The sequence below is a fragment of the Pongo abelii genome, chromosome 5 (assembly GCF_028885655.2).
Source record: "Pongo abelii isolate AG06213 chromosome 5, NHGRI_mPonAbe1-v2.0_pri, whole genome shotgun sequence".
In the NCBI taxonomy this organism is placed as follows: Eukaryota; Metazoa; Chordata; class Mammalia; order Primates; family Hominidae; genus Pongo; species Pongo abelii.
The window spans coordinates 6,734,997-6,807,085 of NC_071990.2; the positions used below are offsets into that span (position 1 = coordinate 6,734,997).

Here is a 72,089-nt window from a genome sequence, read left to right on the forward strand (position 1 = left end):
TGGCTCTCCAGCTTCATTATCTTGGCTTTTTCCCTGGTAACTGTCCCCGATTCTCCGTAGGTGTTTACTTTGTGTGAGTTAACTGGCGCTGGTGTAAAGCACGTGACCTGGGTCTAAGCCAATCAGCATCTCATAAGCCCCCTGCCATGATTGGCTCAGGGATAGGCCCTTGGTCCAATCAGAGACCATGAAATGCAATGAGGCTTTGCCTAGAAATGCTGAGCCAAAGATCTTCACTTTTTCTGCAGTTTTTGAAGCCAGGAGCCCCTCTTCTTGGGATCTATTGGCAACCATCTTGAGAAGGAAGAGCCCATTGTGTAGGAGGCAGATGCTAGGGAAAAAGAGACAACAGGACCGGGTTTTATCGTTTTACACTTGAGTAAAGTCATACCGGAAGCCACACCCAGTCTACCCTGGAAAGCTTGGTTACAATGGCCAGTAAATTCCCTTTTCTTTTCTTTTTTTTTTTTTTTTTTTTTAGGAGACGTGGGTCTTACTCTGCTTCCCAGGCTACTCTCAAACTCCTGGCCTGAAGCACCCTGTCTCTGCCTTCCAAAGTGCTGGGATTACAGGCGTGAGCTACTGTGCCTGACTAAATTCCCTTTTTGATTAAGCCTGTTTAGATTAGGTTTCTTGTCAACCTGCAACTGAAAGAATTATCACTAATACAAGGTACAAAGTCCTGAAAGGTAAGCTCTTTGAAGCACAAGAAAAGCAGGAACCCCAGTCTTCTGTATAAAGGAGATGTCCTCATGACAGAGACACGGGCCACTGGCAACTTGAATTAATCTGGAATATTCATAAGCTTCTAGAAATGGCAAAGAAAATGGTTTATTTGCTTGGCTAAAGAGGGACTCTCCTGATGATGTAATAATTTCATCTCCTTGCTTCCTTGGCTATATTGCAGATTTGACAAAGTATTAAAATGGCACATTGTAAAAAACCTTTATATTAGGTAAGCATAAAGTGTTCCTCAAAAATCAGGAAGAAGTGTGCTGGTTTGGTGATTGCTGAGTCATAAAAGTAAAACATAAAAAGTAAGGTTTGCCGTAAACAGCACTATAAAGGATTTAGTGAACCTAACATGAGTATAAATTACCAAAAGTACAGATAGTGCACAGGGAAAAAGTAAGGTTACCGGTGTATTTTAGTAAAAGAGTCAGTAAATTCTTATAAGATACAAGCTGGAATGGCCCACAAAATAACTTCAGGGAAGAAAGTTTAAAAGTAATGAGAAAAAAATTAAAATAACGATTGATTGCATTTGGGGGAGAAGAGGGAAGTCTTTTTAAAAAAAAGTAACTTGCAGCCCTTTCTTGCTGTTTTTCATTTATGCATCTGTACCAGGCAGCTGATCAGAAGGACCCATTTTATCTGCCACCACGTGTTTTTGGACAGTGTGCTCAGTTTGGGATGTAACTTTGGTAGGTCATGCTCATTTGCCCTTACTTTATCATGGAATTATTAAAGGGACAATTGTCTGATTTCTATCCTAGCTGGTGGAGGGATTGCTTTCTTGTTTTACACACATTGTATATATATTTTATTTCGGAGTAGGTAGATGGGAGAGAGCGTTTACAATTCATGTAAGTGCTCATTTTAGAGATGAGAAAACAGATCTAAAGAATGATAATCAATGTGTTGCACCTTCCTCAGTATAGTAGTCCCTTAGTATACATGGGGAATTGGTTCCAGGACCCCCACATACACCCCAAATCTGCAGACACTCAAGTCCCACAGTCAGCCCTGCAGAACCTGAATATATGAAAAGTCAACCCTCCTTATACGTGGGTTTGGCCTCCCACCAATACTGTATTTTCCATCCACCTTTGGTTGAAAAAAGTCCACATAAGTGGACCCCTGCAGTTCGAACTCCTGTTGTTCAAGAATCAACTGTAAAATGTTACTGGAGAACAACCATGCCCATTTCTTTATGTATTGTCTGTAACTGCTTACATGCCACGAAAGCAGAATTGTAGTCGTTTCAACAGAGACTGTATAGCCTGCAAAGCCAAAAATACTTACTGTGTGGCCCATTACAGAAAAAGTTTTTAAATCCCTGCTCTAGAACTCAAGTCTCCCAATTCTATGATGAATTTACTTCATTTCACCCAGTACTTACAGCACCTGCTGTGAGCTGGGCCTTCCAAAGGGGTAAGACAGCCCCAGTACCTACACTCCTGGAGCTCCACTGGTATTCTTTCTACTAAGCCACTATCCTTCTCAGTTAACAATGGGAAGTGAAAAACTCGAAGTTTATTTATTCAGCAAATAGTATTAAGCACTACTATATCCCAGGCACTGTTCTAGGCTTTGGAAATCCATCCATAAGCCATAAACATATAAATAATCCCTGTCTTGGCCAGGCACGGTGCCTCATGCCTGTAATCCCAGCACTTTGGGAGGCTGAGGTGGGTGGATCACCTGAGGTAAGGAGTTTGAGACCAGCCTGACCGATATAGTGAAGCCCTGTCTCTACTAAAAATACAAAAACTAGCCAGACGTGGTGGTGTGCACCTGTAATCCCAGCTACTCAGGATGCTAAGGCAGGAGAATTGCTTAAACCTGGGAGGCAGAGGTTGTAGTGAGCTGAGACAGCACCATTGCACTCCAGCCTGGGCAACAAGAGCAAAACTTCATCTCAAAAAAAAGAAGAAAAGCAAATAAATTGCTATCTTCATGGACTATACATTCCAGTGAGAAGAGGTGGACATAGACAGTATTTTTAATTTCTATCCCTTAGATAAAGAACTGCCCAAGGTGACAGCTAATGAGGACAGAGCTGGAATTAGAGCCCAGGGCTAACTGACTAGCATAGAGGTGTTTCCAAAAGATGATTTTGCCTCTGTACAGAAGAGCATGTTGTTTTCTTGGATCTCTCTCCTTCAATTCAAAATCTTGATCTGTCAGGAGAGCTGGGCCAACACATCAGGTTGCAGGCAGGGGTCCATGGTGAAGAAGGGATGGAAAAACTCACTCCTGACCTCCCTCTCAGGTTTTGGTCTCGCAGGTACCAAATTCGTAAGCACAGAACTGGGAAGTAAGATCCTCGGCGGCCCTTCCGACGGGACAGTCCTGCAGGTCCATTAGTGTATTTGATTGTTTAAATGAACATCTGTCTGGAGCAGAAACTGAAAATAGGATAGAAGTTTGTTTGAATTTCCCTTTGGGACCTCAAAACAGCGGGTGGAGAGAAGGAAATTTTAAAATTTCCATGTCACCAGTGAGGAAAAGTAGAAGGAAGGAAGAGAAAAACAAAAGGAGGGCTCACAAAAGCATGTCAGAGTCAAAATCAGAAATAGATGTGAGAGTCTCTGGAATCATTTCCTTTGTTCTGGCTTCAGAGAGAGACTCTTCCTCTCTCTGCAGACCACCCTCCAGTAAAGTCAGTATAATAGGCTAGGTGCATATAAACATTTTACTCCATAAGAATTCTTCTGTCAAAAAGATTTTCATCTTTGCATTTTGATTTTAGGGTTAAGAAGTCTGATGCTTTATTAAACTGGAAAACTCACTTGCCCAAACCATTGCTTTCTTCAATGGTTCTGCACTACTGAAATCACTAAGTACTTTCTGACAAACAACCTAAAATGAACCCATCCTGTACTACTGTCTGACCTTTAAAGAATGTGTAGAAACCTTTTAAAGTAGTATCTGGGCCAGGCACGATGGCTCATGCCCGTAATCCCAGCACTTTGGGAGGGCGAGGGGGTGCTGATCACCTGAGGTCAGGAGTTAGAGACCAGCCTGGCCAACATGGCGAAACCTGTCTCTACTAAAAATACAAAAAATTAACCAGGCTTGGTAGCACAGACCTGTAATCCCAGCTACTGGGGAGGATGAGGCACAGGAAAATCACTTGAATCCAGGAGGCGGAGGTGGCAGTGAGCCGTGATCCTGCCACTGCACTCCAGCCTGATCAACAGAGTGAGACTCTGTCTCAAAAAAAAAAAAAATAGTATCTGTACTGTAAGAAAATTACCAATGAATGTTTATTACTCCCAGGCTAATATTCAATAGCAAATTTTCCCTAAATCTATTTTCAGACGTCCTGAAGGACTTCTACTAGAGCCAGGAAGTATCGTTAGATTTCCATCATTGACGCCCTAACAAATCTTAGGGACTAAGGAGTCACATTTGCAGCCTGCTGGCCATTTCAAAAGCTTGTGCCTCTAGTGAGGGAAAGGGTGAAAAAAGACCTCAGGACCAGAATTTAGTGAGATAGTCTATAAACTCCAAATCCAACCATTTTCCATCCATTCATTCAACATATATTTATTGAGCTCCTCATGAGTGCCAGCCACCATCTAGGCATTGGAGATAGAGTGGTGAACAAGCCAACCAAGTCTCTGCTTCCATGGAACTTGTACGTTCTAGGGAAGGAGAGAAATCAGTAAACAAATGCATATGTAAGACAATAGTCATCAAAGAGAATTTTAGGCAGGGATAAATACTACTAAGAAAACTAAGGCAGGCCAGTCTTGGTGGTTCACACATGTAATCCCAGCACTTTGGCAGATCACTTGGCCCAGAAGTTCAAGACCAGCCTGGGCAACATAGTGAAACCCCGTCTCTACAAAAAAAAAAATACAAAAATTAGCAAGTCTGGCTGGGTGCAGTGGCTCATGCCTGTAATCCTAGCACTTTGGGAGGCTGAGGTGGGTGGATCACCTGAGGTCAGGAGTTCAAGACCAGCCTGGCCAACATGGCAAAACCCCATCTCTACTAAAAATACAAAAATTAGCCGGGCATAGTGGCATGCGCCTATAATCCCAGCTACTTGGGAGACTGAGGCAGGAGAATCGCTTGAACCCAGGAGGTGGAGGTTGCGGTGAGTGGAGATTGCACCACTACACTCCAGCCTGGGCGATGGAGTGAGACTCAGTCTCAAACAAAAACAAAAGCAGAAAAAAAATACAAAAACAAAAACAAAAACTAGCCAGGCGTAGTGGCACATGCCTATAGTCCCAGATACTCAGGAGGCTCAGGTGGGAGAATCACTTGAAGCCACGGAGCGACAGAGTGAGACCCTTTCTCAAAAAAGCAAACAACAACAACAAAAATTAGCCAGGTTTGGTGGCTTACACTTGTGGTCCCAGCTACGTGGGAGGCTGAGGTGGGAGGATCAAGGATCAAGGAGGTCAAGGCTGCAGTGAGCCATGATTGCACTATTGAACTCCAGCCTGGGCAACAGAGCAAGACCTTGTCAAAAAGAAAAGGAAGAACGAAGGAAGAAACTAAGACAGATGGGAGATAGTGATGATGGGTGGGTGGGGTTGCATTCCACAGAGCTGTCAGATAATGGGAGGAAGGAGCTAGACATAGAGGTTCTGGGAAAAGCATCTCAGGATGAGGAACCAACAGAGATCCTGTGTCGCAGGACCAGGTTTGGAGGCTGCTGGCACCGTGAAGACGTGAGGGCTGTGAGCTGGCAGAGCTCTTAGAGTGAGCGTGCTGAGCGCTGTAGGTCATGGGTCGGAGCGTGGGTTCTATTCTGCTGTGACAGGAAGCCATGCCATGAGAGGATTTCCCCGCGGTGAAGTCAGGTGATTTGTGTTCTTAAATGCTGCCCAAGGACTTCTAAGGAGGTGGAGCCTAGGGAGGGAGAGCAGAGGCAAGGGGACCAGTCGAGCCCCACTGGTGGGATGAGTCTGCTGGGACAAGGGGTGCTAGCTGTGGTCCTCGTCTGCCTTGTTCTCAGTTGTATCCTGGCCCCTAGATGAAGCCTGGCCACAGTGTACTTGGTAAATAGTGGTTGCAGGAATGACTGAAATCCTGGCCTGAGGCAGCTCACAACTTTCCATATGAGGCAAATACGCAGATCTGTTGGTTATGACCCAGATACGTGGTGACCAGGGCAAATGTTTGTCAGAGGAGTGACGGGTGGGAGCTGGAGTGTCTTCCCGGTACAGCCATGGAGGAAAGCAGGCAGTGCAGCTGGGACAGGCAGCCGCTGTCCCCTGGGGCTGGCAGAAGGGTGTGGAGTGACGGAGAGGGAGAGCTGCTGATCAGGGAGCTGGGCATCCCGTTGCAGCCTTACTGGGAAGCTTGCATCCCAGAGCCAACTTGCCTCACCTTTATTCAGGGATTCAGGCCTTTCCCCTTCCCCCAAGGGCTTGCTTAATTCCCTTGGCTTCCTTGAGGCATACTCAGAAATTCCTTTCAGTTCCCCTTTCTGCTGGCTGTGCTTGAGGCAGGGATGGGCCAAATACCCTCCACGCCCTTGGTCCATCCAGAAGTACTGAGTCAACAGCCCTTTCCCAGAATCTACCTCCATCTCTTTCCACACCTGCAGCCGGACTGTTCCCAGGAATGAAGTGGGGCAGGACCCGAGAGCAAAGTGTGAGCTGGTGTGCAGAACCAGCCGGAGGTGGAAGGAAGCTAGAATCTAGCGTAGGGTGCCTCTGACACTTGTCCCGCACATAGATCTCCCAGGGATGACTGTGTGGGTCCGAGGTGGGATGGAAAACTTGCATTTCTCGCAGGCTGCTGGGGATGCTGGTGCTGAGGCTTCCGATCACCCTGGAGGCAAGGCTCTGTATGAAGGCAGGGTGAGGTTGGCAGAGGAGAGATAAATACAGTCACAATTTACTGAGCGCCAGACTCTGGGCTAAGGGCATTATGTGAATAATCTCTTTTAATCCTCACCAGCCCTGTGAGTTGGCACCATTATTATGCCTATTTAACAGATGAGATTTAGAAAGACTGGTGAACTTGCCCAAGGTCACATAGCTTGCAAGTGAGACTTGAACTCAACTGTCTGACTCCAGCACTTGAACTATTAAGAGAAATTCTGAGGGGATAAATCTTGATCATCTGACTATGATGTGTTGTAAGCGACAACTAGAGAAAAGATCAAGAAATGAAAAAAGATGCCCATACAGCCAACAAAGGGAAGGGTGTATATTGTATATGCAGCTATGACTGGACCCAATAGAATTTCAGGATGCCTCAACTTCTGAACCAATCAAGATTAAAAATAGCTGTGACAAAAGAAAAAAGATAGTGTGACACATTATCCTCTTTGCTTCGAATCTATCTAAAAATCTATATTTCAGGATAAAATTCCCTTCAGATTTAAAAATTTATCTTTTATTTTTGTTGTTCTACCCCACTACATCCCAGGGCGTTTCATTCAAAATATGTAGTAAGTTATTTCTCTAAATTGTCTTTGTTTTTTATTTATAAAGTATAATAGATAAGCACCTAGTATAAATTATTTCAAATTACTATACTACTGTACAAGGTAAACAGGAGATATGCTGAAATGCAGTTGTGGAGTTACGGCCTGACTTGGTATGAATAGCCTTTAGGTGTTGGACAGGGAAAAAAATGTTAGACAGAATTCTCCTTGCTGGACATCGTGCACATTGAAAATTAAATTACATTGTGGAATTTAAGTATTTATAATCAGCACAACTCAAGTAAAAGCAACAATCTGGTTTAAGTCCTTCACAAAAGGAAACTCAACGTTGGAGCATCTGAAGGGCGTACTAGCCCAACTGTTTTCTTTCCTAGGGAGAAAGTCCCTTGAATGTTACACAGGCTTAAAGCATGACCTTGCATTTTTCATCCCTTGGCTTCCTCTTTTTTGTAGATTTCAAATCAGACCCAAAAGACTGTCTTATGTGGTTAAATAATGTAGTGTCTGGGTTAATGACTCCAAAATGAGACTGGAGAGAGAACAGACTGTTTCTCCTATAGGCTGCCCTAACTCTCAGCCTCTGGGTCCTCCAGGCGCCCCATAAACATAATTTTGTGCGCTTCTGCTCATCACACCTTGTATAAGTACTCCATGGGTTTATTATTCACGCAGGCTCTTGGTGGGGGAGACAGCAGTGAAACTGATAGATTGTAATTCACGTTCCAGTGAATCCTATGCGGGAGGGGAGGAGTCTGACCACAATAATGAGGCATTCTTTGTCTTAGTTTTGCTTTTTTAACAAGTTTCCTAAACCTTGGTGAGATCCATGCTCGAAGGAGTTCAGGGGTGTTCTATTCAGGAAATTCTGTTTTTCCTTATAAAATTGGAATTAAAATGCTCTCATCTGCACTTGCTCCCCCAGGCCTTGGAGACTTGGTCCTGGGGACTCCCATGTGTGCAGACCTTGTATTGTCACCCGTGGTGATTTTTCTCAGCTCCTCCTCTGAGTGGCAGAAGGAACACTAAAACTCAGATTTCCTGCTTCCACTGCAGGCCTTTCTTCAGATGCTGAATGCCTTTCTACGTTCACTCTGGAATTATTAATATCTGACTGACACCCCCCTGCTTCCATCCTCAATTCCTGTACATATGTGCCTGATGTTATCTAATGTTTTACCTTCAGGGGAAAACAAATTCCAGCTTTCCAACAGAAAGCCCTAGATTTATCAACTCTTTAAGGCTCTCTTGTATACAGCATTTTGAATTTAGACAAAATACGTAAAGAGTTGATACCTTAATTTCCAAGAAAATTGATTATGAAAACAAGCCCTGCTGTTTATGATTATGGGCTCTAAATGAATAGCCCAGCCCTGTCCAATAGAAATATAATACAAGTCATGCACAGGATTTTAAATTTTCTAGTAGCCATGTTCTAAGAAAAGTAACAGATAAAATTAATATCAACAATATATTTTATTTACCTCAATGAAACCAAAATAGCATTTGAACATATAGTTAATACTAAAACAATTGTTAATGGGCAATTTTGCATTCGTTTTCACTCTAAATCCTCAAAATCCAGTGTGTTTGTTACAATGACAGCATATCTCGATTATGACAAGGCACATTTCAGGTGCTCAAGAGCCCGGCATGGCCAGTGGCTGCAGTGTTGGGCAGAACTGTGGTGGCCACTCACGTAATAGCTGGAAAAATCTTCGATGAGTGCTTTAACTTCTCTACGCCTTCCGTGTTTTCCTTCTTGAAGATAGACCACTGGCTCTGCCTCTCTCTGGATAGCCTACCTATTACACATTCAATAGAAGGAAGGCAGGGAGGGAGGGAAGGCAGGTAGGAAGGAAGGAAGGAAGGAAGGAATTTTCTTTTTATGCCTCTTAAGTCATCCCATCTAAAAATATTAAGTATAAAGTCTGTCAAGATTAACATGTATTTTTTAACCAGGCATGGCAGCATGCACCTGTGGTCCCAGCTACTCAGGAGGCTGTGGCAGGAGGATCACTTGAGCCCATGAGTTTGAGGCTGCAGTGAGCTATGCTCGCACCACTGCACTCCAGCCTGGGCTAGACAGCGAGACTCTGTCTCTTTAAATAATAATAATAATAACATGTATTTTTTTAACCTGAAATTAAGCTTTCTTTTTTTTTTTGGAAAGAATTTGAAGAAGGCAAAAGGGGTTTACTTTGGCAGAAGTTTCCATATGACCTTGGTCCTGCGGGATCTCACTGAAAGCTAATGCTGCAAACTTGTCATACTTTGACTTCAAAAAGTCAATGTCAGACCGGGCTCGGTGCCTCACGCCTGTAATCCCAGCACTTTGAGAGGCCGAGGCGGGCAGATCGCCTGAGGTCAGGAATTCAAGACCTGCCTGGATGACATGGTGAAACCCCGTCCCTACTAGAAATACAAAAATTAGCCAGGCATGGTGATGGGTGCCTGTAATCCCAGCTACTTGGGAGGCTAAGGCAGGAGAATCGCTTGAATCCGGGTGGCGGAGGTTACAGTGAGCCGAAATTGTATCACTGCACTCCAGCCTGGGCAACAAAGTGAGACTTCATCTCAAAAAGACAAACAAACAAAAAGTAAATGTCACCAAGCACCCACATGCAGCCGAAGCTAAGTTGGTTGTTCAGTAACATTTGAGACAGAGGCCCAAACTCCACAAACTCCACAAGGCGCTGATCCAGCCCCATGCCTTTGAGCAAGAGCAGGAACAGGAAGGGATTCCCCTGCAGACACAGTCCTGGGGCTGCCACTCACACATGCAGCACTGGGTCACTTTGTCTCCTTCATTGCACCAGCCTCTGAGGTGAGCAGGTGGGCCCAGCCCTGGTCAGCGGGGGTCCCTGCCCCGAGGCCACAAGTCTGAGCCCCTATCTACTTTCTGGGGATACTCTCACCTCCCTCATTCCCAGCCTTGCCTCAACTCCAGCTCCCACCTCCAGGACTATTTCCCCAGCACAAGAGCCCTGCTGTTTAAATCATCAACTGAAGCCTCGTGCACTGCTTCTCTGAGTGGTGTGTGCTAGGGAGTCCTTCCAGGATTTTTCTTTTTTTAATATAATGATGTCCTGATCCCATCCTAATGGCTGAGCAGGACGATTGCTCCGCTGAACACATGGTTCTTACCTAGGTTCGTACTCACCTTCATTTGCATGGGACTTTGAGCTCAGCCTGGATAATCTGCTGCCTCCATCACTGAAACCATCCAGATCCTTTTCAGTCTGGAGAGCTGCTACCATCTCTCTACAATTAGCAATAGGAGCAGAATGAGGAGGACAAGGCTCACGCAGTCCCACCCAAACCATCCAGACACAACCCAGGGTGATTCCAGGTCATTCATTCATTGATTCATTCATTCTAATCTGCTCTCACGGAGCTTTCAATGTAGAAGTGCTCACAGAGAAGTGAACAAGCACTTAAATGAAGCAACGTAAATGCCAAGCTGGGGGAAATTTTCACTGACCTTTGCTATCCAATGTTGTGAGCAGTGAGGATGATGGTACAGTTTGAGATAATTCACTCATTCCCTCAGTAGTAATGTGTCAGACAATAAAGATAAACAAGTAAAATATTACAGAATGTTAGAAATAAGTACCAAGGGGTGAGTAAATCGGAGAAGGGGTATAGGAATTTGCTATCTAAAGGTGAATTCTCAAAGACACTCTTTTTTCATAGTAATAATTATAAAATACAGTTTGAGCAAACAGAGCCCACCTGTAAAAGTGCTTCTTATCTTGGTGGGTGTGTGCAGGCAGAGAGGTGGCTCTGATAGAATTCTGTAAACTGGGCCTCAACTGCCTCATCTGTGAAATGGGTGCAAGTAGGGAGGACTAACTTACTAAGTCCATTAGCCCAGGTCTTCTAAGAAGCAGACGCAGAGGGTAGATTGAACCTGCAAGAGATGTCTTTAGGGAAAAAATTGTGAGAGAAAGTGAAGAGGGAACTAGAGGAGGTTGGGAGAGCCAGGAGACCAGGCAGCAGCCTGGGGGCCTCGTGCAGGAGAGGGAAGGGAGGAAGGTTGGGTAGGAAGAGTCTGACGCTGCAGTACAGTTTCAGCCAAGCTGATGGAGAGCCAAAGTTGCAGGCTCTAGGGAACAGGCCTGCCTCAGTATCCCTGCTGTACTCTTCCCTGGCTGGGAGCAGCCTGTGGGAAGCCTGGCCTCACCCACCCAGAGTTCCAGGGCAGATTTCAGAGCATGGTAGCTAGGGCAGGTCAGCTAGAGAAGTGACAGGCACATTTTTCTTGGCACCACGGTCCACTCCTTGTGCCATATATTAGTCTGCTAGGGCTGCCATAACAAAGTTCCACAGCCTGGGTGCCTTCAACACCAGAACTTCATTTTTTCACAGTTCCAGGGGCTGGAAGTCCAAGATCCAGGTGTCACAGGGTTGGTTTCCTCTGAGGCCTCTGTCCTTGGCGTACAGATGCCACCTTCTCCCTGTGTTTTCACAGGGTCTTCTTTCTGTGTGTGTCTGTGTCCTCACCTCCTCTTCCTATAAGGATACCAGTCCTATAGGAGTAGGGCCCACCCTAATGACATCTTTTCACCTTAGTCCTCTTCTTTACAGGCTGTGCCTCCAAATACAGTCACATTCTGAGGTGCTTGGGTTAGGATTTCAACATGTGAATTTTGGGGGCACAGTTCAATCCATAACATGCCACGTAACTGCTTCTCCCCACAGTTGCAAGTTGCAGCCCCCGTGATCCCATGTATCCCTCTTCCCTAAAGAAAACTCAGAAGAAGAAAGTAAGACAAATTACAGCTCCAAAACTGTGGTTGATCTTGGGGCCAAACCCGTATCTGTCGTCTCCCTCCTCCACTCTCCGGTTTGAGTTCCCTTCCCCCTCAGATCTCACCCTGGCAGGTCCTGGTTGTTTACCTGGTAGTGTGACCTTATCCTCATTCATGCGAGGTCCTGATACCCTTCTTATTCTGGGGTTGCAAGGAGTGTCTAGTCATAGTTGCTATGAAGCAGAAGGTCCCAAGAAGCACCCAAGTGGATCCCTGGGTCCCACATGAATCTCTCCTTCCCGTTGTTTAAAAGGAGCCCTTCCTCCTCCTTCCAATCAGGGTGGCTAACACTTGCCCATTGGTGACTCTTCTCACTCACTGATCCCGGACACAAATCCAAGGTGTCCTCTTGGCAGCCATAACTTACAGTTCCTCACTATCACCAGGACTTCTAACCCCGTAGAGAGCTCATAATTGTGAGAACCAGGAATACAAAATCTCCCAGTGAGTCACCAGGAGGGATGGTGAGGCATTCCTGTTTCTACTCCTTCATCCCTGGATGTTTCAGGGTCCCGGGTTTTGCCCATCAGAGCCCTTAACTTCACAGGACCTGAGCTTTCCAATAACTCTGGAGCTCAGTGGCTCTAACAATCAGATTGTCAGTCTGCCCCTCAGCTGTGTCTGCTGTTCCACTGCAGGAGATCCTTGACTGGGAGCAGCCTGTGAGAAGCACAACCTCCACACCGTCATGGTGACAGATTCCACCAGGCGGTGGCAAGGACTGTCCCATCAGCCACACTCCTTCCCCACTGAAGATCTAAAATCATGGTTGCCATGCACAGAGTCTGTGACTGTTCACTCATTATTGTTTCTATAGCATTTAAGGGTGTCTGGGAACATGTTTTGGAGTTAAAAGACTTATTGACATTTTAAGACTTATTGACTACATTTTACTCTTCTATACTATACTGAAAGCTACTGCATTATACGTTACTTTTCCGAGCATCAGTTTCCTCATCTATAGTGCTTACTCATCAGGTCAGTGTGAGACTGAAGGAAATGGCGCATGGCTTTTTGTTATAGACTGAATGTGTGTGTCTCCCCAAGATTCCCCCAAATTGAAACCCTAACCCTCAGCTTGATGGTATTTGGAGGTGGGGCCTTTGGGAGGTTATTAGGTCATGAGAGCAGAGCCTTCATGAATGGAATTAGTGCCCTTATGAAAAAGCAATTCTAGAGCTTGCTCCTGACCTCTGCCCTCTTGGCCATATGAACATACAATGAAGATGGCTATTTGCGCACCAGGAAGTGGGCCCTCCTCAGACACCAGGTCTTCCAGCACTTTGATCTTGGGCTTGCCAGCCTTCAGAATGGTGAGAAATAAATGTTTGTTGCTTAAATCACTCGGACTGTGCTATTCTGTTACAGAAGCCTGAGCTAAGACACTTTTTAAAAGTTAGTTCACAAACTTGTGGAATGGGTCAAAATGATTCTAAAATTCATACAAAAGAATAGATTTTCAACAATTGCCCAGAAGTTTTATAAAAAGATTAGTATGCAATAAGATCTTGCCCTGTTGTATATTAAAATGCACTCTAAAGCTGTTACAACCAAAACAATATGGTTCTTGCATAGTAAATATAAATGGATTAATGTAATAAAATAACCCCAAATAACTCAAGTATATATAAGAATTTAATATAGAATAAGGTTCTATTTTGGTTCAGTGGGGAAAGGATAAACAACTCAATAAATAGGAATAACTTAGGGGAAGATTAGAACCCTAGTTCATGCCATCTATTTCTAAGCAAGCTTGCAACACAGTAGGTAATAGGGCCAGGACTCAGGTGAAACAGGAGAGGTAGGCCTCCAGGGCAAAATGTGAGAAGGCATTCACTTTCAGGGTTGTGCAAGTGTCCTAGGTGTGCCTGAGATGCTCATCTGCCTTATCCTAGCCGTAGTCCTGGTAGGTAAGGGTACCTCTCAGAGGGGGTGCTTGGAAACAACCTACATGCCCGTCATTAGCGAAATGAAAGAGTAAATTATAGTGAATATATGTCATGGGCTGCCCAGGCTATTAAAAGGGACGAAGCTGGCATGAGAATGTGTCCATAACGTATTAAGTGAAAAACGGAAGTTGCAGACCAATGTCCATCATGACTTATGCTACACACACGTGTGTGCCTGGCATACAGTTTTCTGAGAGAGGGGGAAAACACCCAACAGACAGTTAATCATGGCCCCTTTTAGGGAGTGGGCCGGGATGAGAAGAGAGAGATTTTTTTCTTTATTCTATAACTCTGTTAGCGGCTGAAATATCAAATCATGTGTCCTTTTTGCTTTTGATTGTGTGGAATTTTTCAGGGGTAAAAAGCTGGTGGCAAATTCCTCTCAAAGAAACTACCCAGTTTAGCAACACCTCAGATATGTTGGCCGTGCTAAGGCTGGTGCGGTAAGAGTGAGATGGGGGAGCTACCAAGTTCTGCGCGACAGAATGGGAAGAATTGTGAGTCCTTGAGCATGGGTCAAGGGTCCAGAAATGAATGACAGTGGAGGGAGAGAGGGGACCAGCACAGGGAAGGAGGCCACGCTTCTGAAGAGGAAAACTGGCCAGCGAGACAAGTCCCCATGACTGCAATGGCAAGAAACTTGAAAGAAATGAGCACTTCATTTTAAGTTGTTCGTGTGCTGCACGGGAGTGACTCTCCCCAGCCACTCCCACTGGCAGCCCCAAATCATCTGGCAAAGTCTACCACATGCAACTGTCTTGGGGGACAAGATAAAAAATTGGACCCTGTTGACTTAATGTGAATTAGAAAGTAGAGAAGAGACATGAGAGGCAAGATGTGAGATTCAGAACTGAGCAGAATTTGTGTGTGTGTGTGTGTGTGTGTGTCGGAGACTCCCTCTGTCACCCAGGCTGAAGTGCAGTAGTGTGATCTCGGCTCACTGCAAGCTCTGCCTCCCGGGTTCACACCTTTCTCCTGACTCAGCCTCCCGAGTAGCTGGGACTACAGGTGCCCGCCACCACACCCGGCCAATTTTTTGTATTTTTAGCAGAGACAGGGTTTCACCGTGTTAGCCAGGATGGTCTCGATCTCCTCACCTCGTGATCGGCCGGCCTCGGCCTCCCAAAGTGCTGGGATTACAGGCATGAGCCACCATGCGGGGTCCAGAATTTCTTTTTAATGTAGCAAGAAGTAACCAGAAGTAGCTAAAATAAAAAAATAAAAAATAAATAAATAAATAAAAACAGATAATAGCAAGTGTTTGCCAGGATACGGAGGAATTGGAACCCTTGTTCATTGCTTGTGGGAGTACAGAATGGTGTAGACGCTTTAGAAATCAGTCTGGTTGTTCCTCAACAGGTTAAATCATATGACCCAGCAATTCCACTCCTAGGTATATCTAAAATAAATAAAAACATACTCCACACAAAAACTTACACATAAATATTCAGAGTGGCTTTTATTCATTCATAAGAGTCAAAAAGTGAAAACAACCCAAGTGTTTATCAACTGCTGAATGGATAAATAAAATGTGTTATATCTATATAAGGAACTATATTTGGCAAAAAGAAAAAAAGTAATGATGTTTGGAGACATGTCATAACATGGATGAACCTTGAAAACATTAAGTGAAAGAAATCAGCCACAAAAGACTACATAGTGTATGATTCCATTTACATGAAGTGTCCAGAATAGGCAAATCCAGAGACAGAAAGTAATTAGTGGTTGCTGGGGCTAGGGGAGGAGGGAACAGGAGTGGCTGCTCATAGGCATGGGATCTCTTTTCTTTTTAAAGACTGTTTTTTAGAGCAGTTTTTGGCTCACAGAGAAACTGAGAGGAAGGTACAGAGATATCCGCTGTCCCCCGCCCCACACAGCCTTCCCCATAATCCACATCCCCCACCACAGTGGTCCATTTGTTAGAATAGATGGACCTACATTGCTAATCATCAGCACCAAAGTGCATCGTTGACGTCAGGGTTTACTCTTGGTGCGGTTCATTCTATGGGCTCTGATGTGTGTCATGACATGGATCCAGCACTGTGATGTCATGCACAGTAGTTTCACCCCCTTAAAAAGCCCTGTACTGAGTGTAGTCATCCCTCCCTCCCGCCAACCCCCGGCAACCACCACCAACCTTTACGCTCTGTATAGTTTTGCCTTTTCCAGAATGCCGTATGGTTGAAATCATACTGGAATTTCTTTTTAGGGTGATGAAGATGCTCTAAAGTCAATTGTGGTGATAGTTACACAACTCTGTGACTATGCTAATAACCCATTGAATTGTATACTTTAAGTTGGGGAATTGGATGATACGTGAATTATATCTCAATGAAGCTGTTAAAAATAAATAAATAACAAGAAGACATGTAAACCCTACCCCATCCCAATATTCTACGTAAATGGTAGACAGTGCACCCAGGGAAGGTGTTCGCACCCACCAGGTAAGTAGTAATTACTACTTAAATATTCAAGTGGAGAGTGGCCTGTGGGCTACAAAACTTTGGCCACCAGGCTGCTGACATCAGAAACGTGCCTGATGTGTTCAGCCCAGGGCCTGAGATGCAGTGAGGACTCGATAGATATCAACTCTGTTAAACTCTTGTTATAACTGAATCCGTGCCACCCAGAATCTTCTTCCCTCTATCTTTCTAGCTCCTTTGACCATAATGCATGCATGCAGAGGCCCACACTATGGAAGTCTGTGAATAGAATTTTAACTCTATTAATTAGGGTATGAAAAAAATTGTATCTTGTTAAAGGACTTTTTTCTTTTTATATTTTTTGAGACAGGGTGTCTCTCTGTTGCCCAGGCTGGAGTGCAGTGGCACGATCACAGCTCACTGCAGCCTAAACCTCCTGGGCTCAAGCAATCCACCTGCCTCATCCTCCTGAGTAACTGGGACTACAGGCATGTAGACCTAAACCCAGCTAATTTTTGTAATTTTTGGTAGAGATGAGGTCTCACTATGTTGCTCAGGCTGGTTTCAAACTCCTGGGCTCAAGCAATCCTCCTGCTTCAACCTCCCGAGTAGCTGGGATTACAGGTACACACCACCATACCTGTCTAATGTTAAAGGAGTTTTCAAACTGTCAGGGACATCTCATCCAATGGTGGGTGGGGAATGGGCAGGGCACCTTCTGTTTCTCCAGCAGAAATCAGGATAGCTGTAAAGAAGAGTTTCTGGACCTCAGGCTAGAAGATTCTTTATGGTGGGGTCTGTCCTGGGCACTGTGGGGTGTTTGGCAGCATCCCTAGTCTTACCCACTAGATGCAACCCTCCACCTGTTGTGATAACCAAAGTGGTCGTGACCAAATATGTCTCCAGACATTGTTCAATATCCCCTGAGGGGAAACATCTCTCTCTCTCTCACTCTCTCTCTTTCTTCTCCCGCTGCCACACACCTGCCGAGAGCCATGGTGAATTTTCTTTTACTTCTTTAAGATCAGAAGGCAGCAGAAGGTTCTCAGGCAGGTTCCAGGCATAACAGTGACTGCCTCTGTGTTTTCCCGCATCTGCTGGGCACCCCTTCACATGGGGTTCCTAGACCCCACTCTTAATACCCTCTTCTGTGCCACCCCTTATATCTGCCCCATCATCAAGGACCCCCAAACAAGCGTACAGCCTCTAGCTTTGATATTCAGAATTCACGTCATCCGTCCCAATCTTTAGACATCTGAGATATCCACAAAGTCTTGGGCCTGTGTGTGCCTGGGAGGTAGAGACCAGATGCAGGATAGAAGCCCCACAGGCGGCCACCTCTGAGTAGCTCCCAAAGAAAGGGCAGGAAGGGGGGAGCCGCTATTTATTGAGCAGTTACTGCATGTATCAGGTTTATGTCAGTAGTTTCTTACACATTATTTCATTGAATTTTCACAATAACTTTGCAAAATATGTATTTTCCCCTTTTCACAAATAAAGGCATTGAGATTCAGAGGGGTTATCGTAAGTTGCCTGAAAATATAGCTGCCAAAAATTCCTCTCATCCCTGCCACGCAGAGTTCCTGCCACCATGAGATGGGGCCTATTTCTCCTCCCTATGCATCTTTGACTTGCTCTGAGCACACAATGAGGCAAGAGCAGGTACTCTGGGACTTCTGAGCTCCGGCCTTCAGTAGACCAGCAGCTTCTGCTTTCTCCCTCTTGAAATCCTGAGGCCACCGGGCTATAAGGAAGCTCAAGCTTTACATGGGCCAGGCGCGGTGGCTCACGCCTGTAATCCCAGCACTTTGGGAGACTGAGATGGGTGGATCACAAGGTCAGGAGATCGAGATTATCCTGATTAACACGGTGAAACCCCATCTCTACTGAAAACACAAAAAATTAGCTGGGTGTGGTGGTGGGTGCCTGTAGTCCCAGCTACTGGGGAGGCTGAGGCAGGAGAATGGCGTGAACCCGGGATGCAGAGCTTGCAGTGAGCCGAGATCGCACCACTGCACTCCAGCCTGGGCGACAGAGCGAGAGTCCCTCTAAAAAAAAAAAAAAAAGAAAAGAAAAGAAAAGGCGCATGGGAGGAAACCAAGACTCTGTGGTTAACAGTTCCATCCCAGCCACTAGCTGAATGCAGGGACCTGGATGAGCCCAGGCAAGACCAGCAGAAAAATCAGTCAGTCAAGCCCTAGAATCATGAGAAATAATAAATTGTTGTTTGAAGTCACTAAGTTTTGAGATAATTTGTTATGCAGCAATGGATAACTGATACAGTAGTTAAATAAGTTACTGTAAGGTTAGGCAGCTATAAGCATAGAGAAACCAGAGTTTCAACAGAACTCGTCTATGCCAAAGCCTCTGCTGTCCCATGAAGGTACACTAATCCATCCCCTAAGGTGTGAGACTGTCTCCCTGGGTTGAGGTGAAACCACGCATGAACATTAACTGAACAGAAAGCATATCAAAGCAAATGGTTAACCATTTGACAGTGATTATACCTGACAATTTTATACCTATAGAAATATATGAAAAAGAATCACTAAAGAAAAGATCTGACTATGGAAAAGTTAAATTCATTAGCTTAATTTATATGAAGGGTTTACATTTTTGCTTAATCAATATGCAGCATATGTTGTTTAAATATAATTAATTGTGCTGTAGCAGTAAATTCTGAATGTGGGCATATCTATTCCCAAGTTATCTGCTTCCACCTTTTAAAAGGAAAAAGAAAAATTGGTTGGCAAGTTAATTATTTGTAGGTGAGCTTCAGTGCTTCTCACACCTGATGGCAAAGTCAGAATGCTAATTTCCCATCCCTGCTAATCATTATCCCCACAGCGAGGGGTGGGCAGGCTCTTTCACTATTGACCTCTTGAGCACTGACCACAGCAGACCTATAAGCAACATTCAAGCTTCCTCCATTCAAGATCAGAACTAGACAATATGAAAGTCTAGGTCCGATATAGTCCGTGACTTAGAATTTGAACAAATTGAGGGTAAATGAAGAGGTCAGATCACCTCTCTATATTAACAAAGTTTAGTGGATAAAATCCTTAATCCCACAGTGATGTGATGGTAAATGGTAAGTAGTCAATAACCCGATCTCTTGGAGGAAATAAAGCCCTGATGTGTATGTAGCATTTGCCAATTCCTGTGGTGTAAATAATCCTGCCGTGGCCAACTTCAAGCTACCAACGTGACATTCACCCGCATGCAAAATTCATGAAAACTTAACAGTCAGTTCTCACCTGAATGGCAGCCCCGGCTCACCACTGACAGCCCACCTACCATGCACACAATATTGTATCCAATAGATTTATGTTCAACTGCAAGTGACAGAAAATCCTAAAAGGTAGTGGCTTCACAGAGAAGTATATTTCTCCCTATGTAAAAGAAGTCTAGAGATACATAGTCCAGGACCGCTATTGCAGTTCCAAATGATTATCGAGAACTTAGTCTTTTCTGGCTCTTAGTTCTACCATCCCTAGGGGACAGCCCTCATCTTTATGGTTTGAAATAGCTGCCCTCCCGTTCAAGTTTGAGTAAGCAGAATGGAGGAAGCTGCAGAAGTACATGCCTTCTCTTTTGTAAGGGGGATACTCAGAAACCTCACCAAATATATTTTTTAATGTATTTTCTTTTTTTAGAGAAAAGGTCCCACTATGTTTAGGCTGGAGAGCAGTGGCGTGATCATAGATCATAGCTCACTGCAGCCTCAAACTCCTGGGTTCAAGCAATCCTCTTGCCCTGTCAACCTCCAGAGTATCTGGGACTACAGGCACACCCCACCATGCCCAGCTTTACTAAATGTTTTGTTTAGTCCAAGCATAGTCCAAAATATTATGTTTACATTTATATTATAAAGTTACATGGTTCTATCTAGCTGCAAAGAATCCTGGGAAATGGTTTTGGTTGTGTGCCCAACCGAAAGTCAGCATGTTACTGTGTTGAAAGGAGAATGTTGAGGTAGGAACCTAGCTGTTTCTGCCTCAACTACCATTTATGACTGCCAGGGCTGGGCCTTATACCAAGCTCCTCACGCACACCACTGAAGGTTTTTGTATCACATTCTCAAAGTGCAGCAGGACCTGAGAAAATTTCAAGTGAATACAAACGAGCACCTTAAAAAAATTTTAAGAGTCATGCATTTATTTTAATATGCAGGAAAAAAGAGTACAGCAAACATGTAGTTTCACAGAGATTTTTGCTTGGGACTAGGCTAAGGTAGATCATGCCAGTTTAAGTTGAAAAGTTATTAAATTCCAGAAAAATATGAAGAAATACTATAAATGACATGAGAAGATGGCAAAAATTCTAAAGGGGACGTCAGCTGCCTGAGATTAGGGAAACACTCAGATGTGGTGTAGTTTCCCTCAGTTTCCAGAGGAAGAAACTGAGGCTCCAGGGGAGTGACACAACTTGCCCCAGCTCACACGTAATTACGCAGGTAGGTTTGATAACATTGTTCTTGAACAATGATTAATATCTAATATTGGCTGGGCATGGTGGCTCATGCTTGTAATCCTAGCACTTTGAGAGGCCGAGGTGGAAGGATCACTTGAGCCGAGGCGCTTGAGATCAGCCTGGGCAACATGGCAAAACCCTGTCTCTACAAAAAATACAAAAAATTAGCCAGGCATGGTGGAGTGTGCCTGTAATCCCAGCTACTTGGGAGGCTGAGGTGGGAGGGTCACCTGAGCCCAGGAGGTGGAGGCTGCAGGGAGCCGAGAGATCACACCACTGCACTCCAGCCTGGGCAGAGTGAGAACCTGTCTCAAATATACGTAAATATAAATCCCTAATATTACATTTGAGAGTAACTATAATGCACCTTCCAGTACCTTTGGTAAAATCCTTTTTTTATACAGATATAATGCTTAGATATAATCTCTTTTCTATACATATAAACATAATATTATAATTTATATAAATACAATTAAAGGCCCAATTTAATAATTAATGCTTTTGGACAGCTATATGGGATGTTTCCAGGAAACCCGATGTCTCTACAGAGAATACCTAACAATAGCTACCAGTTAACAAGAGACCTTTTGGTGTCCTCTAGGGCTGGATTTCACCACACACAATGGTGATATTTAGTAAGCATTTCCTAAATATTAGAACAAATTCTAGGAAATGGAGGACAAACTGGTGAAACTTAGTACATTAGTAACAGCCAGTGACGTGGGTCTAAGGGGAACAATACAAATTTTAGTGCTGTAAATGAGAGGTTCTCTTGTAACTCTTTGCAAATTTGTGCCAAAATATATGTAAATTTATGCCAAAAAAGTCTCAACCCCTGGGGTAGGGGAATATACATATGTGCATATGTATATTTTCTTTTTTAACCAGACTGTAATTCTGTTGTTTGTCATGGTTTCCTGGTATGTGGCCTCACCAGCATGCCCTTCACAGAGAGCTAATTCAAACATCAGCAAGATCCAGCATCTGAAGCCACCAGTAGGGTCTGAGTGACCAGGAGACCACAGGCTGTTGGAGGTCTCAGAAACTCTGGACAAGGTCCCTGGCAGTGAAGCCTCTAAACTCAGAGATGAGTAACAAAGCAAGGTCGCAGAATCAATCAGCCGTGTCTGTGAGCTTCTTTAAATGCAGATAGATGCCTTCTATCTGTTCAGGTTGTTTGTGGGCCATTCTGTTGGGAGGAGAGAAAGGAATGAGATAAGCGTTCAAGGTTCCTTGGCCCCCAAGAGTGGCTGAAGCCTCCAGATAGACTTGCTCGTCACTGGGATAGATATGCTACCAGGGTACCTCCGGTGGGTAGAGGAAGGTGATGTGGTGGGGGTAAGGGTGGGACAGAGGAAGAGGCGAATATTTCTCTTTCTAGTTAACACTTTGTGTCTACTATATCATTATAGAAAAAAAAAATGCAGACTTAAAACAGCCTAAACTAATTATGAGTGGGGAATTTGTAAAATGATATGATGCTGCGTGGCCTCTGAATAGTGCCCTGCTGTATTTCTCCACGTGACAAGTTATAAATAAAGCCCAAACCTAACCATCAAACTTGAAGAAAAAGTGGGGAGGAGAAAAGCTGCTGTTCATCTCTAAATCCCACCCTTGTGCACGTGCAAAACAGATGAGTTCAGAGAGCCCCAACTCAGCATCATCTCTTCATAATGCAAATCTGAAAATGGCTTCCAGATGGAATCCGAGATACATAGCTTATCATTATATCGGGGAGCAGGCCCACTTTTGACCACATCCAAATGAACCACTGATCCACAGCGTCTATGCATGGGCAAATTTGGCTTTTTCAGTTTGCCTGGAACATTCTTAGACCTGCCACTGTGGTTCCCGGTCTCTCCCCTGGGTTCGTTGCTGAGATGACATTGACCAATAATGGGACCAGGCAATGTTTCAGGCAGGCCCATGACAACCCCTAACCTTCCTCAGTCCTGGGGCAACATCCCTCCTGTTCACCTTCCTCATTTTATTTTTTTCAGGCTGGCCAAATGGGACAGGTAATGACATCAAAACATGACAGGGTCTCCCAATGGTTAGGCTTCCTCCCTTCCTCTCCAAGCCTGAAACTGCAGTACACTCTGTGTGGTGGTAGCAGTGGCTGGTAAGTGGAGCTGAACATTTAAGAGGGTGAGTATTGGAAAGCATGTAAGTTAGGATTAGATCTGGCTGCAACTGATAGAAAGTCCAAAATGACAGTGGCCGAAACAATACAGGCATTTATCGACCTCTCAAATGAAACCACACTGGAGGTAGACAGTCCGTGGTTCATAAGGAGGCTTCACAAAGTGTCAGGGACTCTTTCCAAGTTGTTTCTCCAATTTTCTTAGCCCAGGGCCTCCAGAGCTTGTCCAAGACAGCTGCTTAAATTCTATTTAATAGCATCATGTCCATATTCCAGCCAATGATGCGGCAGATTGTTTTTAATAATGGTCCTCCAACAAATCACGCCTCCTTGTTCTAAACCCCTTTGTAATGTCAATGAAACCGTCTATTCTTCCATCAAGATGCGGGGTCTAGTTCCTCACCCTTGAATCCAGGTTGGGCAGTAGGATTTGACAGAAGTGGCGTTGTATAAATTACAGAGCCTAGTCCTTAAGCAATCTCGAAGCTTCCTCTCTCTCCCTCTTGAAACCCTGAGGCTGCCATGTTGTGATAAGGTGCATGTGGCTTTGTGAGAAGGAGACACTTTGCAGAAAAAAACTGAGGAGCCCCCACTGGCAGACATGTTGATGAGGCCATCTTAGATCCCACAGCAGCTGGGATATCAGGCAAGACTGGCATGAGAAACCTCCCAGATTTTCCAACTACGGAATCACAAAAAGTAATAAATTGTAGTGATTTTAGCCACTAATTGTAGAAGTGATTTGTTACACAGCAACAGATAACTGAAAGCAAGTAACTAGCGGGAGAGGCAAAGAAAAGACAAAAAGCACTGTCTTTTAGGCAGCTCTCCCTTTGGCTGTCATGTAACATGGCTGTTGATATCTTTGGGGCTACAGTCAGCTGCGAGGGAAATGCAATCTTTCTCAGAGGCAGCCTGGGGCCCAGTTACCATCAAGGGCACCGAGGACTAAGAAAAAGCCGACATTAGGTTACGCAGCTGTCACTTAATGAGAGAGGGGGAGGATTAGGAAACAACAAATATACAGCACTTTCCCATGAATAGCACAGATGTTAAGTTAGAAAGAGCTGTGGCTGGGTGCGGTGGCTCACGCCTGTAATTCCAGCACTTTGGGAGGCCAAGGCGGGTGGATCACCTGAGGTCAGGAGTTTGAGACCAGACTGGCTAACATGGTGAAACTCTGTCTCTACCAAAAATGCAAAAATTAGCTGAGTGTGGTGGTACACTTCTGTAATCCTAGCTACTTGGGAGGCTGAGGCAGGAGAATGGCTTGAACCGGGGAAGCAGAGGTTGCAGTGAGCCAAGATCGCACCACTGTACTCCAGCCTGGGCAACAGAGCAAGACTCCATTTCAAAAAAAAAAAAAGAAAGAAAGAAAAGAAAAAAAGAAAGGAAAGAAAGAAAGAGCTGTAACCGTCTTTTCCTTTAAAACTTTTTTTTAAATAGAGACAAGGTCTCGCTATGTTGCCTAGGCTATCCTTGAACTCTTGGCCTCAAGCAATCCTCCCACCCCAGCCTCACAAAATGCTGGGATTACAGGAATGAGCGACTGTGCCTGGCCTTTATCATTATTATATTATTATGATAGTTTGTTTAATTTTTTTTTAATCTTTTTCCTCTTAAACTTGAATTCTCCCAGCTCATAATAAGAGAAGGTAAATGAGAACAACTCCCAAAAATACGCTACACCTCTGAGACAAAAGTAACTAAGATTTACCAGCCTGAGGAAGGGAGCGGGGAAGAAAGCTGTAACTGACCTGTGGCGGTCAAGGGCTCTGGTGATGGGACCAGCCTCCTCAGTCTACAGTGAAATCACACGGGCACTTAAGTGACTCATAAGGAAGCATCTCTCAACTGTAGTCTGGTAGACTCTGAAATGGGGCAACAAGTGATATTATTGGAATCCTTCTCTTGCTCGTTAAAACTCTGATGAATTCTCAGCTGTCTTTAAGGGTTTGGATTTCATTCATAGTGCACGAGAGAGTGAACTCGAAGAACTCTAGAGGTCTCTTCAAGTCCTTCACTTCCATGAAATAGAAAAGGCCTTTTGCTGTGTGTTTGTGCAGGACTCCCACGTGCCTGGCACACTCCTGGGCCCTCGGGGGAAATAGGAAAGAAGGATATGACAAAGTACCTGCCCTCAAAGAGCTTACGATCTATAGAAAACAATTTCTATGGCCCCTCAGTACACAAGCCCCAGGGAAGTTTCTGGGAGCTGCTGAGCAGTTTTCTCCAATTCTGCTGCATATAGGTGAATTATGATCACGGGTGAGGTTCTCTCCTTTATTAAGAAATGCCAGCCAAGGCCAGGCACGGTGGCTCATGCCTGTAATCCCAGCACTCTGGGACGCCAAGGCAGAAGGATCGCTTGAGGCTGGCCTGGGCAACATAATGAGTCCTCATCTCTATTTAAAAAAAAAGTCCCAAGGATATATGTAAATTTTAAGAATTTTTTTTATCTTAAAAAGGGAAAATGAGAAAAAGAAAAAAAAAAGAGCAACGCCTTCCCTCTTCATGATTCCTCTTTACTCTAATAATCTTCCAACTCACTGGGCTCCCCCTAACGTTGGGTTCTTGAAGACTTTCCAGGAGGCACAGCTTGGTTAGTCTTAAGAGAATCAACTCGCAGATTCTCATCTTCCACATGCGCTCTTTCTTAAGGCGGTTGGACTGAGAAGGTGCCCTGGAGTTCCTTCACGATAGCCTGTCTCCCACTTTAGACAAGAGAGGCCCCCTTTCTGCTCTCCCATGTCTGACTCCAATTCATCATCCCATAATGGGGAAACTCCAGGGCAGCAAACAAAAGAGAAGCCCCCTTTGATGATAACAGCCCCATCAACTCAGAGTGTTCTGGAGATTTCCCTGGCATTATATATTTGCTTGTTTATTTGTTAAAGGAACACCCATTATTAAAACTGTGTATTTGGGAATAGTCTAAATTCAGTTATATGGTAGAGGGAAGTGAAAAACAGCTTTTCATCCACAAAGTCACCTCTTATTCTTCCTAATTTTGTGTGTGTGTGTGTGTGTGTGTGTCTGTGTGTGTTTGTGTGATACAGACAGAGACAGAGAGAGAGAGGAAGGGAGGAAGAAAGAAAAATTATCACTCACTAGGGTTAGTATTATGATAGCAAATTAAGGGAAACTTTTGTAAGAATTATTGAATGCTAAAAAAGACTCTTTCCTCACTTTTTTAAATATAAAAAATTCTTTGCAACTCTTCTTAAAACTCATCCCTAGGAGGTGTCATTAGCTACAAAGAAAAGCACATTCAAATAAAGCCTGATATTTACTAATGCTGGTCATTTTTACCATAACTCAATTTTTTTCACAACTTCTAAAATTTTCCAGATACATTAGCTAAAGCCCCAGATTAAAGATTCATGTGATTTCTTGAAAAAATGCTCATCATCACTGGTCATCAGAGAAAGGCAAATCAAAACCACAATGAGATACCATCTCACACCAGTTAGAATGGCGATCATTAAAAAGTCAGGAAACAACAGATGCTGGAGAGGATGTGGAGAAAAAGGAACACTTTTACATTGTTGGTGGCAGTGTAAATTAATTCAACCATTGTGGAAGACAGTGTGGCGATTCCTCAAGGATCTAGAACTAAAAACACCATTTGACCCAGCGATCCCATTAGTGGGTATATACTCAAAGGATTATAAATCATGCTGCTATAAAGACACATTCACAGGTTATGTTTATTGCAGCACTATTCACAATAGCAAAGACTTGGAACCAACCCAAATGTCCATCAATGATAGACTGGATTAAGAAAATGTGGCACATATACACCATGGAATACTATGCAGCCATAAAAAAGGATGAGTTCATGTCCTTTGCAGGAACATGGATGAAGCCGGAAACCATCATTCTGAGCAAACTATCACAAGGACGGGAAACCAAACACCACATGTTCTCACTCATAGGTGGGAATTGGACAATGAGAACACTTGGACACAGGGAGGGGAATATCACACACTGGGGCCTGTCGTGGGGTGCGGGGCTGGGGCAGGGATAGAATTAGGAGAAATACCCAATGTAAATGACGAGTTAATGGGTGCAGCAAACCAACATGGCACATGTATACCTATGTAACAAACCTGCAAGTTGTGCACATGTACCCTAGAACTTAAAGTATAATAAAAAAATTCATGTGATTTCTTTCAGATTTGATATGTTGTTGAATAAGATAATTATCAAATTATAACATTAAAACCTAATTCTGAGGTGGGCGGATCACTTGAGGTCAGGAGTTCAAGACCAGCCTAACCAACATGGTGAAACCCCATCTCTACTAAAAATACAAAATAATTAGCTGGGCGTGGTGGTGCATGCCTGTAGTTCCAGTTACTCGGGAGGCTGAGGCAGAAAAATCGCTTGAACCCAGGAAGCGGAGATTGCAGTGAGCCGAGATCACACCACTGCACTCCATCCTGGGCGACAGAGTGAGACTCCATCTCAAACAAACAAACAAAAAAAACTTATTCCACTTAGAGTTACCCTTTATCTTACTTTATTCTCTAAGGTTAGTGATATCTTTCCAGTCTTTCTGAAAATACAAGCAAATACGGATACAGATGCTATTTTCTTACACAAAATACAACCAACTATATATATATATATATATACATATATATACACATATATACATATATACACATATATACACATATATACATATATACACACATATATACACATATATATACATATATACACATATATATACACATATATATATATACTCAATACTTTTTGCTTTTGTCTCTTCACAGCATTTTCTGGAAAGCTTGTCAGGTCTGTGCACAGACAGCAGCCCTGCTCCTTTGCCCTGCTGTATAGTATTCATGTGTGGGATGTTCACGGATTACCCAGTCCTCTAAAGACGACACTTGGGTTGCTTCCAGGCTTCTGCTCCTACAAGCAATGCTGCCGTGAATAACTGCTCAAGTATATCCTTCCATACGTGTGCGGACGCCTCTGGAGGATCAGTTCCCAGAAGCGCCACCCCACCTTTTGTTGCTGGCAAACTTTTAATCACCCACTGACACCCATGACTCAGAGAGCCAGACATGAGAAGAGGCATGTCCAGAGAGGCACAGGAAATGCAGCTGCATCTGCCTTCTTTACTCAACTGTGAGCATCTTAGGAGTCTGGACCCCTTCTTATCCAACTTTGTATCCCCATGAATAACTCAATAAATAAACAAATGAACAGATGGTATTCAAACTTAGGCTTCTTAATAAACTGAGAAAGACAACCTCTAGGCAGAGAAGGGTACTCTTTCTCTAGGTACTGATTACTGCTTACTGCTATGAAGTTTATGTTTCTACACAATCTAAGAACTCATAACCAGAACAGGGAAGTTATTCAGAACACAGAGCAAACCCCAGCGGCCCATTCTTCTAGACACAGTTCATTCCTCAACCCCATGCCTTACAGCAGATTGTCTTAAGAAAATAGCTTGGCTGCCTATGCGTAAACTGCATTTTGACTATTCTTACATGGTTTCTTTTTGTGTTCTGGGACATTAATAGAAGTCATCAAATGAAAACGAAATAAGGGAAAACATATTTGGTAAAACCCTATAGTTTTGGAGAGGCAGAGTATGAGGAAAACTCTTTAGTATGGAGAAGCAGAGTATGAGAAAATGAAAGTGTAAATGGTTTGCCAAGAGTTGCGATGACTCACGCCTGTAATCCCAGCACTTTGGGGAGCCAAGATGGGTGGATCACTTGAGGTCAGGAGTTCGAGATCAGCCTGGCCAACATGGTGAAACCTTGTCTCTACTAAAAACACAAAAATTAGCTTGGCACAGTGACAGGTGCCTGTAATCCCAACAACTGGGAAGGCTGAGGTAGAAGAATCGCTTGAACCCAGGAGGCAGAGGTTGCAGTGAGCCAAGATTGTGCCACTGCACTCCAGCCTGGGCAATAGAGTGAAAGTCTGTCTCAAGAAAAAGAAAATGTGGATGGTGCCTACATGATGATCGTAGATAACATGTATCAAATCTTTACTACGTATAAACCACTGTTCTATGTCTTTAAATAAATTTATTCTCTCATTTAATCTGCTCCTCCAAAAAAAACCCAGCCAAACAAAAACTACACAGTTGTTACTATTATTATTCCCAGTTTCTCAGTTTGGAAACTGAAGCACAGAAATGTTAAGAAACTTGTCCAAAGACACACAGCACTTAGCAAGTAGTGGAGTTGGGATTTGAAGCCAAGCAATGCTGTTTCTTCTCATGTGTGTGTGTGTATTTACTTTCCATGGTATATTAGGTAGAAATGGGTTCATTTGTAAGTTTCAGAAAACCCAAAAATAACTATAGCTCGTCAGAAATGCAAGTTTGGCCAGGCACGATGGCTCACACTTGTAATCCCAGCACTTTGGGAGGCCAAGGCGGGCAGATCACAAGGTCAGAAGTTCGAGACCAGCCTGGCCAACACAGTGAAACCCCATCTCTGCTAAAAATACAAAAATTAGTTGAGCATGGTGGTGTGCGCCTGTAGTCCTAGCTACTTGGCAGGCTGAGGCAGGAGAATCGCTTGAGCCCAGGAGGCAGAGGTTGCAGTGAGCCGAGATCATGCCACTGCACTCCAGCCTAGGTGACAGAGTGAGACTCCATCTCAAAAAAAAAAAAAAAAAAAGAAATGCAAATTTATATAGCTTCCACATAAACAGTAAAGGTCAGCAGTCCAGGGTTGCAATACTGGCCAAGATCATCAGGAACCCAGGCTTCTTATCAACAAGGAGCTTCTACCTCATGGCCCAAAATGGCTACTGAGCTCCAGCTACCACATCCACATTCTAGCCTGCAGCAAGTAGGAAAGAGAAATAAGGACACACCCCCTCTCTTTAATACTACTTCCCAGAAGTTGAACATGATACTTCTGCTTTTAGTCCATTAGCCATAGCTTTCTCCTTGACCATGCCTAGTTCCAAGCCAGACTGCGGAAAGAAGCTCTTGCCCTTGAAAAGCATGCTAAAAATGTGGGTTATCATTACTGATGAAGCAGTGAAGAATGGATATTAAGGAGTAACTAGCACAGTTGGCCATACAGTAATAGAGGAGATGCATTCACAGAACCCCAGTGTGAAAAGGCATTTTGAAGAACTCTAGTCAAAGTGCTTATCTGATGCTTAAGTCAGTTCCACAGCATTCCTCCCTACCGATTGTCCTCTCCTCCCTACTAAAAAAAGAGAGAGGCTTGAAGCAACCCATCTGATGTCTGGACAATGCTTCCATCAGTTGAGCTGATATCCAATTGGTCCTATTTCAGCCCCTTGAGGCCATTCACATTAACTCTCAAATCTAAGTTCTCTCAGACCTAAGAATTCAGAACTAATAATATTTGGAGACATTTATCAAGTCCCACCCCGAGACTCCTCTTCTCCAAATAACCACCCACTGTGCTCTCAAATACCCCTCCCTGTCATCCTCCCAGTGTGCTCACAGCTCCCTGGAGGTGTCCTACCTGGAATCCTGGGAGTGGCTTTACACAATCAGAGGCAGCTTACAGCTCTCAGATAAGATGCATCTATTCATCTACATCTACAATGGCTTCTCAGAGAGCTTTAAGACTTTTGACAGTTGCTTCACACTTTTAACTCAGAGTGTTTGACACCTACCAAAGCTACAAATCCCCCCAGTGGCCATTTTACTGTTGATTTGGGGCTCTGATGCAGAACCTGACATTTCCCTATCTTACCTTCTCCAGTTGATGGGGCCTCTTTATAGGCTCGAACCTATAAAGATAGTTGTAAATCCTGAGTCCATCCGTCAACAAACCCTCTGTTCCTCCTACCTCCATCTGCAAGTTTGGTAATAACTCTATGACTTCATCCAGCAGAAGACTGTGAAGGACAGGGTCACCCCTGAAATCCTCCCTCCGGGTGACATTGATTAATTAAGCAGCTGCTCTGTGGCAACAGTGAAAACTGGTTTGGATGTATGTTGCTGCCATAGTGACATCCAAGCAAGAAGCTAAGAACCCCAAGGCCTTAGCTGTTGGCAGCATCTTCTACCAGAGCTTTCCTTCCACAGGGAGAAGATTCCCAGAGCCCTCAGGAGCCAGGATCTGGCGGTTGGGAGATAGCAGTCATTCATGCATTCATTCATTCATTCATTGTTCATTTGTTAAACATATATTGAGGTCTTCTACAAGCTAGATGTGCTATGTCCTCAGAATAAAGGGAATAAGACACAGTGCCTCCCCTCAAGGAGCTTGTCTGTCTAATGGAGAGTAAAATTGCAGAAAGAAGGACTCTGTGGAAAGCTCCAGACAGGTCATGTCACTCCTCTGCTCAATACTCTACAATGGTTCCCATGATCCTCAGAGTAAAGGTCAAGGTCCTTCCCACAGCCCCGTGGGACCTGGCCACCCCATAGCATTTATTCATCCTCCTGCTCTTTTCCTCCTTTTCTCCTCTCTAGCCACACTGGCCTCATTTCTCCTGCCTTCAGGACTTTGTACCATACCTTTAGATGCCATACCATACCATACCATACCATACCATACCATACCATACCATACCTCTAGATGCTCTTCCCCACATAGCTAGATGGCTCACTCCCTCCCATCCTGCAAGTCTTTCCCCAAAAGATGCCTTCTCCGGGAGGCCTTGTCTAGCCGCCCCATCTAAAATGTCAACACCCCCAGTATTTCATATCCTCTTCCTGATTTATTTCTTCCTCTCAAGACATCTTCCTCTCTAATATTCTCTACCCTACTTCCTAATCTTGCTTAATTTCTATCTCTGCCCACCAGTATGCAAGCCTCTGAGAGCAGCAGGGAGCTTTGGATTATTTTAGTTTTGTTTTTTTTTTTTTTTTTTGTATTTAGAGCAATTAGTGACTAATACAATATATAGAAGAGTGGGGAAGAGAGGAAGGAAGGAAAGAAGGAAGGAAGCAAATGAAATTTTCAATATAACCCGATATGTCCTATAATGGGAGAAGAATTCAGCACCATGGAAGCACACAGAAAAGCCTCCTAGCCCAGCCTTGGGAAGTCAAGAGGCTTTCCTGAGAACTGTAGAATGAGTCAGAGTTGGCCAGGTAAGGAGCAGACAGAAAGGTAATTCCAGGAAGAGGAAGCAGCACACACCAATGGCCACACCTGCAGGGAGACCTAGGTGCCATGGGAACTCGGTGCCCGGAAGCTGCATACAGCTGAACGTGGCACAGTGGTGAAAGGAGGGCTGGGGCTGAGTGGAAGAATCCTGCAGACCATGAGAAGATGTTTGGAATCCATCAAGAGAGCAGAAGGAGGCAGTGGAGCAAGTGGCCAACTGCCATAACCAGATTTTCCTCTTTCAAAGGCCAGAGTGAGGAAAATGGATGGGAGGAGAACAAGACTGGAGACATAGACATCACTTAGGAAGATGCTTCACTCACTCCACCAAAAGACGCTAATGGATGAATTAGGGCAAGAGTCAGCAAATATTTTCTGTAAAGGGCCAGATAACAAATATCTGGGGCATATTCAGCTCTGTCTTTTTAGCAAGAAAGAAGCCATGGGCCGGAGCAGTGGCGTAGACCTGTAATCCCAGCAATTTGGGAGGCTGAGGTGGGAGGATCACTTGAGTCCAGGAGTTCGAGACCAGCCTGGGCAACAGAGTGAGACCCCCATCTCTACAAAAAAAATTAAAAACTAGCCAGATGTGGTAGTACGTGCCTACAGTCCCAGCTACTCAGGAGGCTGAGGTGGGAGGACAGCTTGAGCCCAGGAGTTCGAGGCTACAGTGAGCTGTGGTTGTACCACTACACTCCAGCCTGGGCAACAGAGTGAGACCCTGTCTCAAAAAGAAAAGAAAACAATAAAGAAATCAGCCATGGGCTGGGCACCATGGCTTACGCCTGTAATCCCAACACTTTGGGAGGCTGTGGCAGGTGGGTCACTTGAGCCCAGGAGTTTGAGACCAGCTTGGGAAACATGGTGAGACACCATCTCTACAAAAAAAAAAAAAAAAAAAAAAAATAGCCAGGCATGGTGGCACATGCCTATAGTCCCACCTACTCAGGAAGCTGAAGTAGGAGGATCGCTTGAGACCTGGGAGATTGAGGCTACAGTGAGCCGAGATCGCACCACTGCATTCCAGCCTGGGTGACACAGAGACCCCATCTCAAAAAAGAAATCTGCCTTGGATGGTATACAAATGAATGAACATAGCCGTGTTCCAATAAAACTTTATTTACAAACCAGTCAGCAGACAGATCAGGCCTAAGAGCCATAGTTTACTGACTCCTGAATTAGGGGGTAATAAAGAGAAATCCATGTATTGAAAGAATGTTTAAGAGCTACAACTAGTAGAGCTTGGTGATTAATTGGCTTTGGGAAGCAGTCAAGTAGGTACCAGGGGCTGAAACAATCAGCACCCATGCCCATGAGTAGAGGCTGACCATGAGTCACTCGGAGATTCTCTATATCATCCTATTTCCAAGAAATCAGTGAAAAGTTGTGCAACTTTTTTAGTGTAATGTTAAAAAAAATTATTCTATATGTGGGATAAAATTGTCACAATGCTTAAGAAGATGGATAATAAAATCTCAATTTTCTTCTCCCTTGATCCCTGCTTCCCAGTTCCCCTGCTTGCCACCGTGCCACTTTCAACTTCATGCAGCCTCCAAGGGCACCAAGTTTCCATGGCATCCACATCTCCTCCAGGTACAGGAATTGGCTTTCTAGAGAGTCAGCCTCTTACCTGGCTGACTCTGAACTCGTGTGTTCCAGGGAAGAATGGCCTAAATTGCAATGAGGGAGAGAAAAGGATCCCCCTGCGGCCTTTCAGCCCAGGCGGGTCTGGGGCCTGCCTTGAATTATAGGGATCACACCCCTCTAGGCCTGAGAGCCGCTGAACGGCCCTATTAGTGTTTTCCTGCCCAGAAATATTTCCCTCCTCCAGCCTCCTCTGCCAGGTCTTCTACAAGGTGCCCCGTACCTTTCCTTTCACCCGACTCCTCCCCAAGTCACATAAAGCTGGGAGCAGGAGGCTCCTCAAGCCCCACTGAGAATCAGAAAATATCAGGGTGTGTGTGTGTGTGCTGGTGGGGGCAGTTGCCAAACTATGCCTGGAGGTGACAGCAGTGATGCCAGGACACGGGAGCCGATCTTGGGTCTTCACAGGGAGGGAGAAGTGCCAAATTCTCCAACAGTGCGCATCAGGCAGTGAGGTTAAAAATAATAATAAAATAAATTCTAAAATAAATAGGCCAGGCATGGTGGCTCACACTTGTAATCCCAGCACTTTGGGAGCCTGAGGCAGGAGAATCACTTGAGCCCAGGAGTTCATGACCAGCCTGGGCAACAGAGCGAGACCCCATCTTTAAAATAACATTACATTAAATTAATAAAACAGAATAAAATAAATTCAAAAAATAAAAATAAATTTAAAATTAAGTGAAATAAAATACCAAGTGGCCAGCGGTGGGCCTCAGCGTGTGGGGCAGGCAGGCAGGAGAGTGGCGGGAAGAGGGACTGCTCCTTCTGAGCACAGTCTCCAGAAGTGGCTCCTTGTCAACAATTGTAAAGGTCACATGCTGACGTGACAGTTGCTGAGGCTGTGATGCAAACGCACGCAGGAAGCATTGTGCAAGCAGGCTCTGGAGACCCGCAGGCTCCTGGGCAGAGGGCTGCCTTCTGTGTGGGCTTGCCCCTCACCACACCTGGCCAGGAGCCTCCTCCAGCCCTGTCACCCTTGTGTCAGAGCCTGGCCAGATGACAGACAGCCATGGGGTGCAGGCGAGACCCACTGAACTGGTAGCTGAGGACAGGTCCAGGTCCAGTGGCTGAGGGACTTCTCAGAGCAGGTACCACAACAGCTACCCAAGGACTCAGGACTTTTCTCCCACAGTCAGACTTGGTGATTGCATGAAGGAGCCCAGCCTTGGATGACCTTTCCCCGTGGCAAGGCACTAGGAGAGCACAGACCTCCCCACACAAACAGTAAGTCAGCATGTGGTTAAAAATGTAAATGTGCACTAGAGAGTTTAAAATATATCAACTGAAGGAGTAAAACCAGACTGTCTGCTTGTCTTGGATTCATTTTGTGCTGTACAAGGCTCAAAAGGAATCCAGATCCTGGCTGAAGAAGCCTTTTATGGGAGGCCCCGCCTTGACGGTGACAGGTTGAGACTTATTGCAAACCCGTGGTGGCCTCACCCACCAATTTCCTCTGCGGCTTCTTCCCCGTCCATGCTCCAGGCTGGCCAGCAAGCAGGCCGGGGGCCGGGGGCACACTAACTCCAGGCGTGACAACCAGATGCTTCCTGCAGCACCAGGCCTGTTCCAAGGCTGCATCCCAGAAGCCACTCCAGGCAGGCAGGATTTCTTCCCAACATCTTGGGAAACAGAACTTACACATTACCCCCAGCACACACACAGTACCTAGAACACTCTGGCTTCAATGCCACGCCCATCTCTGTCTGTGTCTACACTGTTTGGGGTTGATTGATAAGGCCCCAAATGCATTCCCACCAAGAGCTCATTTTGCAGACTCATCATATCACACCACACCAGGGGCACGTGCACGTTTTAGAACATGGTATCCTAGAGGTGACAGTGCCCTACCCCAGTGTTCATTCTTTGTTTATTTGTTCAAACTCCATGTGCATCCTATTGGCTTTCAGTAACACACAAGAGCTCGGGTAACAAGAAGAGAACTGTACCCAGATGATTAACTGGAACATCCACCCCCATCTTCCCCTCCTCCACCCCAGGCCATGTGCTTCACAGTCACGCAGGGGAGCTTCTGGAATGGACAGTGTTCCTGGTGTTGACTATAGCCGTGGGCCTCTGAGAAGCTGAAGCAGTGTTGGGCGGAGACAGCTTCAGGGTCACCAGGCCCAGCTAGAACTCCAGGCTGACCTCAGGGCAACGTCCAGCATCAAGATGAGCTCCTGGGGCATGAGGCTACGCAAGGCCTGAGACCCCACAGATGGAGGACGCTGGGCCACCTCGTGGGGCTCCTTCAGCAAGAGAGGAAAGCAGGCCAAGGCCAGAACCAGCTGCTGTCTGAAGATGGGAGGGGGGCGTGCAGGCCTGGCTCCAGCGCACAGTGAGCAGCAAACTCCAGCCTGTTAGATGCAGATGAAATTGGAGCCAAGCGCACCTTGATACCTCCAAGACACAACCCCTTACCAGACCCTAAACAAACCTTGTTGACAGAGCCAGACCGCCTCTATTTGAATCAGCTGCGTGGCCACGTGCCTGTCATTCGGTCTCTCTGTCCCCATTTCTACAACGTAAAACAGGAAAGTGAAACCCACGGGCAGCAGCCGCACGCGGGAGAGCTGGCACCGTCAGCCATGGCTGTGGTGACTCCCTGGGCCTTAAACGAGAAAAGAGTTCACACACCCAAATTCAGCACCTTCTTTCCTGTTCTCCTTTGAAGGAAACACTCTTCATATAAAAAGACGGGAAAAGAAACTCAAGACTTTTTCTTCTTTTGGTAGGGTCTCCAATTTAGAATCAGCATATCAGTATCTCTCTAAACCAATGCTTCTATTAAGGCAGAGTAAATGGGAAGAGAAATTCCATGGCCTGCATCTAGCTTGTCACTGCAAAGTGATTCACACAAACACACACTCACACTTTCACACACACGTGCACCTCTGATTGAAGCACTGCTGCTGAAATGATGAGACACGACTATGTAACCTCTGTTTTTCAATTAAGTGCAAAAAGCCAATTATTAATCTATGCCATAAACTTAAGTACAAGTGTAGTTGAAAGCAATGATGCCACAAAAGACCAGGTCACAGACTGACTGGGGGCCGCTCTCAACTTGTAAGCCTCTTGCCTCACTCCTCTGGCAGCTACAAGTCCTAAAAAATGTCAAATCTGCATTGTCCACTTGTTAGTACTGACTAAGCAGTCAAATATACTGCCACGCTGTGTGAGACTCCAAAAGCCACAAGGATGTACTCGCCCTTAGAGCATTAACATAAAACTTAATTAAGAACGCCTTGGGGCTGGGTGTGGTGGCTCACACCTGTAATCCCAGCACTTTGGGAGGCTGAGGTGGGCGGATCACGAAGTCAGGAGATCAAGACCACCCTGGCTAACACAGTGAAACCCCGTCTCTACTAAAAATACAAAAAAAAATAGCCGGCAGTGGTGGCACCCGCCTGTGGTCCCAGCTACTCGGGAGGCTGAGGCAGGAGAATGGCATGAACCCAGGAGGCGGAGCTTACGGTGAGTCGAGATCGCACCACTGCACCCCAGGCTGGGCGACAGAGCGAGACTCCATCTCAAAAAAAAAACAGAAACAAAAACAAAAAAAACACCTTGACTAGGCGCGGTGGCTCATGCTTGTAATCCCAGCACTTTAGGAGGCCAAGGCAGGCAGATCACGAGGTCAGGAGTTCGAGACCAGCCTGGTAAACATGGTGAAACTGCATGTCTACTAAAAATACAAAAAAAAAAAAAAAAAAAAAATTAGCCAGGCATGGTGGTGGGTGCCTGTAATCCCAGCTACTCGGGAGGCTGAGGCAGGAGAATCATTTGAACCCGGGAGGTGGATGTTGCAGTGAGCCTAGATCGCGCCATTGCACTCCAGCCTGGGAGACAGGGCGAGACTCTGTCTCAAAAAAAATAAATAAATAAAGAACACCTTAAAAGCAAGAAAATTTTGACACATGCTACAACATGGATGGACCTTGAGAACATTACGCTAAGATAAGCCAGACACAAAAGGACAGATACTGAATGATTCTGCTTACAGGAGGTACCTAGCGTCATCACATCCGTAGAAACAAAGTAGAAGTGTGGTCATCAGGGGCTGGAAGGAGAAGGGAAAGGGGACTTGGTGTTCAATTGGCACAAAGTTCCAGTCTTGCAAAATGAAAAGAATTCTGGAGATGGATGGCGGTGGTGTTAGCACGACAATGTGAATGTGCTTAATGCTGCTAAACTGCCAGTGCTCATGCCTGCAGTCCCAGCAACTCGGGAGGCTGAGGTAGGAGGATCACTTAAGCGCAGGAGGTCAAGGCTGCAGTGAGCTGTGAGCGTGCCACTGCACTTGAGCCAGTAAGACTCTGTCTCTAAAAAAACAAACTGCTACACTGTATACTTTAAAATGGTTAAGATAGTAAGTGGGGTTTTTTTAAATTTTATTTTTGAGAAGGAGTGTCACCCAGGCTGGAATGCAGTGGCGCAATCTTGGCTCACTGCAACCTCTGCCTCCCAGGTTCAAGGGGTTCTCCTGCCTCAGCCTCCCAAGTAGCTGGGATTACAGGCATGCGCCACCACACCCAGCTAATTTTTGTATTTTTAGTAGAGACAGGGTTTCGCCATGTTGGCCATGCTGGTCTCTAACTCCCGACCTCAGGTGATCCACCTGCCTCAGCCTCCCAAAGTGCTGGGATTACAGGTGTGAGCCACCATGCCCGGCCAGTAAATTTTATGTTATATGCTCTTTACCATAGTTTTTAAAAGAGAAAATAAATTAGAACAAATCATCCCGTGAAGTTAAGAGGTAAGCAGTGCAGCATGGACCAGCAGATCCTGGGAGTTGTGGAAGTCAGGGAAGGCTCCCTGGAAGAGGGGGAGCTCATGTGGTTGTCCACACCCCCCGTAATAAGCCAGGAAGGACTACCTACCAAAGTGTGAAGGCTGTCCTTAAACCTAATGATGTCCATGGGAATGGAGAGCCAGGCCTCAACTATCAAGGAAGCTGCATCACCACCGTTTGTCCATCACCAAGGCATAGCATGGTATGGCCAGCGTGATCACGTGACCCATATTCTGAGACCAGGCCAAGAGTGAAGGGCACTGTTGATAATTACAGTGGACAACAGCATATGGTCTCCTGGGATATAGCAGGAACAGCCCAGGCTTGGGAGTCAGGCAGACCTGGTTTCAAATCCTAGCTTAGGCACATACTTGGGCACATTTCTTTCTGCCTCAGAGCCTCAGTTTCCCCTCCTGTAACATTTCTATCTCGTAAGGTTATTGTGAGTAACAAAAATAAGATGAGAAAAACTTCCAGTCCAGGGCCTGACAAGTCCTAAGTATTACAAGCCTGTAATCTCTTATCTGCAATTCTGGGAAACTAGGTTCAGAGAGAGGAAAATTGAGGTTTTATTGTGCACCCTGTTATCTATTATGAATTTTTTACCCTACTTATAAATTTTTTAAGATTAAACCAAAAGTGCCCCCCACCCGACAAGGAAGCACAGCCACAGGAGTCTCTAAGTTACCCTGGGAGAGCTGGGTCCTGTCCCACTGCTAATACAATTCACACAGGCAGGTCCAGGGGCTTCACCCACTTTCAGGCTCCTCGTGTGTACCACAGAGGTGCCTTCAGAGATTCCAGCTACAGATCAGTTGGGAAAACAGTTCCCAGTCTAGGTCTTCAACAGAGGGGATGGAACGTGGGGAACTGGTTGCAAAGACGTTGGAGTTGCTGAAAAGTCAAATGGGGTAGTGAGGCAACCCAGAAAGAAATAACAGGAAGAAGTTAAGAAGTTTCTACCCACTCTGGGCTTGGAAAGGGGATGTTATCTGAACCCAAATCCTGCACTGTCTGGTAGGAATTGGAAGGATGGAGGGAAGGGCCACCCAGCCACAGAGGACCAGTGCCAAGGACCCTGACCAGGCTGCAGAGAGACAGAGAAACGCTCTGGATCTCCCGTCCCCTAGCCCTTCGGTTTATCTTCACTGACTCCCTGGGCGGAGGCCAGCCAGAAGCCAGGAGCAAGGGGACCTGGGAAATGTAGTTCTCAGAAGACAGAGCCCTGCAGTCCAAAGCAGAGCAGGGCAATCCAGGAAAACGACCACCACAGTGCAGCCACAGCAGCTGGGGTCGTCCCCCGCTCAGAAGGGATCTTTCCACTTTTGTTTGGCATTTCTGCTTCCCTGGTATTTCTGTTTTAGATGCCCCATATGCAAACTAATTAAATTCAAAGTTTCATGGAAGAGAAACTTTTTAATTAGCCTGGAAATCTCACACTTGGGGCCTGTCCATCACTTCTGAATCCCCCAAGCAGATTTGCGTCCTCTGACTCCCCTCGCCAGACTGAGCATCTCACAGCCAACACCTGCTCTGCAAGGCAGGCTGTGCTAGGCAGGTGTGCGATGCTGGGGACACAGAGAGAGCTGGATTCCACCTGGCTGCTGGGGGAGGAGGCAGCGGCACAACAGGTTCCCGCACCACCTGGAGAGCCAGGCGCATTACTTCCTCCAGCAGGGCTGGGCTTCCAGGTACAGAGACCAGAGGTCACTGTGGTCCAACGGGCTGAGCCGTAGATTAGGAACTCAATTGTTCTTTGTTTAAATCCAGCTGAGGCACCCAACCTTGCGTGACCTTGAGCCAGACACAACTCTTAGGATGCAACCTGCTTTACAAGATGAGAAAGACACGAGTAAAAACGTCAGCAGACTCTGGAAGGTAAATGAACAATCCTGATAACGCCCAGCCCTTCCCCCGAGGCGGGCTTTTAAGCACCATCTTGCTTGTCCTTGAAATCATCCTTGTGAAGGCAGGGAGAGGGAGGACCATTATCTCCATCTTACAGAGAGAGAAACCAGGCACTGAAAATAGACAGCAACCCGCACAGCGGGTCATGCTGGCATTAGACTCAAGGCCACACGAATGTTGGCCCTGACCTGTTTCTTCTGCCCCATGGAGGACCAGTTATTTCCTTAGCCCAGGGGCCCCAGTGACTCAAGGAAGGTCTGGAGGGAGACACTGTTTTTAGGTCTAAAAAGGGGAGAGGAAACAAGAGAGAAGAAGAGGGAGCAAAAGAAAAAGGGAAGGGGGGAAAGCAGAGATAAAGATGGGACCTGGAAGGGGCAGGGTAGACACTAACAGGTTGCCAGGACTCTTAATGACAGCACATGTGAGAACCTGGCTTGGCAACCTCGGTTTTACCAGCCTTAAAGGCTTCCATGCCCTTCCATCATCACCCAGCATTACTGGAAATTCGCTAGGGTTATACATTCAGAAGAATACACAGCCACTCCCCTTCATTTCTGAGCAGGGGTAGCTCCCATATCCGTCAGCCTTTTTCCTCCCCTCAGGGCCCGGTTTACGACACTTCAGGTTTTGTTCTCTGTTGTCAGGTGCTATTGTGTAAGGTGGGAGAACAGATACTCCTGTGGGTGTGCTAGAGCTGAAACACATTTATCTAAATTTGAGCAGCGGGTGCTTTCACACACAGGAAGAGTGGTATCTGGTACCTTCCTGTAGGGCTGCAAGGGTCCTCACCTTTCCGCCCACAGCAGCAGATCTGGGCCCATGTCGAAGACAAGCCCTTACTGCACTTGGGCAGCTATAATTTACCAGGCACGTCAAGGGTTGGGAAAGCTGTGACTAATGAGTCTAGCTTGTGCAAGACTCATCCTCTTACCTCTCTCTCACCATCACATCCCCAGCCCCACTAAAGAGTAGGATTCTGGCTAAGTCTTTGGCTAAGACGACAAATGGCAGCCCCTCTTGTTGAGACATCCTAATGACACCACTGGATCCGGAAGATGCACACGAACTCCACTTTTGCTAGCTTGCAGCCCCAAGGGTGTTCCCGAAAGTGGACCTTTATAACAGAACAGCTTCCTGGACTACAGGCAGAGCTGTATCACTGCATCCAGGCCATAATTCTGATTGCCCCCAATAAACTGGGAAACTCACTCCTCAGGATGCCCACCTTGCTGTTTGCCATCATGGATATGCACTGAAGTTGCTCACCTACATTGTTACAGATAAACCACAGGCCACAGTTGCAGCACTCTTCTCGGGGTGTGGAGGGGAAATGACATTTATTCTTTGATTAATGTTGTCTCTCTCTGTTCCCAGAGTCAGTAAACAAACAAGCTGTCCTTGGAGCAAGCAAGCGCTTCCCTTTCGGCATCTCCCCCTCTCTGAGCGGCAGCCCTGCAAGGCCAATAGTCATCCCTCAGCTGTGTACAGGACAGGCATTCTTGGACCTCAGAGTCCTGCAGTAGCATTTTGAGGACACCAAGTTATTGATGGGGACAGGTGCTCATAATTCAGCATAACCCACTCAAGCCGTGTTTCACTTTTTCTGGAAACCTCTTGATTTAGGAATGAAAGCCCCTGGCTCCCCCTGGGCTGGGCTGGCCAGTAAACATCTCAGTCTGAGTTTGCCAAGGTGGGTTGCTAAATTTAATTGCCAGTTTCCACACCATGTGATGGTGTGTGACAGGCCAGCTCACCCTGCGAGTTAGCCAAGGGGTTTTAAATAAATGCTTTCTGACGGAAAGGATGATAAAGGTTCCTATTATTCACCAGTGAGCCTGGAGACTGAGCTGGTCCAGTTTTTACGACTGAGCCACAGCAATGTCAATCTCATGCGCTCTGTCACTACTTCCCACTGTGGCTTGACTAGGACAGCCTTAAGGGGCCTGCAGAAAGAGCTCCAGCCGGATAGTCAGGAGACCTTTGCCAGCCCGATCTGTCCAAGGTTTCTGTGACCTTGGAAGGCAAATAGCTCTACGGGCCAGCGTCAGCCTCTGCGTCTGCAGAGAGAAGTGCCTCACAGGTCGTGCTTGGGACTTTCAGGAAGCATGTTATAGATATGCAAAGGCATTGCTGTTGGTGAAACATCCGCGGAACACCAGGCAACAAACCACCAAAAGCAGCATTTTTCTTGCTCCGATCCTTTAAAATATCGATGGCGATAAACTGATGCTGCTATTTGTGTTTTCCTTGACTATTTCCTTACGAAGCCCTGCAGTCACTGAATGCTCACTCAACCTTCCTTCAAAAGTGATTCAACGTGTGGCCTGAGAAACGGCAGCATCAGCCTCACCTGGGCGTTGGTGAGAACTGCAGCATCTTGGCCTCTCCTGCTGAATCAGAGCGCGCTGCTTAACACGCTCCCGGGTGACTCGTACGTAGTCAGTGCTGGGAAGCACTGGTCTACAGTCATGTTTCTCAAGCTTGAATGCACATCCGAATCCCCCAGAAGGCTTGCTAAAACCTTGCTGGGCCCCACCCCCACGTTTCTGATTCAGCAGGTGTGGGTCGGGGTCTGCGAACTTGCATTTTTAGAAAGTTTTCTGGTGATGGTGATGCCTCTGGTCCAGGACCACACCTTGAGAACTTCTGGTCTTTCTTGAGCAGCTGTTTAGTGATACCTTCATTCCCACGTCACTAAGGGTGCATAACATCTCTTCATTATGTACTCTGGCTTCCTCAATCCCTGGAATTACTGTGGTATCCTCTTGATATGTCTTCATTTCTTCCTCTTTAATCATCCTTGATCTCCTCCTTGATTTCAGTATGTGTTTATCTCTCTTTCATTAGGAAGCTCTAGACACAGAAAACCAGACAGCTCGGTGCTGTGCACAAATGGGAGGACTTCACGAAAATCCTACTTTTTTCTCCCATGTAGTTGTTCTAAAATTCCACTTGTTTTTGTTTGTTTGTTTGAGATGGAGTCTCTGTCGCCCAGGCTGGGGTGCAGTGGCGCAATCTCTGCTCACTGCAACCTCCACATCCCGGGTTCAAGCAACTCCCCTGCCTCAGCTTCCTGAGTAGCTGGGATTACAAGCGCCCGCCACCATGCCCAGCTAATTTTTGTATTTTTAGTAGAGACGGGGTTTTGCCATGTTGCCCAGGCTGGTCTCAAACTCCTCACCTCAGGTGATCCACCCACCTTGGCCTCCGAAAATGCTGGTGTTCTAGGCGTGAGCCACTGCGCCCAGCCCAAATTCCACTTGTTTCTTTTTTTCAGCCAGAGTTATACACTGCTGGCCCATAAGGAACTTGTTACAATGTGACTACTACAGAATAACCAAATCGATTTGCTGCAGTACAATTTTTTTTATTTTTAAACCACACAAGCAATACAGTGACACATTTGATTAAAGCAATCAACACCGGGCCGGGCACGGTGATTCACGCCTATAATCCCAGCACTTTGAGACACCAAGGCGAGTGGCTCGCATGAGCCCAGGAGTTTGAGACCAGCCTGGGCAACATGGAAAAACCCCATCTCTACAATAAAATACAAAAATTAGCCTGTTGTGGTGGCGTGCACCTGTGATCTCAGCTACTCGGGAGGTTGAGGCTGGAGGATTGCTTAAACCCGTGAGGCGGAAGTTGCAGTGAACTGAATTTGCACCACTGTGCTCCAGCCTAGGTGACAGAGCAAGACCCTGTCTCCAAAAAAAAAAAAATAAACACTGAAGAATAATGAACTAAACCTTTATGCCCCACACCCTCCCCATCTCCTAGTCCACGCTCCTCCTCAGAGTTAATAAACATTGGCAGCTAGGTGTGTGTCTTCCATGCCTTTTTATATGCATATATATACCTACACATTTACATGCAGAAATATGTTTTGGATTTTAAAAGAAATTACAAGTACTGTTAATAAAACTTCCTTTTATTAATAAACAATATTTTTCAGAGATGATTTCTAATCAATAAATAGACTACATTCTTTTTTAAGGCTGCATGGCAGTCGGGTACAGTGGCTCAGTGCCTTGGGAGGCTGAGGCGGGAGGATTGATGCCAGGAGTTTGAGACCAGCCTGGTCAACATAGAGAGACTCTATCTTTACAAAAAATTAAAAAAATTTACCAGGCATGGTTGTGCATGCCTACAGTCCCAGCTACTCATGAGGCTAACACGGGAGAATTGCTTGAGCCTAGGGGTTTGAGGTTGCAGTGAGCCGTGACCACACCACTGCACTCCAGCATGGGCAACAGAGTGGGACCTTGTGTCTACAAATAATAATAATAATAATAAATACATACATTTTTAAAAAATGCCTGTCACTGGAAATGTAAGGAAAAAAGAAAAAAGGCTGTACGCCTATATTTTATGTTATGGACATACTACAATTTATTTAGCCATACCCCTGCTGATGGCCACTTACATTATTGCCAATAGTTTACCATTACAAACAATATTAAATTAGCACTCTCACGAGATTCAACTAAGAAGTCGGCCTCCAAATAGGCTGTATCAATTTACATTACTACCCCCCACGATGAACATGCTTATTTTACATGGAATCAACATAAATGCCCATCAATGACAGATTGGATACAGAAAATGTGATACACATACACCATGGAATACTATGCAGCCATGAAAAGAATGAGATCAAGTATTTTGCGGGAACATGGATGGAGCTGGAGGCTATTATCCTCAGCAAACTAATGCAGGATCAGAAAACCAAATACTGCATGTTCTCACTTATAAATGGGAGCCAAATAATAATAACTTATGAACACACAGAAGGAAACAACAGACACTGGGGTCTACTTGATGGGGGAGAGTAAGAGGAGGGAGAGGAGCAGAAAAGATAACTATGGGATACTGGGCTTAATACCCGGGTGATGAAATAATCTATACAACAAACATTCTTGACATTTGTTTACTATGTAACAAACCCTCACATGTACCCCGGAACCTAAAATAAAAGTTTAAAAAATTAAATTAAACAAAGAAAAAGACAGTGCTTATTTTAACCTTCTCACCAATACTGCCTATTACCAATCTTTCACATCTTTACCAATATATTGAGGCTATCTCATTCTCTAAACTTGGTTTTATCTGAGGACTACTTGAAGTTAAATATTTCTCTGTAAGATTATCAGCCATTTTATTTCTCTTTCTATAATTACTCATTCAGATCCTCTGTCCTTTCTCTATTGGCTTGTTGGTTTTTTCTGTTTTTTTGTTTGTTTGTTTTTGGTTTTCTTTTGCAGTAGGGAACACAGGAGCAATAGTCTGGGTATTAATCTTTGGTCTATTAAAAAAAAGTCATAAAGTTTTGTCCAAGTCTCTTACTTGACTTTTAATAGCATGCTTTATTTTATCTTTTGTCGTATAAAACTTCTAGTTTTCATATAGTCCATAATCCGCTTTGGCCACCCAAAGTGCTGGGATTACAGGCGTGAGCCACAGTGCCCGGCCAATGAAGCAGAATTTTTAGCCAGATGTGTGTGATACACCAAACCAAAGTGAATGGAATTGAATGACCCTGGAACTTGCTTCATCTGATAGGATGCATTAGATAGAAGGTGATAGAATATCTCTTCCCAGATGGTGAATAAACTTTTTTTAGTGACCAACATGTTCATGTTCACTAAACACAATGTCTTTCTGCTTTGACAGTGCTGGAAGTAACTATTCTTAACTTCGTCCTCCCTTTTGGCACCCCCAGAGGCTGAGGCCCCTGCTGTTTGCCCATGGTGACAAGATGATGCACTATTTGTGGTCAATCCCATTTAAGAAGGGCTGCTTCCTAAAGGTATCTAAGAAAAGAACTTAATTTCCTTAGTCCTAGAAGTGTATGAAGCAACAAGTGGCTTAGTTTCTAGTCCCAGCTCTGCCAACTCCTAGCTGCTGTCCTTGTACAGAATTACTTCACTTCTATAAGCCTCAGTTTCTTCATTTGTAACCTACTTACTTCTGGTTAAAGGTTGATCATCATGTACATAAAAAATACAAGGCCAGGTGTGGTAGCTCCTGCCTGTAATCCCAGGACTTTGGGAGGCCAAGGTGTACAGATCACAAGGTTAGGAGTTCGAGATAAGCCTGGCCAAAATGGTGAAACACCGTCTCTACTAAAAATACAAAAATTAGCCTGGTGTGGTGGCTGGCACCTGTAGTTTCAGCTACTCAAGAGTCTGAGGCAGGAGAATCGCTTGAACCCAGGAGGCAGAGGTTGCAGTGAGCTGAGATCGCCCCACTGCACTCCAGCCTGGGCAACAGTGCAAGACTCCATCTCAAAATAAACAAACAAACATATATATATTTTATATATATATTTATATTTATATATTTATATATTTTATATATATATTTATATTTATATATTTATATATTTATATATATTTATTTATATTTATATTTATATATTTATATATATTTATATATATTTATATTTATATATTTATATATATTTATATATTTATATTTATATATTTATATATATTTATATTTATATATTTATATATTTATATATTTATATATATTTATATATTTATATTTATATATTTATATATATTTATATATTTATATATATTTATATTTATATATTTATATATTTATATATTTATATTTATATATTTATATATATTTATATTTATATATTTATATATTTATATTTATATTTATATATTTATATATTTATATATATTTATATATTTATATATATTTATATATTTATATATTTATATATTTATATTGATATATTTTTATATTTATATATTTATATTTATATATTTATATTTATATATTTATATATATTTATATTTATATATTTATATTTATATATTTATATATATTTATATTTATATATTTATATATATTTATATTTATATATTTATATATATTTATATTTATATATTTATATATTTATATTGATATATTTTTATATTTATATATTTATATTGATATATTTTTATATTTATATATTTATATTTATATATATTTATATTTATATTTATATATATTTATATTTATATATTTATATTTATATATATTTATATTTATATATTTATATATTTATATTTATATATTTATATATATTTATATTTATATATTTATATATTTATATTTATATATTTATATATATTTATATTTTTATATTTATATATATTTATATTTTTATATTTATATATTTATATATATTTATATATATGGGTCGGGCACTGTAGCTCATGCCTGTAATCCCAGCACTTTAGGAGGCCAAGGTGGGCGGATCCCTTGAGCCCAGAAGTTCAAGATCAGCCTGGCCAAACCCCGTCCCTACAAAAAACACAAAAATTAACCCAGCGTGGTGGTGTGTGCCTGTGGTCCCAGCTACTTGAGAAGTTGAGGCGAGAGAATCACTAGAGCCTGGGAGGTTGAGGCTGTAATGAGCTGTGTTCATGCCACTGCACTCCAGCCTGGGCAACAGAATGAAACCCTGTTTCAAAAAAAAATATAGCAACAAAAGTGAACCCTCGTGTAAACTATGGACTTTGGGTGATAATGACAAATCTGTGTAGATTCATTGATTGTAAGAAATGTGCCATTCTGGTGAAGGTTGTTGATAAGGGGTGTGGGGCAGGGGCAGGGGGCAGTAAGTGAGGGCAGGGAACTCTCTCTTCCTTCCTCTTAATTCTTCTGTGAACTTAAAATTGCTCTGAAAAAATTAAGTCTTTAATAGAAATAAACACATAATAAACTCTAAAAATACTTACTAAGATCTGAATGTCCAAAAAATTTGTAATTGTTCTAATAACCATAGATAACAACAGCACATAGGCCACGTTACAATCGGTGGTTTTCCCGCATGCAGCTCGTCCCATTCATGGTGTGAAAGTCTCATTAGCTTTGATTTTAAGCAGTGCATTTTTTTTTAATCTTGCCCTACGTTCTGGTTCCCATCTTATTTTTGAGGCCCATCGCTGTCTAAGTCATGGTATGTGCAGAGAGAGATTTTTTCCTGCTGATTGTATGAAAAATTGTGCAAAAGGGATTGTCATCCCAAAAAGCGTGTGACACTGGGAGGGACCTTGTATAGTGAGCAGGGCTTCCCATGAGTTCATCCTGGATCTTTCACTGAGAACAGGATGTTTTGTCAAGGATGGGCAATGAGGGGCACAGCAGAAAGACAAAAGGATGTGCCAGCTACAAAAACCACGTGGGCCAAGGACAGGCGGCTGCAATGCAAAGACTGGAACTTGTAGCATGGCAAACTAGAGCGTGGCGAGATTAGCGTTTCAGACTCCAGACAAGGACACTTTCCTCTCCAGGAAAGACGATCGCCTCACCAACACACGCACTTGGCGCTTCCCTTTTCCATCCAGTCGTCCTGGCTGGAACAAGGAAACTCAAAAGTGCTACAAAAGAACAAAAGTGGCCCAAATTCTGAAAATTCTTAAAATTAAAAGATTGTAACTCAAAGGAAGATAAAGAGCATGACTTTTAATTTCTCCAAGCTAGTTCATTCACTTTCAGTGCCAAAAACCCAATGCCAGTCTTACATAGTAATCCACTTACTGTAGTTGAAACCTGAGGTGTGAAAAGTTCCGTGCTGACAAAGATTTGCATCAGCTGCTGCTGCTAAACAACATGTAAAAACTTGCAGTTTAATTTTAGCTTCAGAACAAATAAGCGCTTTTCCAAACCCACCCAGGAGCCCAGGCTGTCACTAGGTCTACAGGTGTGCTCTGAAATCAGACACTATCAAGAAATTCTATCGTGCTAAAATGAACAAGGAGCCGGGACGGCACAATCCATCATTTTTTAATGTGTTTTGGGAACTGTCTTAACAAGTGTGGAAGTGTCCCAGCGAGATCTTGTATTCAGCTTCCACTGTGCGTATATTAAGCCAGCGTGCGTGTGTGTGCATGCACACATGTTCGTGTCTGCATTCTATATTAGAAGGTATCAGGAAAAGAGTGATAAATAAGATGAAGCGGTAAGAGGGCACCAAAGACCATAATTAAAGGCGCTTGAGAGCAGTTAGCTGGCCTTAGCTTACTCATTCAACCAGCGCCATTTATTTTGCTGCTCCGGTGTAGCAGACACTGTGCAGGGTCCCGGGGGAGACACAGGGGTCACGGAGATACAAGCCACTCTCGGGGAACCCCCAGTCTAATTAACATACAAATAGCAGTGACACCCGGCAGAAGCGCTACAAGGCAGGGCAGGTGAAGTGCTTTGCTGGCTCTGGGTGACAGTTATTGCCACATATCATCTTCCAGGAGTCCTGGGGCCATCTGAAAAAGAAAAAGGATTTGATGAACAAGTTTTTCTTCCAGGGGTGAAAGTTGTTCATTTTTTTGTGGCAAAGAAATATAAAAAGAAGAGGTTATATGGATGAATTATTAAATGTAAGGAGTGGAAAGATATTACATCTGTGTAAGGAACACAAAGATTTTTCTAATTTTTAGTCTTAACATTTATAATGACAAATTACACACTATCCTTGTGAATCCAATGTGTAACACATAAGGCAGGAATAGGCCCCAGTGTTTTGGGGTTTTTTTTTTTTTTTAATAGAAGCAGGGTCTCACTATGTTGCCCAGGCTAGACTCTAACTCCTAAGCTCAAGCGATCCTCCCACCTCAGCCTCCTTCAGAGTAGGGACTACAGGCACACACTACCACCAACCTCACTCTGTCACCCAGGTTGGAGAAAGTGACGCTATCACAGCTCACTACAGCCTCAACATCCCAGGCTCAAGTGATCCTCCCACCTCAGCCTTCTGAATAGCTGGGACAACAGATGTGCACCGCCATGCTGAGCTAAATTTGTTACTTTTGTAAAGATGGAGTCTTACTACGTTGCCCAGGCTGATCTCCAACCCCTGGGCTCAAGTGATCCTCTCACCTCTGCCTCTCAAAGTTCTGGGATTATAGGTGTGAGCCACCATGCCCGGTCTGCACCAGTGTTTCCTTTTCCACTGATTTTGGACACAAATGCTGCCTTCCTAAGAGATGGGTCACCTAAGTCAGTCCTTGTCTAGTTCATTCACAACTTCATGGTGATGTCTGCAGATAAAAACCCACATATTGGACTTCCAGTTAACAAGTCACCTCCTCCATGAAGCTACCCTGAATTTAATTCATTCTTCTAGTTGATTGAGTGCCTACTTTGTGCCCAGGACCATGTTAGAGAGTGGTTGGTGGTCAGGGTTAAATGAGACACCATCCAGCTCACACTGAGATGCTGGCCCACTCTGCCCTGTGTTCTCATTAGCCTCTTCTCTGAGGGTTGAGTTGCTTGTTCAAATCCCCTGATAACCTGTAAAGTCCTTAGGCAGAGACGATAGCTTTTATTTTTGCATTCCCAAAGCCTGGCACATTCTAAATGGGAGGAGAAGCAGCTCACCTCACAGACAGTTCTCATTGACTCAAGCTCTTTATAGTATTTATAAGTATAGGTTGCATGTTGTATGTGCATACACAGAAAGTTTGGCCCATATATATATATATATTTTTTTTCTTTTTTTTTGAGGTGGAGTCTCACTCTGTCACCCAGGCTGGAGTGCAGTGGCGTGATCTCGGCTCACTGCAACCTCCGCCTCCCATGTTCAAGCAATTCTCTTGTATTACTTTTCAAAAATTTATTTTTGAATTAGTATTAATATTTCTTCATTTATTTCTGTGCGTGAATGTGTTTAAATCTTCCCACTCATCGTTAAATGGTGCAATGACAATTTTAAATGCAAATTATTAGAACATTCAAATGGCATGCAGAACCACCACAAGTATACGATTCATATTTTGTAGCTCATATATGTATACATTTTGTTCTTTCCCAAACAGTGGAAACACTCCATAAAATTAGCCAAACTTTTTATTTCACTTCTTGATATGTGCACATTTCACCAACAGTACCTTCAGCTTACTGAGGTGTAAGGAAAAACAAAAGAAAGGGATGATAAGTTCCTATCTTTTCGTTGTCTTCTATGTCATTATTTTCAGCATAACTGGTTGGCTAATACAGGAAAAAAAGTAACACGCGTGAGAAAGGACACGGTAGCCTTCCTTGGTTGTTGGTGTTTATTAGAACGCTGTTGCCTTCTTTGTGCATTTGAAGCAAGTCCTGGTTCTAATGGAAAGCATAGCCACTCTCCTCCCTCCCTACCTACTTCGTTACTTATTCTCCCTTCCCTATGATTCAACTGTGGACTTCACGTCTTACCTTGTGCTTGCTTTGAGCCCTAGTGCTCTCACTGACTCCCATGTATCATGGGGCCCCCCAGAATCTGTGCTCATGGGGTATCCCAAACCATGGATGGGGCAGCAGGGAAGGAGGACGCACACACTGCATAGATCTCCTCTGCACATATGTATCTCCATTGTCCCATGGGACTTTGCTCATCAAACACAAGTTCACAGGTAAAATCATTAAGAGGCCTAGTGTAGCGGCTCATGCCTATAATCCCAGCACTTTGGGAGGCCAAGGTGGGCAGATCACCTGAGGTCAGTAGTTCGAGACCAGCTTGGCCAACATGGAGAAACCCCATCTCTATTAAAAATACAAAAACTAGCCAGGTGTGGTGGTGGGCACCTGTAATCCCAGCTACTTGGGAGGCTGAGGAGGGAGAATCACTTGAATCCGGGAAGCAGAGGTTGCAGTGAGCCATGATCGTACCACTGCACTCCATCCTGGGTGACAAAGCGAGACTCCATCTCAGGAAAAAAAAATTATTAAGAACATCAAGATGTCAACAGCAGAGCACTAAGCAAGTTCAGGGACCCTGTGGGGACAAGGACCTGTGCAGCATCACAGGTGGCATGCCCATGAGCTGGCCCTGACTGCCCTGAATGGGCACAACTAATTACAACTCATTTTCAAGCAACAACTGGGTTGAAAATAGCTGAAAAAGAAAGCCTGAGTCCCAGGACCATAGCAATAAAGAATATCACTTTTCCAAGTTAGATGAGCTGTAAGTATTATGATGTGACTTAAAAGCTATCAGACGTGACTCTGACATTCTGTTAAATTCAACAGACATTTATTGTGCTCAGCACTGTCCAGAAACCCGGCAAGACAGGGGTGGGGGAGTGTTCCTTGAACGTACAGGCACTGTGATCTCAAAAACACTAGTCTAGCTGGGGAGACAGATAGCTACAGAACCGTATCTCCAGACAGACTATGGCCGCTGCTGTGATGGCGAAAACAAGTGCTAGGGAAGCACGAGGGAGGGAATATTTTATTCTAACTGGGAAGATGGAAGTTTTATATTTGAACTGATCCTTAAAAGGTTAGCAAAATGTTGATAAAGGCTAGGGAATGAACATTTCTCTTAGCTTGGTTTTCACCCCAAGAAATAAAGCCTGAAACAAGGTTTTTGCGTGAAGTAAGTTTATTTTGGGAAGTAATCCCAGGAAACAAAAATGAAGGAACCTGAAAAAGGGAAAGACAATCTGAAAGGGTATTCCTGCACAGGTCAGTGCTTCGGGTAAATGGGGCTCAGTCCCACTGTGGCCGTCTTTGTTTTTTTTAAGAGGCAAGTTCTTGTTCTGTCACTCAGCCTGGAGTGCAGTGGTACAATCATAGCTCACTGCAGCCTCAAACTCCTGGGCTCCAGTGATCCCCCTGCCTCAGCCTTCTGAGTAGCTGGGATTACAGGCACACACCACAGTTGTAGAGATGGGGTCTCACTATGTTGCCCAGGATGGTCTCAAACTCCTAGCCTCAGGCGATCCTCCCACTTTGGCCTCCCAAAGTGCTGGGATTATAGGCATGAACCACTGCACCCATCCCTGACTGGGTCCCTCTGAGGAGCCACTTAGAATGCACCTCCATCCCAGGAGCATGGGGAGCAATCTATCCCCTGGCTCCCATCTTCCATGGGTCCAGGACTGCCCTGGGCTGTTAATTCACTCCTCAGCCTTTCCAGGTTTGCCCAAGCTCGGAACAGCTGAGCAGGCCCCCCAGTTACCCCCTACTGTGGGAGTAAAGCAGCCCAGGGGCAGAAAATAGATACAAGGTGTAGCTGAGGTAAGGTTTACTCAGCCACACCTGTGTGCTGCTGGTTGCCACAGCAACACCTGGAACAGAAGGTGGAGTGAGAAACATCAGAGAAGTTCTGTACGGTATCTAGTCCAGTGCTTCTCAAACTTGAGCATGTGTCAGAGTCGCCTGGGGGTCTCGTTGCCACCAATATATGGGCCCCAGCCTCAGAGTTCCTGGTTCAGTAGCTCTGGGATGGAGATTAAGAATGACCATTTCTAACACATTCTCGTTTACGGGCATTAAGGCTTCTAAGATAGCCATCCACTCTGTACAGAGACACAAGGCTAATCAAGCAGAAGAAAGAGAAGTTTCCTAAACTGAAAAAAAAAAAAAAATACATATTTCCAACAAATGCATAACATGGATTTCATCACAAGAATAGAGCTGGCATACATTGTCACACACCATCACCACTGATAATCTACTGAGAATTGCTCACCTATTGATAGCCTAATGAGAATTTCAACATCCAGGAATGAAGACGAGGTTGATGTTGATTATTCTGTTTGTGCCTTATCCCTGCCTCATTTGAGATCTGTTCTCTGTGAATCAGTGCAGTGTGGGAAACAGACAAATAAACATCATTCTCTGCCCTTCTCTGGGTCAGGGAGGCTAAACTCTCTGGACTGGACCATCCAGATTGGCCAACTGGAAGCACTATCAGGAAATCAAAAAGTGAGAGAGGAGAGAAGCAAGAGCGATTATTCTCCCTGCTCCCTTGTGGCTCTCCAGGGACTGCTGGTGGCTGTGCCACCATGTGGCTGCCCTCCTGCTGGAGGCTCATTTCTTATCAGACTCTGACAATTCTGTCCTCGCCCCCAACATTGGGCATGGGGATTAGAGCTTCTCACTATTCCTGGTTCCAGGTGCCCCACCACCCCAGGCTCATTCCCTTAACTCTGCTCAAAGTGTTTCGTTAATAGTCTTTCCAGTTCAACTGTCTTTTTTTGTTTTTTTGCCAGGATCCTGACCAATAACAGTGTGTCCAGGGGGAAAAAAAAAGACCTGGGTAAAGCTATACATCTGTATTTCTGAGCCTTTTGACATAAAAAAAAAAAAACCCTGATAACACTCAAGTTGACATTGAAATTTGAAGACTTAAATGCAAGATAAAATGAAATGTAAAATGAATAAATAGATGAGTAATATGTAAACATAAAACAAGGCCTTGGGATGATTGTGTCCATTAAAGATATACCAAAAAAAAGAAAAAAAAAAAAACAGAAGAAGAACTTGATAGAGACTTTTTTCTTTCAACCCCTAAGGAATTTGCTACAGGCAAGGGAGCAGCCCCAAAAGTACTAATTTGTGCTATATAAAACTTTTCCCCATCTACACACGTTCTGGGAACATGGAATATTGGCAGGAGAAAAGATAGTGTAATTTAGGCTGTGCACATGAAAACCTTCAGAAGCATCTTGGGAAACCTAAGATAAGATCAGACAGAAATTAAATAACCAGAGAACACACCGATAACACAACGTGTTGCAATCAATTTAAAGTTCACATCTTGCTTGATCTATGCATCCATAATGAAATCAACCAAAAGCTGAGGGCTCTTCCATCAATTTCAACTCTATTCCACAGCACTCCCCAGCCCCAGGCTCTGCCAGAGCTCTTGGGTCAACATCTTAGAGAATGCTATGATGCTTCTGCTTCTGTCCTCAAGGATCCTATGAAAGTCAGAGCTTCCGGGAGGAGACCCGGTATTCTTCAGCAAAGATGGCCAGTCACTTCAGATCTTGCAGGGACTTTCTAAGTGAGGCACTTAAGTGAGACAGCAGGGCTTTTTACAGCAAGGGAGGATTTCGTTTTAGGCTTGTAGCTCTTCTAAAAGGCCCTCTGTTCTTTTTTCGCTGTATACACTGTGCCCTGTTGTTTTCCAGATTTCCAAGGTTAAGTCCAGCACCCCTATTAAGGCTGTTTGAGTCCTTCAGAATTTGCAGAGCTTCTCTGCTAATCTGGTGTGTGTGGTGCTTTTCTTTCAGCTGGGCGTGAATGTAGGGCAAACCAATGCTTTTGTTCACTACAGCAGAATTTTTCCCCATGTGATAATGTAAGATGTGGTGTGTGTCTTTAATCTTCTTATCAATGAGTCATTCTAGTTTATTGGTTCCAATATTTTACCTCAGGTGAGAGGACATCATGATCATGCCCAAAATAGTAGGTATTGAACACTTGCTATGTACTAAATGATGCATATTAAATTACTTAATCCTATAGTAAACCTGTCAGGTATCCCCATCTTTACAGATGAAGAAATCAAGCTTAAGAGAGACTAAGAGACTTTTTCAAGATCATAGAGCTGGTCAGTGGCAGAGCTGGGGTGTGAATCCAGCCAGCCCATTCTTTAATTCTTTAGTCTAATCCAGTCGATCTTGACCAAGGGTGACTTTGGCAATGTCTAAGGACGCTGGGTTGTCACGACTGAGGAGATACTACTGGCATCCAGTGGGTTGAGGCCAGAGATGCTACAAGCATCCCACACCAGCCCCCACCACAAAGAATCACACAGCCTCAAATGGCCATAGTGCCAAAGCTGAGAGACCATGGCCTACCCACTGTGCTATATTAGGTTATAATCCTTTTTTGGTTTGCTTTAAAGTCAAGGTATTTGTTAGGATGTCTTTGTTGGAATAGGTTATAGGCGTGTCTCTTTAAGATTTACCCTTGATATATTAGAAAAAGTAAGTTCTGCTCCTTCCCCCAGTTTCCTTCATCTCTCTTCCATTTCCTGAGTTGGAATAAAAGAATGATTAACTGTTTGGTAGAACATTCATTCTGGGAGAACAGTATGTTGCACTTGGATGTCCTGTGATGAGCTATCCGGTTCTGGGTTTGACTTGGTAGGATACATCCAGGTAGCTTTGCCGATATATATAAAATAATTATCATAGGAAGTTAGAGAAAAGAATTCTCATGATTTCGTTGGCTCTTCCTGTACAGTACATTGAAATATCATACCAATTCTACAGTAGTTTGAGAAAAGCGCAGTGTAGGGCTGCAAGCTGTATTTTCAGCTTTTATAAAAGGTCTTTGGGCCGGGCAAGGTGGCTCACACTGGTAATCCCAGCACTTTGGGAGGCTGAGGTGGGAGGATCACTTAAGCCCAGGAGTTCAAGACCATCCTGGGCAACATGGCAAAACCCCATCTCTACCAAAGAAAAAAAAAAGAAACAATTAGCTGGGCATGGTGGTATGCACCTGTAGTCCCAGCTACTCAGGAGACTGAGGTGAGAGGATGGCTTGAGCCCAGGAGGCCGAGGCTGTAATGAGCCGAGATCGTGCCACTGCACTCCAGCCTGGGCCACAGCCAGACCTTGTCTCCAAAAAAAGTCTTTGAAGCCTAGAGGCCCACTTATTTGGGACAATGCAATGGTTAGCTCATATGCATTGGCCTTTGTGTGTGAGCCAGGGGAAAGCAGCACTCCAATATCAGGATGCAGCTTTTCCTTCTCCCAAGATCCACAATCTTGTTTCTCTGAGGTTAATATGCCTACATCCTAGACAAGGAGGAAGGCTTTCTTCTTGCTTGTTTATGAACTGAAAGGGTGCTGGCAAATTAAAGAATTTTTTAAAAGATCCTCCTTGCCCCCCAAAAAAGACCTACAGGCAAGTTTGGAAACTTCTAGCAGGGTAGAGCAGAAAAATGCTTGGAAAATCAAGGCCATGAATAGGGCTGTTAATGTAATGCAGGAGAAGTCCTGCCGGGACAGAGAACTGTGGGAACAGCTTACAACTTTCCATGTGGCCTTAGGCTGGACATGAAAATCTGATAATGACGATTTTTAAGCACTCGATGAGCAGAAACATCTGGAAACACGTCTGTGTGCTGGTTGGCAGGTACAAATGCCCTGACTGAGAAAAGCCATGGGAGACAGCCATGGATGAGCAGTCCCAACATTGCAGGGGCCCAGCAACCCTCTGCCCCAAAGCCCTGTGCTCTCCTTACTCCTTCAGCTCCACCTTCCAGCCACAGAGTGAGGGCCAAACACTCAGAACCTAAATGTGCAATGTGACCCAGTCGCTTAGAGTGCTCTGGGGATCTTGTTGAAAGGCAGGTCTGGAGGGGGGCCTAGGACGCTGCATCTCTGCCAGCTCCCAGGTGGTGCTGGCTCTGGCGAGCCCTGCCACTCCACAGACCTCGCTTTGAGTAACGGGGATCTAACCGGGAAGGGAAAGGAACCCCACACCCCGACAGCGAAGGAGCCTCATTGCTCGCCAGCCCCATTTTCTTCCCCGTTCCGGCGCTTTCTCTGCATTGCCGTGAAGTCAGAGAAGTCTTCCCAGATGCAGAATCCGATCACATCTCACCCCTGTCCTTTGCCCTTTGCTGTCAGAGTGAAGTCCCAACTCGCAGCTTGGCATTTCAGGACTTTGGGCAGCCTGGTGCCAGTTGCTCCGTGGAACCATCACCTTCACCTCTCTCTGCTCCACTACAGGCAACTTCTCCCTTGGCTGAGCAGCCCAAGCTCTTCCACACCTTCTCTCCTTCTTCCCCTCTCCATCCTCCATCCAAGATGTCCTTGTCTCTCCCCACCACTGAACTCCTCCTCACCCTGTGACACCCTCCCCTCCAAAGCCTTCCCGGCCAGGCAGTTGCTTCCCATAGCCATCTTTAAAGACCTCTGATATAGCGCATAGGCTACTGCATTGATATGTTTTACGATGCTTCTATGTTGCCCCCTAAACTGTGAAACCTCAGGAGCAGAGACTGTTTCATATTTGGGCAATCCCACATCTTCTCACAGCACTGGGCACGTGACATACACAAAAACTTAAAGAAGGGAAGGAATTCAGTATCACATCCATTCCCATCTCTCTCCTCCCAGCACATCCCCTTTTCTTCCCAGGCCTTCCATGCTTTTTTTTTTTTTTTTTTTTTTTGAGACAGAGTCTCACTCTGTTGCCCAGGCTGGAATGCAGTGGCATGATCTTGACTCACTGCAACCTCTGCCTCCTGGGTTCAAGCGATTCTCCTGGCTCAGCCTCTCGAGTAGCTGGGACTACAGGCATGCACCACGATGTCCAGCTAATTTTTGTATTTTTAGTAGGGACAGGGTTTCACCATGTTGGCCAGGCTGGTCTCAAACTCCTGATCTTAAGTGATCCACCCACTTTGGCCTCCCAAAGTGCTGGGATTACATGCATGAGCCACCGCACCCAGCCGGGGTTGTATCTTTATGTGGCTTTAAAATATTCATGATAAGAGCTAACTTTTCTAGCATGTTAGACCTCATTCTAAGCACTTTAGTCTTAAGGCATTTAACCTTCCTAATGATTTCCACAGCTCTAGCAAGTTATCATTGTCGTTCATTACTGTACCTGTTTTAAATGTGAGGAAACTGCAGCACAGAGAAGTCAAGTAACTTGACCGAAGCCACACAGCTAGGAAATGCTTGTGCCAGGATCTAGACCCAGGCAGTGTGATGTTAAAAAAACAGGATGCATCTTTGGCAGGGCCTGATAATAAGAGAAATGAATCACAACTCTGTCCCTTGCTCCTTGCCATGTTTCATCCTTACCCAGCTTCCGAAACAAACAGCCCTCAGGCAAGCTTTTTCTTTGTAGTGGATGCACCCTGGAGCTAGACTACGTCCCGGTGTGCCCTTCATGTGGTGCTCACAGCCCTCCTATGGGCCATCAGAAATGTCAAATATGACAGCCTGTCAATCATTCAATGATGAGGGAATAGGGAAGGAAGCACGGAGCTCAGACATGTGTTTGCAACCAAGTCGAGGGGTGTGCGAGGGAGGGTGGGTGCTGCCCTCGGGCTATGAACAGCATCCCACAACTTCCAGGCAACACGCACAGTGCCAGAGCCATACAGAGTTGGCCTGTAGATTTCACAATATGAGTCTCTTGACCCCAGCTGGGTCTTGGTCCAGGTGTAGCACCCATGTTCACTGTCACAGAGGGGTTAATGACAGCCTCAGTGGATGCCACCATCCCAACCAGGACCTTCCAAAAAGAACTTGAAGCAGACTAGACAGCCGGTGTCAGGGCGGGGCGGGGGGGCCTGACTTCCCCACTTGCCATTAGATGCCCCGCTCTCCCAGAGACGCCCAAAGCAAGGAGGTGGATAGCCCTACCACTAGGTTGGCTGAAGCTTTGTGAGGTCTCAGGTGCGATTCAAAGTCTGCGTCTGTTCAGCCCTGCTTCCTCCCCCCTTCATTGGCCTAGATTGCTCGTAAATTTCATCTCCGCGTGTGGACAGCCCAACCTGCAACAGGCTGGCCTTGGAATAGGATATCTCCTCCCATGTTCTTGCTCCCTTCTTTCTCCTTTATGAAGCCTGCATGTTACAATCCCTCAGCCACACAAAACTAGTTTGTGTCTGCAAAAGACCACGCATATCTGCATGTCCTCACTTGGGCTCACTGCGATTTTCCCTTCCCCTCCTTTTCCTGCATCATTCACCTGGCAACCTTCTCACCTCCCTGTGTGGCTCAGCTCAATGGCCTGCCTCTCCTAGCTTTCTTTTTCTTTTTCTTTTTTTCTTTTTGAGACAGCATCCCACTCTGTCATCCAGGCTGGAGTGCAGCGGCACAATCACTGCCCTAAGGGATTTGGGCTCTTATAACAGAGATGCTTGCTCCTTCTACCACATGAAGAAACGATGAGAAGACAGCATTTATGAGACAGAAATCGGACGCTCACCAGACACTGCATCTGCCGGCACCTTGAGCTTGGACTTCTCAGCCTCCAGAACTGTGAGAAATAGATTTCTGTTGTTTCTAAGCCGCCCAGTTTAAGGTAGCTTTGTTATAGCAGCCTGAGCAGATTGAAAGAGCAGAGAAAAGCCAAAAGAGAGTTTTGATAACTGGCTCCTTCCTTGAAAAGGAGATTTATAGATCTGTGGCATTAAGTTCATAAGATTCACATCTGGAAGGAGGAGGAGGGCAATTTATTCAACAAATCCTCACTAAGCACTTCAGTGTGCCTCGCCCTGTTCTAGGCACTGGGGATGAGGCAGGAGCTTACAGTGGTGGCCCCATCATGGTCCAATGTAGCATTCAATTAAACACTAGTGCAACATCCAAAAATATATTTCATTCTCTACTGTTGTTTCTCATAAAAACACCAAAGAGGGAGTATCCATTCATTATCAGAACTCACTATTTAAATCCTCTTTCTCATTGCCTCCATTTGCCACTCTCACACCCAGCAACTGCTCCCAAATCCCCCCACGCAAAATGTCCAACTCCCCACAGCCAGTTCGGCCCCTCCTGTAATGGAGAGCAAAAGGCAGCAGCAGTGACAGAAAAAAAATAGGTCATTGCTTAAAGTTGGCTCCCAAGTCAGAAAGGGAGCTGCTAGAACCCAGGGCCCCAAAACAGGGAGCAGAGCCCCACCAGCTACCATGCTTTACATTTTTTTTAAAGGCAGAAATAAATCTTCAGGAGTCCACCGACTTCATCCTACATCATGGCAGCGAGCTGCCTCTTGGGGAAAGCTAACTCCAGATGGTGTTTATCAAGGAAGATGGTGTTTATCAAGGAAGATGGTGAGAAGGAACAGCAGTGTTTATTGAGAGAATGTAAAAGATCCTTTGTCATTGTTTATTGGCTATTGCTGACACATCAAATGACCAGTGTGTACTTTATTATTCTGTTTGATGGATATTAAGGAGAAAAAAATCACTCAAGTGCTGAAGAACTGCCTTCTGCCTAAGGCACTATATGAAGATGTAAATTTGATAATAAATTCTGCCAGACATTTTCAGCCCTTATAAACAAGTGAGCTGGACAGCCTTCCTTCACCACTTGATCCAGGGCTTGAAGAAACAGAAGGGCAATTGCTTGAACCCCTACCAACCTCAGGAAGTATTTGTTTTGTTTCTGTTTTTTGGCTACCTCACCACCTGTGCTAATAAGAATAGCTACCGTGTATTGAAAGAGTACTATGTGCCAGGCAGGGTGTCTGCCCTCTTCCATGGATAGTTCTCGGTCAACATGCTCAGATCCACCACATTCAAAGATGAGGAAGTCAAGGTTCAGCAGGTTCTATGGCTTGCCCGAGGTCCCGCAGCTAATACCAGAAGGAACCATTTCACTGATGCAGGAGTCAGTGCCCCAGCTCCCTGGGGTGCCCAGCCACCCTGCACCTCAGGACAGGAAGAGGGGCAACCCTGCTTTCTGTGCAGATTAGTTCATTCACAGCTCACAGTAAGGCTGTGCCCCTGCAGCAAACTCCACCAGGTGAACCAGACAGCTGATCATTTTCATGGGGAAAGAACATCACTTTTATTTTATTTTGTTTTATTTTTAAAAAATTATAAATAACAAAATAGAGACGAGGTTCCCTATGTTGCCCAGGCTGGTCTTAAACTCCTGGGTTCAAGCAAGCCTCCCACCTCAGACTCCCAAGTAGCTGGGACCACAGGCACGCACCACCACATTTGGCTAGTGTTTTTAAATTATTTTTTTTGTAGAGATGCGGGTCCCGCTCTGTTGCCCAGGATGGCCTCAAACTCCTAGGTTCAAGCAATCCTCCCACCTCAGCCTCCCAAAGTGCTGGGATTACAGGTATGAGTCACTGCACCCAGCCAAGAACATCATTTTTACTAGTTAAGATACCAGAGGAGACAAACTGAGTTGATCTGGAAGCTTTCTAGACAGTCACCATCAGAACAAGATGCAAAATCCCAAGTTCTGCTGTTTCTAGATTATTCTTTGGCACATGTAACCTCTGAATCTCTCATGGGAAAATTCAATCCCTCTGCATTTTGCCAACCCTGAAATTGACTCAATCCCATTTTAAATGTTCACTCCCCCACCCCAACCCCTGCAACTTTCTGAATAAGTTAATTTTAACAAGGGGAATTTTGCTTTTCTTGTTAAACACATACGTAAAAAAGGAGCTGTCTAATTGGTGACAGGTTATTCCAATATTATTGTAACAAAAACCATAGATCTCAGCTATTGTAATTCTTCTAAAAGTGTATTTTGTTTCTAATACTTCACTATAAATCTTTCAAGTGTTTGAACAGACACAGTGCTGCCTGCAGACAATTGAGGATGGAATATACAGACAATTAGACCTTACCCCTTGCAGTTCAGCATTCACTTTGGAAATAAGAAGCCTTTTTAAAACATTAGTATTGAAACAAGTTTGGGGGGTAGGTACTTTCCTTTTGCATTTATTTATTTATTTATTTATTTATTTATTTATTTATTTATTTGAGACAGGGATTCTCTCTGTCACCCAGGCTGGAGTGCAGTGGCACAATCCTGCTCACTGACTGCAACCTCCATATCCTGGGCTCAAGAGGTCCTCACACCTGAGCCTCCCGAGTAGCTGGGACTACAGGCCTGCACCATCATGTCCCACTAAACTCTTATTTATTTTCAAACAGAATTATAACAGTAGTTTAATGGAGACATTTAAAAACTCATTTAGAATTACACCAATCTGACGAGTAAGTTCTTCTTATTTTCCCTTCCAGATGCACACATAATTTCCCACCTCTGCAATCCTATCCTGTATATTTTCAACACTGCTGAATAAAAATATCATTTGTTTTTGTGCATATTATTAGTAAGGGCTTGTTTCTCCTCCAGCTAGCAACACCTAGTAGCTGGGTATCTATGCACCATATTGGGTGCATAATAAATATGCACCTCAATTCATTTGAGGTGCATCTGATGAGTATTTATGCTTTTAACTTGGTCACAATGCTTTCACATCCATTATTTCATTTCATTCTTACAGTGACTCAGTGAGGTTTTATTATTTTCATAAATGCAGAAAATAAGATAGTAGGTTGTACTGTGGTCAACAGGGACAGCTTTTCTCTAAAGGATCAGGTAGATGGTGAACTCCGCTGGCCATACGGTCTCTATGGAAACTACACGGCTCTGCCATTGCCCTGAGAAAGCAGCCCCAGACCATATGCAAATGAGTGAGTAGATCAGTGTTCTAATAAAACTTTATTTATGGATCCTGATATTTGAAGTCATATCATTTTATGTATCATGGAATACTATTCTCCTTTGATTCTTTTAGACATTGAAAAAATGTAAAACCACTCTTAGCTTGTGAACAGTACGTAAACAGGCAGCGGCCAGATTGTCCCGCCTGTGGGCCGTAGTTCGCCAAGCCCTGGCCCCCTGAATTAGGATGGACCATGAAAGAGCTCTAATTGGATTGTTTCTGCTTTCATGGGTGAGAAATCCCAGCCTCCAGAAGGCAGGTAGTTTGCTGTGGCCGGGTAGAACTAGAACTCAGATACTCTTAGTTCAGTGCACTTTCCACACGAAGGCACTGCTTAAAATGAAAGCAAATAAAAAGCCAGTTAAAGAGAAAACTGCAAAAACTGCTCAGCATTTCACCCAAAGACGAGAACACCCCGTACTGGTTGCTCGGCCATTGCTACTTTTGCAGACAGCTTTTGGCACGCTTTCAGAGGGCTTGAGAAATGATCACTGGTTAGGCAGAAATTGTTCCAAGAACAGACAGTGACTTTTGCTCTGCTACTTCCTTGCACTATTACATTTTAACTCCTCTTCTGCCTGAGTTATGAAATCCGTAAAATAAGGAAACTGATATTATCATTTTACCGTTTAGGATAGTTTCACTCTTTATACCAGCTCTAGCAGTCCAAAAATAGAATTCAACTTTTTTTTTCCAGGTAAGGGTTAGCAACGTGTTTGATTGCATAACAACCACAACAAAGCAGCTGAACTTTCTCCATCCCTTCTGTTTGCTGGAGCTCTGAGTTTCCCCTAGCCTCTTTCTCTTTGTTCTCTACTGTTTCAGTAGGAACAAAACCTCACTAGCTGGAGGTGATAAGGCAGAGGAAAGGTGAGTCCACCCCTCCCAAAAATCAGACATTCTGACAGCTGGAGTAGAGACCACGGCTGTGTGTGTGTGTGTGTGTGTGTGTGTGTGTGTGTGTGTGTGATGCCATACTTCCACATGCCTGTGTGCATGCAGAGAAAATGGAAACAGAGTTAAACTTTTGGGAGGAAGGAGAGCAGAATGAGGCAGGCAGCACTTGGTATAACAGAGTAGAAGTCTACCTAGCCATAAGTTTCACCTTGCCTCGTGGGCAGAGAAAAGAACACTCTGGAAGTTCTTTCCTATTCCCTGTACTGTTGCCTCCATTAGCCTCTTACTTGATTCTTTCTCAGTGGCCGGCCCTGTCTCTCCGGCCTTCACTGGACCCATCACTGGGCGCCAGCCCCTAGCAAAATGCCTAGCAAAATGCCTAGCAACAGAAACTGCTAAATGTTACAGAGCAACTGAGCCTGGTTCCAAAAATGAAAAACTGAAAAATAGAAACCCACACTTTCTAATGAAGACTCTGTGCTGGTCACATAGGGCCTGCTGCCCTGGTGGGAAGCTGGACTGAGCTGGGGTCCACTGCGATCTCCAGCAGGGCAGAAACAGCAAGGGCCTTAGGACTCAGGTAATAAACAAGCCCTGACCTTCTGGGGGCGACAAGGATCATTAAGGTTATTCTCCCATTTGCCCACGTTCCACCTGGTGGATGAGCTCAGTTGGCAAGAATCTTTGGCTCTCCTAAGATCCAAAGACTTCTGTGAGGTGAGTCAGTAGGGAACGTGGCCTTGTTAACAGAGTGCACTGGCATTACCTGAGATGAGACCTGGGGGGAGTGGCCACAGAAGTGAACTAAGTAGCAAACTACACAGCCTAGAGTCACGCCCACAAGATGTCCTTTTTCCTGCAGGTTCTCCATCCCTAAAATTAACATTGTTACCATCTTTCTCCCACTTCACCCCTCAACTTGGAATATTGTCTAGCAAATACTGCATTGCTGCTTTATTCAGTCACTTTCTTACATTACCACTTTCAACATTTATTAAGCATCTACTATGTGACAGTCACTGAGCTGAGTTCTATGAAGAAAAGACAGAGGAAAAGCAGATTGGCTGCCCCAGAAGCTTGTAGTCAGTCTGGGGAAATGGAAAAGTTAAATTACCCATTTGTAATCAACAGAATTTTATTAAATAAACCTATTAAATGCCAGACACAATGAGAAAGTAGGTTAAATGAAATAATTAAGCCCATAATCCAGTGAAACTGATAAACAAATATGCAAATAGCTATGATACATTATAAGACGCAATATGGTTGGAATAAATGGGTATTAAGCACAAAAACTTCAATTTGCCTGGAGGTTGGGGAAGCCTTCACTGTATGAGTTTTTAATTGAGCCTTGGAGAATGAGGGGGAAGCAGTGGGGGCGGCGGGGAGAAGCAGAGGGAGAATTTGGAAGGAGGGGCCTTATGGACCAAGTATATAGATTGGGTAAGAACCCAGGCCTAAAATACTATTATTTAGAGAATGCCAAGTACACATAGGCTTGGGGGAACCTGGCAGAAAAGACGGGAAAGGGGTGCCAGGCTAAAAATAAAATTGGTAATGTACCCCACAAGCAATGGAGAACCAAGGAAGGCTCTCAATCCAAGGAATGCAACCACCATGCTCAGGTTGAAGGACAACCATTGACTGAAAGAATTAATGGACAGTATGGGTGAAAAACCAAGTTAAAATTCTAAAGCAAATATTTTGACTTCCATTCAAGTGCTCTTTCCATCACACAAGTCAACAAGGACAAGGCTCAAAAAGAAGCCACCAATCTTTGACCACTGGAAAGTAGCTGGGATCCTCCAAAGGAAGAGATAGGAGGCGAAGCTGTGAGCACAGAAAGGTGGGAAATGACATGTATTCCCAGATAGTGGCCTCTTCCAGGGCAAGGACCATGTTTTACCCATCCGTGCATGGAAGCATCTTGCAAAGGCAGGTGTGAACTCCCTGGGGAGGATTCTCTCAGAGAATGAGCAACTGCAGGCTGAGCAGGAGTGTGTGTGTGGGTGTGGAGAGAGGTATCTTCCACTGCGCTGGTCTTTCATGTGGGGTAGCCGAGATCTCCTCCTCACCGCCATCTGCACAATAAGCCTTTGCAACTTTCAAAGCACCATCCCACGTTTTCTCACATGTAACTGGCTGGTGGAGCAGATGTTGATGGGGAAGTCCTGCTGAAATGACTAATCACTGTCAAGTGCACTGGAAAGAGAACCCAGGCTAGAAGCCAAATAAGGCAAAATGACATCACAGCAGCTCAAGAAAGAAAGGACCATTCATGGCTGACGGGTGTGTGACATTTGCGACTCAGAGCTTTATTAACAGCGACAGGGCCCCAAAGCCTTCCTACTTGTCCATCAGATAAAAATTTAACAATAATTGGATTCCACAAGTCTTATCAAACACATACACAGACTGTAGTAATTAAGGTCCTTCAGGATTTATATTTTACATTTAGTCCTATGTCTAAATTGAAAAAGATTTTCAGATCACCTTCGTGTGCACCGTAGGCTCAACTATTTTTTGAAACTGGTTTACAATAACACAAGTTGTGAGTGTTAACATAATAGATGCAATAATGTCTAATACATTGTGGCTAGGCATTTATAAAAAAGCCAAGCGCTATTAAAGTATGTGGTCAAAAGTTTACAATGTAACTGAAGCCACATAATATGTTATAATGAGTATAAATTACGCATTTAATTTTAAAGGTTAGCTATATGTTTAGTAGAGTGCTTTAAAAGCAAAATAATCTGATGACATACACTTGAGTCATGCAAAAGCAAGTTGGTAAATATCGTAAAATATGATGGAGAACAATTTGGTCTCAGCTCTGGACACCCTAGTACTTTAATTGATAATTTGTCTTCTGGTTTTTTGGTTTAGGATGTTTTGGCATAAATGAAAAAAAGCAAATCAGAAACTGGTCTTATTCCAAGCAGCTGGGGGTGTAGATCTTGACTGTAATAGGCCACAAGGGTCTAAGCTCCCTGGTAAGGGTCACTCTGACACAAAACCTAGGATTCCTCTTGTTCCAGAATCCCTGAGCTTACCTCGGAGAAAGCAAGGGGGTGTGTGTGTGTGTGTGTGTGTGTGTGTGTGTGTGTGTGTGTGTGTGTGTGTGTGCGCGCGCGCGCGCACATGCCCGTGCACACACATTCCTCTTTAACTCTGCTTTCTTAGTCAATTGCAGTATCCCGCCAAGGCCATGTTAACGCCTCCCTGCGTCTCATGTGGCTCTTTCCTACCTCCACCCAGTGCTTCTGTGACATGGTTTACCTGCCTCCTTTACGGGAGACAGGGCATTTCAACCGGTACTAACCTTATCCCTCCTCACTGGTCCACCTCCCCATCACCTCCTTCCAGCGGCATCTCCTCACCCTGCCTCATGCACTGGGGCCACCTCTGCCAGCTTTCCATCATGCAGACACCTCCTCTCCCACCTCTTTCTTTAGCTTCCTGCCTCTCCTTGGAAAACACATCTCCTTCCTCCTGCCTTGTCTCCCCTGACCCCCACCATTCAGTGGTGACGATGGGTGTGGCCATCCTTCCCTTTCTATTCCAGTCCTACTTCTCTGACAGTAAGTGGCCTCTCCCTATGCCACCCATGTAAATGACACTTATCAGAGTGTTTCTGCATCATACCCAGCTTGGCCACTGCCAGCACTCACCCAAGCCTAACTCGGCACCTGCTCCCCTAGCAAATCACAACCTTTCCAAGGTCCACCTCTCCCCAGGGGCTATCTTGCCCCCTAGTAACCTCCAAATTTCTGATCTCTGTTCTCACAAGGTCCTTCAATTACTCAACCTCTTTATACAACTGGCAGCCCTTCAACCCTCTCCTGGCTGTACCGCCAACTCATTCTCTCTGTAACTCACAGCCAGTGCTACCGTTGCCCTGATCAGAGCTCTGCGTTCCTCCTACCAATGCCACTATTTAGCCATGACGGCCATGTCCCACTCTCCCATTGGTTATGAACTCCTGCCTTAAGAACTCCTAATAGAGTCCACTGTGTTGGGAGTACTGGGTACCTGAGCTGTGTGGTGATACTGAGTTGGGGCACTCCTGGGCACCATGGCCTCCTCAAGTCCACATGCAGGCCCCTGTGATGGGACAGAGGCCTTGTAAAGACCCACTCTGCAAAGAAAGGGAATGAGGCAGACATGCCCTAGAGATGACAGAGCCTGGGCCAGAGCATGAGGAGCTGCCAGACAGCTTTCAGGTTCCCATGATGTCAGCCTCCACTTCCTCCTGTTGGGCTCCCTTTGAGTCCCCTGACACCCTACAACAAATCCCACTTCACTTAAGCTAAGTAGGTTTTTGTTTCTTGCCACCAAGCCATCCTTGACTGAGATACCTTCAACACAGCTGCGGGGTCGTCCCTCCCACCCACTTGCTCAGTCTTTTCTCCTGCAGAATCTGCTTGCCTGTTTCTATTGATACAGGCACACACCACACAGAGCCTTAATTTTCACTTGAACAAATGCTGCCTGGCTTTGTTCCAGAGAGAACAAGAGGCAGCCCCATGACTTAATCACACAACAGGTGAGCCAGTCCGTGCCAACGTTTACACCAACTTGTCTCGGACCTGCTGGAGTTATCTGCCTGCTGGAGTTTCCTAACAAAAATCCTAATCACTGGCATTAAATTGTGGAATATCCCAGAAGTTTGCAGCACCCTGGCTCCACAGCAGCAGGAAGCACTCCGGCTTTGAGGGTACAGTTGTATGCGGAAGGATGACCACAGGGTAAAATGTGTTCAAGCAAACATTCTTCATCTCAAATCACTTAGAACTTCAGCAATAAGATTAATGGTTCCTATGGCAATGGATAAGCCCCAGGTGCCAACAGAAGACTGTAGCTTTCTGAAAACTCCTCAGGACAAGCGTACCTACTCTCTATCACCCCTGTGCACTGGCCACATTTCTTCTTTCAGCTTTGGTCAAAAGTAAATGTTCTCTTGCACATTTTATGACGTTGTCTAGAACATTCTCTTCTGAGACAAATTCACTTCTTTTCCTCTTGGGGGTTTCTGAGTGTACGCTATCTTGTTGTTCCTAAAGATAGGATGTGCCTACAACAATTTTGGATTTTTTCTGTCCAATGTTGCAGTTTGGGGGTATGGAAGGAGGTTGTTCCCATGTGTTTCCTTTGATTTGGATCATCCTGTCTTCCTCTCGCTGTCCCTTGCCCTCCACTCTTCCCCAGCTCCCATCCTATCATTCACTTTCAGATATGACAGGAACCATCACACAGCTTGTGGATGTGAATGCATCCTTTTAGCAGCACCTCCAAATGAAAGGGGCACACTCAGGGAAGCATTCAGTTCTAACAAATGGAAAGTGGTTTTCCCCGCCAGACAGAATAGACTGCTTTGAGAACCCAGGATCACGTTACACAGTGATGTCCACTGTGTATCCTTTCCTGCAGCCTGTCCTTTGAGGGGCCACACTTTGACATAAAACTGGTATGCCACATTAGAAAGAGCAAAAACATGTTCTCTATGTTCTTTTTTTAAAAATTTTTTTGGCTGATTCACAGAAGCAGTAATGACCATATGTATAGATACAGCTTCTATGGTACATATTTTTATAATGTGAATAAGAAATAAAGTGATACTGATGGGAGCATGATTTGCATTACACATATTGTCTTAGTCCATTTTGTGCTTCAATAACAAAATATCTGAGACTGGGTAATGTATAATAAACAGGAATATATTGGCTCGTGATTCTGGAGGCTGGGAAGTCCAAGATTGAGAAGCCGACATCTGGTAAGGCCTTCTTGAGTCATCCCATGGCAGAAGGCACGGGGTAGGGGAGCCCTGACTTGTTTTTTTAATAAAGAACCCACTCCTAGGATAATGAACCCACGCCTGAGAAAATGGCATTAATCTATTCATGAGAGTGGCGCCTCCACAACCCAAACACCTCCCATTAGGCCCCATCTACAAACATCACTGCAATGGGCATCAAGTTTCCAACACATGAGCTTTAGGGGATATATTGAAACCACAACCCTATCATGCTTGGTTTTATCATGATCACAAACAGGCACTGGCACTGTGCAAGGAAGAGAAAAGGCTGAGTGCATTCATAGGCACATTTGGTTTAAGTGGCCAATGGCCCAGGCGCCATCTTGCTTCTCTACTCTGCATTGGGGGCCATGAGCTTTGTTTGCTACAACGTACTTTCCTTATTTGTAAATACATGGATTTTTATTTCCCATCTTGTATGCCGTATAGGCTTTCTTCTGTGATATTGAGGATTGTTTTTGCCTATTTTGATTAAACAATTCAGTTTTAAGTTTTCAGTAACAAAATATATCAAATACCTTTATAATGGCAATGCCTGCAAAAAACAAATAATTTGTGGGAAAGTTTCTCCCTTTTTTAACCATTGAAATAATTATTTTTTTATCAAGTTGACCCTTAAGAAGCCATGAAAAAGAAATAATCATTTTTTAATTTAGTTTTTCATAACCCAAGGTTTCTTGGGAATGTAGCCATGGCCTTATTACAAAACAGAGCATACCATGAAATCTCAGTTACCCAGAACGGCATTTTCTAGTTAAGCAAATATTGAATGTACTATATGCAAAGAGGACTAAGTTAGCAGTCAGGATACCTGACAATCTATCAGGGCATCACTGCCAGATAGAAATATTGCGTGCAGAGACTGTTCCTTTTGGTCTAATTCTCTGTATGTCAAGCTACCACCTGCCCACGTCTTTGGCGTAGCACAGCAAGATCAGCCCACTAGATGGAAGGGCCTTGGGCAAATGACTGGCCCTGATTTTTAAGCCACGTTCCTTCCAGTGGAAAATAATTTCACTAACGTAGAAAGGTATTCCAAATTTATTAACTAAAATATTAGTTTTTCAAGTGTGCACCTCAGGATTGGATTAGGGAAGGAGGCTGAGGTGGCAAAGATAGAAGCAGGAAGTACAAGGAGGCTATTGTGATAATCCAGAGGTGAAGGTGGCTTGGACCAGTGCACTGAGGATAAAGCGAATTCGGATTAGGTGGGTTACAGATCATTGACATTTTCATATAGAATTAGGTTAAAAACCTTATTTGGGCTCAGGGACACTTTTTTTTTCAGTCAATTTGGTTAGCATGAGTCAGACCCCTGGTCAACATTTAACTGACCAAATCCAGTTTCAGGACCTAAGAATTCAACGCTTCCACTGGAGAAAAGCCCCAGGAAGGCTCTGCCTGTCGTAGACAACAGAAGTCTCCCTTACGTTCCATTTCACGTGTCTATATAGGTATATATGTACACACACACGAGTGTATCATAAAAGCCACAGAAGATTCACATAAAATGTTTATGGACCCTGGATATACCTCACAGAAGAGTTTTCTGAATTAAGACTTCACAGAGGCAGTTGAACAAGAAGAAACATGAGCTTTGAAGTCAGAGAGACGTGCCTATTACTAGCTCTGTGACTAGTGAAGATAAGTTTACTCAGCCTCTCAGCCTTAGTGTCCTCATAGGTAAAATGGACACAGGATCTACCATATGGCTATTGTAAGATAAAGTACCTAGAAACAGGCCACGCATGTTGGCTCACACCTGTAATCCCAGCACTTTGGGACGCCGAGGCGGGCAGATCACCTGAGGTCAGGAGTTCAAGATGAGTCTGGCCAACATGGCAAAACCCTGTCTCTACTAAAAATACAAAAATTAGCCAGGTGTGGTGGCGTGGGCCTGTAATTCCAGCTACTTGGGAGGCTGAGGCAGGAGAATGACTTAAACCCGGGAAGCAGAGGTTACAGTGAGCGGAGATTGCACCACTGCACTCCAGCCTGGGTAACAGAGCGAGACTCCATCTCAAAAATAATAATAA

At 44.6% G+C, this 72,089-nt stretch overlaps 2 long non-coding RNA genes across 4 annotated transcripts; both read left to right on the plus strand.

Moving 5' to 3' along the window:
- The first annotated feature begins 15,996 nt into the window (after positions 1-15,996).
- On the plus strand, positions 15,997-28,181 carry LOC129059756 (uncharacterized). 3 transcript variants are annotated; one of them, XR_008525839.2, is made up of 5 exons: positions 15,997-16,348; positions 21,738-22,110; positions 22,801-22,922; positions 26,295-26,881; positions 27,731-28,181. It is a non-coding gene; the product is annotated as an uncharacterized LOC129059756 (long non-coding RNA). The 3 variants fall into 3 exon arrangements; XR_008525837.2 differs by having other exon boundaries at positions 16,003-16,348; positions 21,689-22,110; positions 27,731-28,175; XR_008525838.2 differs by having other exon boundaries at positions 16,021-16,348; positions 21,689-22,110; positions 22,801-22,948; positions 27,731-28,175.
- Positions 28,182-34,544: 6,363 nt separating this feature from the next.
- Positions 34,545-44,636, plus strand: LOC129059867 (uncharacterized). Its single transcript, XR_008525955.2, has 3 exons — positions 34,545-34,906; positions 40,245-40,352; positions 41,757-44,636. It is a non-coding gene; the product is annotated as an uncharacterized LOC129059867 (long non-coding RNA).
- The last annotated feature ends 27,453 nt before the right edge of the window (positions 44,637-72,089 follow it).